Source organism: Cornus florida, unplaced genomic scaffold, assembly GCF_030987335.1.
Source record: "Cornus florida cultivar Cherokee Brave unplaced genomic scaffold, ASM3098733v1 CherokeeBrave_3.0.0_Hap2_Chr08, whole genome shotgun sequence".
Lineage (NCBI taxonomy): Eukaryota > Viridiplantae > Streptophyta > Magnoliopsida > Cornales > Cornaceae > Cornus > Cornus florida.
The window spans coordinates 66,247,588-66,319,676 of NW_026775578.1; the positions used below are offsets into that span (position 1 = coordinate 66,247,588).

The window sequence follows — 72,089 nt, forward strand, 5'->3', positions numbered from 1 at the left end:
TCCATACTCGGTCTACCTACAACTTGGTTTGGGCGATTTTAAGCCGACTTCCATGGTTTTGCAACTTGCCGATAGATCGGTCAAGCATCCACGAGGTATTCTTGAGGACGTCATCATCAAAGTGGACAAATTCTACTTCCCGGTAGATTTTGTGGTTCTTGATACGGAACCAGTCCATGACCCAAAAAAGCACATTCCCGTGATCCTTGGTAGACCATTTTTAGCTACGGCTAATGCATCAATTAATTGCCGAACCGGGGTGATGGACATTGCTTTTGGAAACATGCAAGTCAAACTCCACATCTTTCATGCAACTCAACATCCCTCCAATGAGGATGATTGTTTTCTTGTGGATGTCATTGATGAAGTGGTCGAAGAATCTCTCCCCTTCATCCTAAGCAAAGATCCCCTTGAAACTTGCATGTCTCATTTTGACTTCTCAAACTTTGATGTTGATCAAGCCATTCAAGAAGTCAATTCCTTGCTTGATATTAATGCTATCATGGATGTACCTCCTTGGAAAATTCCAAAAGAACCACTTCCCCAACTTTCCACCACTCCTCCGGTCCCATCATTGTTATCTCCGCCACAACTTGAGCTTAAGCCGCTCCCGGCCCATCTCAAGTATGTGTTCCTTGGTCCAAAGCAAACCCTTCCGGTCATTATTGCCTCGGACCTTCAAAAAGACCAAGAGACCAACCTTTTAGCGGTGCTCCAAGAGCATAAAGAAGCTATTGGTTGGACAGTGGCAGATTTGAAAGGAATTGACCCCTCCATTTGTATGCACCGCATTCATATGGAGGATGACGCAAAGCCTACTAGAGAGGTCCAGCGCCGGTTAAATCCAAACATGAAGGAAGTGGTCATGAAAGAGGTGATCAAATTGCTAGATGCGGGAATCATCTATCCTATCTCTGATAGCAAGTGGGTGAGCCCCACACAAGTTGTCCCCAAGAAATCCGGGCTCACTGTTGTTGAAAATTCAGCGGGCGAGCTCGTGCCACAACGAACCACCACCGGGTGGCGTGTGTGCATTGACTATCGTAAACTCAACTCATCAACTAGGAAGGATCATTTCCCACTCCCATTTATTGATCAAATCCTAGAAAGGTTAGCCGGCCAAAGCTTCTATTGTTTTCTTGATGGTTATTCCGGCTATAACCAAGTGGCCATCGCCCCCCAAGATCAAGAGAAAACAACATTCACATGTCCCTTTGGTACTTTTGCCTATCGACGCATGCCTTTTGGTCTATGCAATGCACCGGCAACGTTCCAAAGGTGCATGATGTCCATATTCTCCGATATGGTTGAAAGGTTCTTGGAAGTTTTCATGGATGACTTTTCCGTATTTGGCTCCTCCTTTGACTCGTGTCTCAAAAATTTATCTCTTGTGCTCCAAAGATGCAAAGAGACGAATCTCATTCTAAGTTGGGAGAAAAGCCACTTTATGGTCCAAGAAGGCATTGTTTTAGGACATGTCATTTCTAAGCGGGGAATCGAGGTAGACAAGGCAAAAGTTGAGTTAATCTCTAATCTTCCTCCTCCGAATTCCGTCCGTCAAATCCGTTCTTTTCTTGGCCATGCCGGATTCTATCGTCGCTTCATCAAAGATTTTAGCAAAATCTCACGGCCCTTGTGTAATCTCTTAGCCAAGGATGTTCCGTTCAATTTTGATGACGCTTGCATGGAAGCTTTCATCAAACTTCGCATTCTCCTCTCCTCTGCCCCGATCATGAAACCCCCTAATTGGTCTCTTCCCTTTGAGATCATGTGTGATGCATCCGATTATGCATTAGGGGCGGTTTTGGGCCAACGTGTGGATAAACTTCCGCATGTCATTTATTATGCTAGCAAAACTCTCTGCGATGCCCAATTGAACTACACCACCACTGAAAAAGAATTGCTAGCTGTGGTGTACGCCTTGGATAAATTTCGCTCCTATCTTCTTGGCTCCAAGGTCATCGTCTTTTCAGATCATGCCGCTCTTAGGCATTTGTTAGCGAAAAAAGAGACAAAACCCCGCTTAATTCGATGGATCCTCTTACTTCAAGAGTTTGACATTGACATCCGGGACAAAAAAGGGACCGACAATGTTGTCGCCGATCATCTCTCTCGCTTACTTATTGAGAAATCTTCAGAATTTGCAGCCATCCGTGATTCTTTTCCGGATGAGCAACTTCTTCAAGTTTCACATTCTACTCTTCCGTGGTTTGCAGATATTGTCAATTCTCTTGCGGTTGGCAAAATTCCAGCTCATTGGTCCAAACAAGAGAGGGACCGGTTTTTCTCCCAAGTCAAGCATTTCTTTTGGGAAGATCCGGAATTATTCAAGTATTGCCCGGACCAAATCATCCGGCGATGTATTCCTGAAACCGAGGCCACAAGCATTTTAAATTTTTGCCATACTCTTGCTTGTGGAGGCCATTTCAGTGCCAAAAAGACCGCTAACAAAATCCTTCAAAGCGGATTCTTTTGGCCTACCTTGTTCCGGGATGCATACAATTTTTGCAAATCGTGTGAACGATGTCAAAAACTTGGATCCATGTCCCGAAGAGACATGATGCCCCTCACCAACATTTTAATTGTTGAAATTTTTGATGTGTGGGGGATTGACTTCATGGGACCATTTCCATCTTCTTATGGCTATGAGTACATCCTTGTAGCGGTGGATTATGTGTCTAAATGGGTTGAAGCCGCGGCTACTAAAACCGATGATCATAAAGTCGTGATCCATTTCATTCAATCTCACATCTTTAGTCGTTTTGGTACACCCCGAGCAATCATTAGTGATGGCGGATCTCATTTCCGAAATCGTTATCTCAAATCCGTCCTTGCTAAGTATTCAGTCATTCATAAGGTTGCTACACCTTACCACCCTCAAACGAGTGGTCAAGTAGAGATTTCTAACCGGGAGATTAAGCACATTTTAGAAAAAACGGTTAGACCGGACCGCAAAGATTGGTCATTACGGCTAAACGATGCACTTTGGGCTTACCGGACAGCTTATAAGACACCCATTGGCATGTCACCATATCGACTTGTCTTTGGCAAAGCATGTCATCTCCCGGTAGAATTAGAGCACCGTGCTTATTGGGCCGTAAAAAGGTTCAATTTTGATCTCAAACAAGCCGGCTCTAATCGTGCGTTGCAATTAAATGAACTTGAGGAATTGCGCAATGACGCGTATGAAAATGCAAAAATTTACAAGGCAAAGACTAAAGCTTTTCATGACAAACACATCGTCAAAAAGTCTTTTGCCCCGGGACAAAAGGTCTGGCTTTTCAATTCCCGCTTGAAGCTCTTTCCCGGTAAACTCCGGTCAAGATGGGATGGTCCATACATTGTCACTACCGTCTTTCCTCATGGAGCAATCGAAGTTCATGATCCTGCAAGTGGATCACTCTTCAAGGTAAATGGCCAAAGGCTTAAGCCTTGCATTGACAGCACAATTCTAACCCGAAAAGTTGAGGAAGTCCCCTTGACGGATCCCATTTATGAGGAATAGTGCCTGCTCTAGCTTGGTCTAGCTATCGACATTAAATTTAGCAAAGCAAGGGAAGAAATTCTTTCGATGTTCCAAGCTTCCCTACCTTCTCAAATTGCTCGTGCCTTGAAATTTTCTGGGAAATGGTTTCGAAAAGCCAAAAATTTGATTTTTCTGAAATGGTCTTCAGTTGTGTTTCGCAATTTTAGACCGGCTTCTTAGACCTTCTCAACTCTTGTTTTCATTCCCGAAAGTTTCCGGCTCTATCAGGCAATTTTCTCGGACTTTCAACATGGCACTCACATGCATAACCCCTCATCTTCAATGCATTGTTGAAATGTTCTTAATCTCATCCATGCATTGAAGAGATGTTCCAAAGTTTGAAAATTTTCTCAAAATCATCCACGCATTGTGTGAGGTTGCAAAAGTTAGGAAATCTTCTTGAAATCATCCATGCACTCATTGAAAAAAAATTTGCACAATTTCAAAATTTTTCTAAATTTTCCATGCATTGCAATGAAGTGTAGAGTTTGACAATTTTCCCTCCTTGCATTAGAATGGATTGAAGTTCAAAAGTTTGAAAATTTTCCATGCATTAGAACGAAGTTGAAAAGTTTTCAAAATTTTTCATCCATGCTTTGGAATGGAATGAATTTGAAATTTTTAAAAAAAATTTTCCATGTGTAAAAAAAATTTGCACAGTTTGAAGCATTTTCCAAATTTTCCATGCATTGCATGAAGTTGCCAAGTTCTTGATTTCCATCCATGCATTGGTTTGGAAAAATGCATGCAAGGTCTGAAAATCCATCTATGTATTACTTGGCCTCAGGTGCAGCAGTTGCAAAAATTTTTCCATCTAGTTTGCATAATGTTGCTCACATTGCCAATTCCATCTCCATGTTGCCTAATGAGCTCACTGCCTCATTTTCGAGCCCTCTCAAGTTCCTTTGGAGTGCTCGCAGCCACCTCCCAGCAAACCCGAACTCTCTGGCTTCATTTCGAGCAATCTAAACTCCAATTTGGAGTGCTCGACCTTGTTTGATTTTTAAACCCCAAAGCTGCTGAGGCTACTGGTCCCAATTCGAGCACTCTACTTCCATGCTTAGAGTGCTCGACCACTTCTCTCAACCAAGAAACCCAACTCCAACAACCAATATCCCAGCAATCACCTTCCATGCAACACCCTCACCACCCCTCACCCTTCCCTGCAACCCACTCCATGCATCCCTCTTACCAACCTACACCAGCTTCTCTCACACCATCTCTCGGCTTCCACACCATGCAACACTACCACCTCTCGGCATCCAACCCTCATCCCTCCCCAACCCATCCACCCTCTCGGCCATGCATGCATGCCACCCCTCACACCCTCACCAACCATAACCACCTACCATGCAACACCCTCACCACCCCTCACCCTTCCCTGCAACCCACTCCATGCATCCCTCTCACCAAACCCCTCACCTCCCCACCCAGCTCACCACCCTATGCCGAACCCACCCAGTTCACCACCCTTGCATGCATGCACGCCCATGCATGCATGCCAACCCTCTCACCAAACCTCTCACCAAACATCTCACCTCCCCACCCAACCAATCCCACCACCCCTCCACCTTTCATCAACCCTCACCATGCCATTCACCTCAACCAACTCAAACCCTCACACTGCTCAACTTTCGAGCACTCGAAGACCAAGCTTCGAGTGCTCGAACTCCTCATACCCACACCCTATGCCAAACCCAGCTCTCTGCCCAAATTTCGAGCACTCGAAGTGGGCCTTCGAGTGCTCGAACCAAGCTCTCTTTTCTCTCTTTTAAAACACATTCTCTCCCTCGCAGCTCCATCTCCCTCTCAACCCACAAAACCACCACCAACCCCTCTTCCACCTCACAACCAACCTTCCTATCTCTCGGCTCCTCCCTTTCCCCACACCAACCAACCAACCTCCCCACTCAACCTCCCCCTCAACCCATCAATCTCCCACACCCTCACCCCCTCACACCACCTTTCTCTCGGCACACCACCCACCAACCCCTCCATGCACCAAATGCCTGCCACCACCTCCTCTCTCTACCCACAACACCCAATCCCTCTCTCATCCACCACCAGCCCACCCACATTGCCACCACCCCTACATCTCTGCAGTTCCCCTTTCATAGTCTGTCCCAAGGTATGTGAGCTTCTTTTTTTTTTTTCTTCTTTCTTCTCCTTTCCTTGTCTTTATTTCATCATAAGGAGGATGGGATTGCATGTCCGTGATTTTGTTGATGCTTGGGTTGCTTGTTGTTAATGTTGCTCTATGCTAGAGCTTGTTTTCTTGCCAAATTTTTTGGGTTTGCTCCTCCATCCCACTCACTTCCATCTTCTCCTTTTTGTGGTGCACGCCAGGTGTTCGCTGAAATTCCTCAACCAAGTCCACCTCTCTAAATGTCTCGTGTCGGTCCTTCTCGCCCTCCTCGACCCTCTTCAGGTGCCCGTGCTGTCACTCGTGAGCGACCACGTGATCCTTGGGATCGCAAACAACTCAACTACGAACTCTCATTTCCGCTCACGGATGCCTTTGACATTCTACCCACAACTTCGTGGGCTGTCGCCGAATTGACTAACCGGCGTCTGCAACACATTTGCGCACCCCTTGCCAGGGTTGCCTACCCCCGTGTAGTGCGCCTCTTCTACCAGAATCTCCAGTGCCCTGAAGAGCCACCCATTTCTCTCACTACATCCATTGATGGCACCGCCTATGCTTTCACTATGACCGACATCATTCAGGTTTCTGGTTGCCCCATTGAGTGCCCCGATGACATTGTCAATCGTGAGAATCTCCCTTTATATGAGGAGCCGGATACATTAACTGTGGCGCAGATTGCCGCTGCCATTTGCCCTATTGACGATCCTACTCGGCCCCGGTCTTTTATCCGCAAGACCAATCTTCCGGAACGCCTATGGTTCATTGACACTGTCTTCAAGCACAATGTTTGCCCTTTGGTGCACAGCACCGAGCGTCGGGGCCTCTTTCTGCAAGCCTTATATGCCATGGACCAAGGCCAATGGTTCTCCATCCCAGAGCTCATTTGGTCCACCTTTATGAAGTTTTGGCATGATGCTCATAATGCACGGGCTCCGCGAGTTGAAAATCGAAAATTGCCTTTGCCGTTTTTCATCACTCGCCTCCTTCAGCACAAGGGTTTCGTTGTTCCTCCCCACGAACCAAAAGGCGACAAAATTAAAATTTTTACCCAGCGCCGGTGGATCAATGTTCTGAGCCATTCTAGTACCCCTCCGCCTCCGGCCCCCCTGTTCATCCACGCCCCACCTCCTCCTCCTTCTGAGGCAGTTTCCACCGCCGCAGCCACTGCGCAGGTAGAGCCTTCGGTCGACTCTCACCAGGACAAGGCTTTCATCCGGGCTTCCATTGCCGGTATTCATGCGCGACTCGATCGTTTTGAGCATTCTTTGTCCGCGTGCACTCAGGCTCTGTGTGAGTCTTCTTCACGTGCTGAAGAAGATCGTCGTCTTGCTGCTGAAGACCGCCGTGTCGCTGCTGAGGACCGTCGTTTGGCTTCCGCTGAACGGCGTAAGACTCAATCTCTCCTCCATTCCATCCTCGCCCGTTTACCTTCTGGCCAGTAGCTTGTTGCGCGTGTGGACCTTCTCTTTTGTTTCATCTGTAACTATTTCTCTTGTATATTTTGTTTTCCTTTTAAACTGTAAGAATTTGCTATGTATAGGTTGCTCTGGTCGACATGATCCCTGTACAGTTCTTTTTGTCATCATGTAAACTCTTTTTGCAATGCAAGTTCATTATGTTCTGTTAACTTTCGATACATTCGTTTTCTGTCTTTATGCTTGTGCTATTAATGTGTTTGTGGTTGTTTCTTTTGGTTCTTCATATTGCTTTCCAGGTTGCGCAGTCCAGTTCAAGTTTGGGGGTTTTTGTCTCAAAATGCCGTTCCCTCCCCCTGGGTATTGTTGTTCCTTTTATCCTCGTTGTCATTTTTGTCTCTCACTTGCATCCATGTCCACATTGAGGACACTGTGTCGTTTAAGTTTGGGGGTGCATCAAGCATTCTTGGCATATTTTTGGTTCCATAATTTTTGCTAAGCAATGATAGTATAACTTGACACTTGTCGGAGATGAAACATATGTTTAATACCTTGTGTATAGAAGCAATTGAAAAATTTTGAAAATAAAGAAAAATTTGAGTTGAAATGATCATGTAAATACAATGTAGTCTGTATAAATGCCTCAATTAGATTCTTGCTGGATTTACACTCTTATAAGCTTCACAATGCACAGATGCACATTGGAAACTTAACTGTGAGGCATGCAACTTGATTGACCTTGACCTTGGCCTAGTTAATCTGATTTGATGAACCTGATAGATGGATACCTTTGGCATGTTTCTATTTAAAAAAAAAAAAAAAAAATTGACCAGTTGACGTTCGTAGCCTTTCCAACTCGAGCTATTAAGCCCTAGGAGTGTCTCTACACTTAGCACCCTAAAGCCATCTGGTTTGGGAGTTGTTGGCCTAACGCTTGCTACAAGGGTTGGTTAGAAAGCTTAAGGGACTTAAACATTGCACGGTCATTCAAAAAAAATTAAACTAGTAATAAACATGGTTCGTTAGAGTTCGTAGCCTTTCCAACTTGAGCTATTAAGCCCTATGGAGTGTCTCTACACTTAGCACCCTAAAGCCATCTGGTTTGGGAGTTGTTGGCCTAACGCTTGCTACAAGGGTTGGTTAGAAAGCTTAAGGGACTTCAGCATTGCACAACCATTCTATGTTTCGCTTATGTGTTGAAATAAATTGTTAACAAGCAACAAAAGTTGTCTTGAAAATAAAATCATGCCTTAGGGACTTCATGTAAAAGGGAATTCATTGACTTGAAAACTTGTGCCTTGGAATTGGAAAAGAAAGTAAAAGCCGCATGTTGAGAATCCAATTCACTTTCACTGAAGCTAGAGTTGATTTCTATTCAAGAGATGATAATTGAGTTATTTATATAGACTTTGATGTTGATGCATGTATGTAGAAATGTATTTAGCCAATTTTTGTATCAATGCTTCATATATGCATGGTAGTTTTCCCAATGACCCCATCTCCAGTTTTTGTCTGTTTCAAGTTGTATTTGAGCTATGTTTCTATCTCATTTTACCATGGAAGATATTTTTGTAGTAGCATGCCCATGGTTGTCTTTTCTTTATGTTTTTCATTGTAGTTTTGCTAAGGGACTAGCAAAATGTAAGTTTGGGGGTGTGATAAGCGCCGAATAATGTACATTCAAGCGCCCTAAATTACATTAACAAAGTCCAGTTATTAATTATTTTATGTAGATTAACTCCAATTCTATGTTTTTATGCATTTTCAGGTTCATTGGCCAAAATGGAACAAGAATAAGGCCTTGTGGAATCCTGAGCAACAAAAGGTGCCAATGCTGAATTCTGGCAGCAGTAGAGCCTGGACTTTGCCTGCCATTTTGACCTTCCAAACTCGAGAACTGGACTTCTCTCATAACATGAAAGATTTAGAGCTCTGAATCAGCTTTCCAAATCTTCAAGTGGTTCATCATTCGGAGTTCGGAGCAGAGAGTTATGATCTTCACAACAGAGGTGCGCAGAACTGCCTAGCAGCACTGATGTACTGCCTTTCTCCCCATTTTCGACCAACCAGACTTGAGAATTGGGTCTTCATCAAAACATGAAGTTTTTCAAGCACTGAATCAGCTCTCCAAAGCTTCAAACAGATCGTCATTCGGAGTTCGGGGCACAAAGTTATAGCAGTTTTCCCAAAATAGGTCAGCACTGAGCAAGAGGAGCATGTTGCACATTGCACTAAGTTAGAGTGCTCGAAGTCACCAAGCGTGTGCTCGAAAATCAGGCAGAATGCCCTTCGGAAATGGCTCATTTCAGCCCACTTGCACATTGGCTTCCCCAATGCCATCTTCCTTCTTTATGAAGTGGTTGGAGGTGTTCCTTGGAGGAGAGAGGGTATTGTTGGAGCTTAAAAGGCTACCCAAAGGCCACATATATGATTAAGCTTTATCTTGAGCAAGAGAAAGGAGAGAGAAGAGAGCAAGGAGAAGGGTGTTCTTGAGTGCTACAGTAGGAGCTCGAAAATGGAGATGAGGATGATGCTTCTTCCTTCTTCTAGTTCACCAATGGGTAACTAAACCTCATCTAGGGAGGTGATGAAACCCCTCCCTTGTAAGCATGTGTTAGTATAGTTTATTTTTGGGGATTACAATGTATTTTTGATAGTCTTTCCATGATCAAGAGCCTCATTTTTGTTGTAATGAATGTTGAATGTTTTAAATGATTATTGTGAGTTATTCATCTTGTCTTGGATGGTTGCTTTTCTTAATCATATTGCTTGCACTTCCATGGTGACAATGGAAGTTAGATCATGGAATGATTTTAATGGCATGGAGTTGGAGAACCTAGATAGTTCATGGCTTAGGGTTTCCCTTTGATGGGCTATACTTGATTCTTAGCTTTATGTGCATTCACCATTTAAATTAGGGCTTGATAATCCTTGGCTTAGTAAGCATGTTCTAAGCTACATTTTAGTTTAGGTAGTTGATCGTGTGAACCTTTGATGGTTTATTCTTGCCTTTCTAATTAAATGAACTTCTTAAGGATATTATAGCAACCTAGTATTGTTATGTATCATGACTATCATATATGTTGTTTTCCCCTTAAATTAATCTTAACCTAGCATGTGTATAGGGATGGAGGTGGATTCATTTCCCTAGCCTTCTTTACTTGTACTTCACTCCCTTGAATTCTTGCAATTTATTGTTTTATGCACTTTTAATTTCCTAGCTTAAGTGACATCCAACAAAACCTCTATACACCCTTCATCATTCTAAGAATGATTCTAGACATTTAGGTTGTATTAGACTATTGTAGTCCCTGTGGTTCGACTTACCCGACCAATAGCCCTATTTTACAATGATTCGTGCTATTGCGAAGGTTGATGTTAATTGACCAACCGATCACATGTCAACTGATTAAAAAGGAAGACAAGGAAAGAATGTAAGATGTATGATTAGTTTGAGTTCGTAGCCTAGTCATTATGCCCTTAGGAGTGTCTTTACACTTAACGCCCTAAGACCATCTGGTTTGGGAGTCGTTGGCTCAACGCTTGTTACATGGGGTGATTAGAGAGCTTAAGGAACTTGGACATTGCACATGGTCATACATATATATATATATATATATATATATAAATAAAATAAAATAAAAAGAATGAAATCAATAAAATAAAATAAAATAAAAGAATGTTTGATTGAATAGTAAGGTTCATTCAATGTCTTGAGGATTGGTATTATATCTGTATGCTAGTTTGAGGGTAAGACTATGCCATTACTTTAATTTGCTAGGATAGCAACACATTTTGATGCCGGTTCACTAAAAAAGAATGATAGAATTGATTCAATTTGCATGATTAATTGCTTGATGTGTGGAGGACCATTCTTGTTTATATGCGGTTGAAATGTTAAGAATAGCTTAGAAATGGCAGAAATTTGCACACTTGAAGTAGTCTACTTTCAACACTTGTTTGATATGTGTTGTTGTTTTTCAAGTAAGAAAGAACTGTTGATGTTTGTGGTTCCATTTCTGGAAACCCTCACGAGACTTCACTCATCCACTAGGGGTAACCTAGGGGTTTAAAAGGCTTGTTGCATATGCTAAATGCAACCGTGATATCTACAAAAGTGATGTTATCTTTATTTGCCTTATTAGTTCATAGTTGTACATATGTTATTTCATTTTCATACTGTAGTTCATTGCTAGGGACTAGCAATATCTAAGTTTGGGGGCGTGATAAGTACTTAAATGTTGCACATTTCAGCACCTAAACTAAGGTATTTTAGTCCTTGCATCTATTTTACTTTCATGTTTTAGTCCTAATTTATGTTTATGTGTATTTCAGGGCAATAAAGCTAAAATGAGCTAAGAATAGTCCACTACAACCTTTTAGAGTCAAGCCAGAGCATTGGGACAACATTCAGAAGGAAGCAAAGATGCAGCAGTGCATCGCGTCCGGACGCCGTTCCTCGCGTCCGAACGCGAGTCCTCACTACAGCTGTATCCGGACGTTATTACTCGCGTCCGGACTTGAGTCTTCAATAAAGTGGCGTCCGGACACCAAAAGCTGCGTCCGGATGCCAAGCTTCCTGGCAGCAGATTAGTTACGGGTTTGACCTATTTTGATGGCTACGCTTTGGTCTGTTGGGCTTATTTGTGTAACCTATTGGCTCTAATAGGGTTTGTATTAAAGGGGAAACAAGGACCCATTAGAAAGATTTTATTATTATTTTTGTTTTAATTAGTTTTTAATTAAGTTTTTATATCGTTCTCTCTGGAAAAAGGCGAAGGAGGATAATAGAAGAAGAAGAGGCTAGGGTTTTGAAGAAACTCAGAGATAAAGGGCCAAAAGATGGAGATGGAGCTTGTTAACACCATGATCCTCTCCTCCATGAGCTAGTTCTTCACTTAGGGCTTGGATGAGCCCTAAATTCATGTAACCTAAACCTTTGTATTTCTTTTAATGGGGAATTAATATGTTGTAATTAATTGTATGGCCTTATGATTTCTTTATATATGCATGCTTGATTTGACAAATTAAGGATTGTAGTGATGAATTCTTCCATTGAAATCTCCAGTTGATTATAAGTCTATGTATGATTAATTAGGGATTTTATTCTTCATTAGATGATTAGAATTAATTCTTTCATTAATTCTATATGTAAATTGCATGTCTATGTGTGATTACTTTAGAATTATACTCTACACTAGATATTGCTTGTAGTTATGTTTAGTGATGGCCATATCATGATATTTATTTGATACAATTGTCAATTAATTTGATGGATAAAAGCTTAATCTTGATGAGTTGTTCTACAAATTAGAATTCTTGTCATTAGTTAATTGCAGTAAATATGGCAATTTGTGCTTGATTAGGTTAACCCATGCTTCTAATTACAATTAGTATTATCCTCTTGATTGATGTGTGTTCTTATTGGATACATTTGTGAATGTGTATGGTGGGTTATGACGTAGTCTTGAATGGGTTCTACACTTTAGTTTAATTGTCATTAGGTAGACAATTCATTCTTGATGTTGATAATCTATACTTACAATTGTGATTTGTGATGATAATGTGACCACATCTATGATTACATTAATGATTTCCCCATTAATTGAAAGCAAATGGTTAATTACTTGGGCTTAGTGGTGAATCCTAACCCTAAGACTCTTTTCCTATCCCTTAAACCCCTTAGTTTAATTTAGTTTAATGTACTTATCTTTTTCTCTCAAACTCTCTCTCTCTCTCTTTCTCTCTTATGCAATCTCATTAGCACTAAAATCAAGTTTAATCCCAACACGTGTTCAATCCCTTAGGAACGATCCCTTCTCACTTCATACTCCATAATATAAGTGTCTAGTAGTTTTATAAATTATAAAATATGATGCCCACTTGACATTATTTCAAAACCTAAAGTGTTGTGCATTATTTTGTGCACACGCTCGGGTAGCACCAATCTGCACCATTGAACTTGTCGATCTTGATCTTTCCTTCTTCTGTACCCAACGCTCCCACTCGAACCTAATGGCTCTGATACTAGTTATTACGAAATCAAACAAAAAACACAAGAAATAGATCAAACACACACACAACAAGAACACATAGATTTTACTTGGTTCACCCAAATTCAGGGCTATGTCCAAGGGTTGCAAGGATTTCACTATGATGATAAAAAAAAAAGGCTACACATATAGAGAGTTTAGAATGAATAAATACTTTCGTACTAGGGCAACACAACAAGTGCGAAAATAACCAAAATACCCCCGAACCCTCACCTTCAGTTGGATCCTCAGAGTTGGGGCTTGGTGTACAGCATCTATCAGGCTCCACACTGCCCATTATACACTTTGTTGGAAGATTCAACTAGCTTGAAGATGTGTTTATAGGCCTCTAATCTATGTTTTGGGTTTTCACATAAATAATATTTCCATCAAATATGTTAATGCCAAGTGAGTTTTATGATTTGTCATAATCCTTTTTCCCAACAATTTGAAGATATAGTCTTTCTCCTTTATGGCGGCATGATATTACTTGGAGTTGTCTCAACCAAAATTAAACTCGAGTTGATATAAATTTTTTCAATAAGGAAAAGATATATGGAGTGTGCCATATACTCTATTTATATGGTTGTAGATCTTGAATTCGTAAAAAAAAAAAACCTCAAAATAGTTGGGGTTGATCATGGAAATGATAACTTCTGTGATCTCTTATACAAGGTTAAAAAGGGGCTCTTTACAATGATGTTTACTCATGGCGAGCTTGTCTTTTACAAAAGTTTTATATTTTTTAAAGACAGATATACTAGTGAATTTTCTCGTCCTTGAATATTTATCACCTCATGCTATGGATGAGATTATCACCATCAATGATCGATCCAAAAAAATAAGGATATCTTGGAAAGTAATGCTAAATGGAATTGTTCTTTCATGTGCTTAGCTTATTGAGTACATTGTTCTTTGTTGTGCTTAGCCTAATGAGAACATCCTCAAGAAGTTTCACCAAATTGAAAGGACTTAGAAGAAGAGCTTTACTTGAATCAACCTGAAGGATTAACTTTTCTTAGAAATGAGAAAAAGGTTTGATCACAATAAAACAATTGTTTGATAAAATGATAATTTAGTAAATAAATACATAAAAAGTTATTTTATCTAAAACACACGAAGGCCTTTGAATTTACTTTGTGATCAACCATAATCAATACAAAATAAATACAAGTAGCAATGATGCAAATTCTATCATGTCGCCACCTGCATCAACCATCAGCTCATCCAACAACAATTCCATCCCGTCGCCACCGCCTCTGACCACAATCGTGGTCATGTCGGGTTGAATTTCGACACGATGAGCCCTCACGTTGTCGGCAAAGGTGTCGTCGATATCACCGGAGCGCTCTTCGATGTCAACGTACGAGAGGAACGGTGATGGTACTAACCGGTGTGAGGTCTAAACAGTGAGCATGGTAGCGCTACTAGATTGGACGACCAACTTCGCGATGCTCCACGACAGAGGAAGGGATCAGCGAAGGAAGGGGGATTCAACTATAGAGAAAGGGGTGTCCACTGCTTTGAGCTCCAGCCGGCCGACACCGACCTGGAACATGGCACCAATGCCGATGAAAAATTTAACAAAGGAGATTATGAAACTTCGTTGATGGGACCAGATGATGAATCCTTCAGTGGTTTCGAATGATACATCGTGTTTCAATTAGTCCTCAACCCCTTTCCTACTCATTCTCCATAGGTAACGTCGACACGTGTGAAGCAGTAATCTGTGGCAACGAAGATAGGGGTGGCAACTCGTGTTGGCGTGTCGTGTTCGTGTCGACACGATTACGATACGAACGCAACATGATTATTAATTGTGTCTAAGACCCTGACACGAACACAATACTATTATTATACGTGTAACACGACACGACACGCATAACCTATTTAATAAATGGATAAAGACTTGACACGATACGAAAAGACACGTTTAAGTCATTTTTTATACGAACACGACATGTTTATTCTATACGTTTACATAAATGGGTCATTTTTTGCACGAACACGACACGTTTATCTAACGCGTTTAATTAATCGTGTCATAATCATGTTTAGAAGGTCAAACACGAACACGACACGTTTAATTAGCGAGTCAATCGGTGTCGACATTGTTTAGCCTGGTCAGTTCTGATGGAACCGGATAGGCATGCCAGGAACTGCTGTAGTTCCAAAGAAAAATCCAAGCAATATTCTAGAAGGAAGTTTGCAAGACCAGGTGACTGTGATGAGGTCTGGAATGAACACCTCATGGTTCTTTTTGCCTTTGAAAAAGGACTTCGGGATTGTTAATTAGCTAGGAAGGAACGAACTACTTGAGAAAGTAATTGAATTGACTGTAAAATTATCTAATGTAAAGTAAAGTACAGGACTTAAGCTATACATAATGGAATTGCATTGCAATGAAAATAAGAATTTGTATTGAAATGTTGTTGTAATTTAAGTTGTATGTTGAACAGGCCTTCTAAGTAACAATAATATGCCCTATTTATAGAATTTGGAAATGGCAGTTAATAGAACAGTTCTATGCAGTTCCATTGTTAACTTTAAATGCTTCCAAGTGTATTGGATAGATTTGCGCCATGTGTCCTACTGCATTCTTCAGCCTTCATAGTGCTTACACGTGTAAGACCATGTTTTCCTACATTTCTGCCATTTTCAGCATGATTTTCCATTGGCCGAAATAACTGCTCTTCCAATGGAAATCCTCCGCGTGTCCCACATTTCCAAGTTATGCGCTCAACTTGTAGCCACGTTCTAGTCCACGTTTTGCCATTTATGTTACTTATTCGCATGACATTCCACTGGAATCTTACACATTCCATTGGAATAACCCCTCTTTAATTAGAAATTCTGCCACATTTCCCACTTGGAAATCATGTCTTCCAACTGCTTCCCTCTTGGCCTGCCACGTGTCCCATGACTTTCCACTTGAATATAACTACTCGCTTCCATGGCTACCATGTGTTCCATGACTTTCCACTTGAATGTAACCGCTCGCTTCCTAAACTATCATGTGTCCCATGACTTTCCACTTGCATGTAACCGCTCGCTTCCTTGGTTGCCATGCGTCCCATGACTTTCCACTTGCATGTAACCACTTGCTTCCTTGGCTGCCATGTGTCCCATGACTTTTCGCTTACATGTAACCGCTCACTTCCTTGGTTGCCATGTGTCCCAAGACGTTCCACTGGAACGTCGTAGTACCTTTCCATTGGAATCGACCAGGGTAATCTTCCACTGGAAAGTGGAAAATTAGGGTGTAAACAGCTATGAACACGATTAGCCCAAACCCAAACCCTCTTATCTCGTGTCGTGTCAAATATTGCCAACCCTAAACGAAGCCAGTGAATACATCATCAAGTCAATCTCATTCTTCTATCGTCGTTGGAAATTACAAGGGTACCCAATTGAGCACCTAATCAAAAAACCCAATCTCATATTGTTTGGATTTTGAGTCGTTAGGTTTTGCTGTGCAAATATTTGTCAAACATGTGTGTAATTTGAACCCCTCTATTTTGTATGTATATATATATATATATATATATATATATATATATATAGATCTATATGTGTGTGGTTTTGTGTGGTCATGGTGGAACGAGGAAGATGTGTGTATGTGTGCAAGAATACCAATTGGTAGGGCTGTGAAGTGGTGGTGGTGGGCACTATGGAGTGGCAGTAGTGGGGCTGTGAGGTGGTGGTGGCGGCGGGGTGTAGTGATGGTGGCGGCGGGGGCGAGGTGTGGTGGGGTGCTGGTGGTGTTTGTTTTTGTCATTAGGGTTATTTTGGTCAATTAAATGTTATTCACATTGGTCAAACAAAAGTCAAAGGGCAAGTATATATTTTTATATGGTTGAGATGTCTTTGTTCGGTGTACTAAATTTAGGAGGTGTCATTATTCAAAAGTGATTAAGTTGTATGTAGCTCTTTTAGGCAAACCGGGGGGGCTATTCATTTTACGAGATAGAAAAATACCACTATATTACAATGTCCTTGATAGATGTCTAGACATCTATATGACATTCATACATTCCCCAATTTGATACTTTACAATTTTAACTTTGAATTTCCAATTCTATTAGGGTGGTTTCAAACTTAACTTTAACACCTCCTTTTATTCTTCCATGAAGACTTGTGGGGGAGGTCTAATTCTCAGAAACCACCTTGGTTTTCCGCTCAAGGTTGCTTCGGCCTTTTTATCTAATGCCTACAATCCGGCGCTCGTTGAGGGTTTGATTCTTCGGAAAGTCTCTGATCTTCTTAAGCTCTGGGGTTACCACAATGTGATTATTGAGGGAGATTGTTTGCTTGTGATGCAACTTCAAGCCTCTGTGGAGGCTTTATTTATTGGTTTTTAGGATGTCATTTCTCTTCGTAAGGACTGTTTGGGTGCCTCTCTGGCTTGGGTTCGTTGGGGAGGAAATGTTGTAGCTCATGTTTTGAGCAAGAAGGCTCTTGTAGTCGCTCGTGGTGATTTGGATTGGAACATCTGACCCAAGTGGTTGTTGGATGTTCTTCTCTCAAATATTATTATATCTTATTTGCAAGGCTAATCTTCAATGCTACAACTTATTAATATTTTTCATGGTTAAAAAGAAAAAAGAAAAAATTATTATTAATATTTCACATAGTCCTCAAAATTAAACCTGTTTTTTCGTACGCATTATGGACGAATGCTAAATAATGACTAATACTAGAAAATGACCTGTTTATTACGTTTTGATCATGCATATTTGTACCAATCCATCAATACATAAATCAATATATCAATCATGGACTCAATTTGAAATTAGTCATTTAATATAGTGGTAAAAGTTAAATTTATTTTTAGACTTTTGTTTGTTAACATCAATCAATATATCAATCGCAAATATCTCAATAATTCAGTGAGTTAGTGCTTTCGATAAATTTTAAAGTGTCGAACTTTCTATGTCTATTAATATAAATTCTAACACTTCTTGTCTTGTGAAAAAATAATAATAATAATTAATTTATCGATCAAATACAAATAAAGACCCTTTTCTTATCAATTATCTTTCTTCTTTAAAGTGTCTCCCACAAAATTCATCAATGCCAATTGCCCCATATGGTCACATGTTTTGAAAACTATATCTATTATCAAATTATTATTATTATTTTCTAACAAATCAAATCAATTCAACCGTCCACAAGATCTAAATATCAAAATATAAGTTTTCAAACTCAAAAAAATGATGCTTTGAATGTGAAAAGGACACAAAGCAAGTAGGCCATATTATGTAGGAGGTACCATTCCAAACCTTGAGAAGCCCTCTTAAAAAGTGTCTTTTAGTGCCAATTATTGGTCATACTCAATAGATCTCTCTGGTCATTGCGGCAAATTAGAAGTAAACAATGATGGCTTCAGGAAAAAGAATCAAGGGTTTACACACCAATCTTTATGAACATGATATTATGTGACAAATGATTTCCAGAATGTAAGATTTATTTATATGAGGAGAGACTACAAGGTTCAAGTTTAAGAGATAATTTATAGTTAATAATTGTTTCATGAAAATGGAAAGCAACACAAATACCATTTACCAGGAAATATATATATATATATATATATTACAACCGAGGGCTATAGCCCAGTTGTATCTTCTTTACGATCCAAAGTGGAAGGTGAGGATTCGAGTCTTCTTAGGGACAAATGGGTGTGTGACTTCTAATTCCTCAGTTATAGACGGGAAAATGCATATAGATGGAGGCCTTTATCCATGTGAAGGGTGATTCGATAAGTAGCTTCCTTGCTCTCATCAACGACTTTGAATTTGAAGAAGAAGAGAAGAACGGCTGCTAAAATCTTCATTTGCCTGTAAGCAAATTCCTTTCCTAGGCATATCCGAGGACCAGCCTAACGATTGGAGAAAAATAAATAAATAATATGGGAATTTTGAAATTATATAGCCTTGTAAAAACTTAATGTTTCTAACCTGAAAAGCCGTAAATTTAAAAGGACTTTCGGATCTGAAAACACCATTATCGAGCCATCTTTCAGGTAGGAATTCCTCGGCATCCTCTCCCCATATGTATGTCATCCTTCCCATGGCATAAGCCATGTAGTTTAAGCCATCTCCTTTCTTTATTTTGAAGCCATCAGGAAGGATATCGTCTTCTCCTGAATTCTTGCCATCCTGCATTAGATTAAAATTAGCAAATTCTAGTTTCAAATTTGATTGTTTTCTCATTTAAACTTCAAGATAGAATGAATTACTATATGAGAAAAACAAGAAAACTTCAGTGGTACATTATTCCCTCAGCTATAGAATTTTAAATTGTAAACACTACATCCTTCATGCATTGAGTCGGCGCCTTGGAATTGAAATAAATTTTCTCCGGTTCCAATTCCAAGGCGCCAATTCGGTGCTCCCAAATGCAATAATACTGTAATCAGAAGGCAATGTCGTATCATTTTTTCCAAATTCGTCATTGTAACAAATGAATGAAGGTCAAAGGAATACAGGCAAATACTTTGTGGTGTGCAAAACATTACCACAGGAACTGCAGGATAGAGTCTGAGTGTCTCGGTTAGAGCTGCATGAAGATACTGCATTTTGTCCACGGCAGCTTCAGATAACTTGGCAGTAAATTCCTCAGCAGACAAGTTATCCTCAGCTTCAGTTGCCTCTCTCACTTCCTGTGCAACCTTTTCTTGAACCAGAGGATGTTTACACAGCATATAAAAGAACCAAGTGAGCGTGTTTGCAGAGGTGTCCTTGCCAGCAATAATGAAACTGAGAGTAATATCTCGCAAATATTGATCAGTCATGTTCTCTGGATCCTTCTCACTCTCCATCAAAAACCTTGATAAGATATCTTCTTTCCCTTTCTAAAAAAGAAAAAAGAAAAAAAAAAAGTAAGAAAGAAAGATTGATTTGATAACGTGGAAAAGGAATATCCATTATATTGAGTATAATCGACTCACATCAAGCTTTTCATTTTTCATCAGCTCCCTCTTACGACGGATCAATTCGAAAACAAAGTTGTTGATGACTTTGATATTCTTCTTAAGTTCCGCCTCCAAGCCTATATTAAGGAATCTTTTAATCCTCCATAATAGATCAGCGTATCGCCAATAAATAATAACATTGGAATTGTCAAAGGCCCTCATGAATTGATTGCTGAATTCATCCAAACCAGATAGAGTATCAAGCTCAACCCCAAATCCCACCTTAAATATTGAGTCTAAAGTTGATTTCATCAACAGATCCTGCAAAAAAGAATGAAAAGTCCACAATTTTTGTTAGGAACCAAACACTAAGGGTGAGCCACGAATTGCCTTCAAAGAAGAATTATTTCCAACGGCTGTTTAAATTAATTTTGAAGGCCTTACTTCATTTCTTTTTCCTTTCTTCAAGGGTAAGGATGAAGGTAAAACATATTTCTAAGAAATGTAGCATCGACCAGAAATGCTATGTCAAACATATTTCTAAGAAGTGTAGCACTGACCAGAAAAGCTACCTTCAACCCCTAAAATGAAGCATTTTTGCTTCAAAGTTCAAATACTTATTTTTTATTTTTATAAATTTCAAAAAGATTTGCAAAGGTTAGATGTGAATATTGTTAATTAAATTTCACTTTGAATTTAAGCTTCTTTAAATTTGATTCAATAGTAGGCCAAAATAGACTGATTCTGATTAAGAAACCTGAAGATCCATCACTTGCTTAGCCACTGCTGCAGCAGAAACCTTCAAAGCTAATTTAACTGCATTAGTTCGAAATACAATTGTACTGAAATCTCGCAAAACTTTTGTTGAGAACTCATAGCTTGCAAGCTTCCGTTGGTGACGCCATTTATCACCATCCACTACGAAAATCCCATCACCAAAAAGATCTCTCATTATCTCATAATTAAATTCCCCCTGCAAAGACATTACAGCAGAACATCACATTTAAAAAATTCAAATACCGAGTAAAGTTTACCATGCTATACAAGCTATGTTACCTTGCCATAATTGGAGAAATTAGTTTTAAGAATATATTCAACATTAACAGGATCAGCAGTGTAGACTTCACTGTGTGACGGTGTGATCATACGAAAAGTACTGTATTTCCGAGCAAGGGATGTGTGGTAATCAAATAGTCTATTAAAGTGTATGATTTGATTGACTATTGGCCCTGCAACCGGTGGCCGATGGTCCTTCAAGATTAATTCTCTGATGTAAATGACTAGTAATATAGCTATCAATAAAATCACGAAGAAAATTAACACTCCAACCAATGCTAAAATGAAAGATACTGCTGGGAAGAACCCTGTGATAAGTAGTAAAACACTGAACATACAGAAGAAAAGGGCACCCATTATAGAGTTCATCCGGAGGATCCCAAAATTAGATATGAACGAGAATGATCCAATGATTAAGAATTAGTTAATTACCTTTACTCATCTAAACTGGTTCTTATATAATTCAACAATATGTTCAATGGTTGTCTTCTACTGTTTGTTTTTTCAGAAGATAGCATCGTTATTGAAGTTTTCGCTCATATCCTATAAAAGGTTGCTTTCAGCATAACCTTGAACATAGCGACTTGCAGATTTCTGAAAATTAAATATGAGGTTCAGGAAAGGGAAAGCTTTTATAATACAACTAATGGATGTAGACTCTTTGGATGGGTTCACCCTTAGCCTAAATTAATAATTTGACTGGTTATCTGTCTTAGAGTTAAGGAAACTTGTACACCTTATTTTTTAACAAATAGATTTAAATGGAGCGATCCATCAAAAGTTAATGCTCAGGCAAACAGATGATGGCATCTCTTTTACTCTATTATAATTGATTGGACCTCACCCAACTGCATGAATGTAAGAACAGTGTAACCAGGAAAAGGTCAAAAACTAATCAACCTCAGTTTCTTCACATAGTTCCACTTGAATGTAAATAAACTATCCATATTGGATATGAGGTCTAATAATAGCAAGGCGAGTTTAAAAAATAAAAAATAAAAATCCTCAACTATAATGATAATAACATGTAAATGATCTACTCAACAATGTGTTTATCTAGGATTATAAAGCGATACAATGAGAATATTATGAAAATATTTAATAACAGAAATGGATCTAAATACTTAAATAAATATTTGACTGTGTATCATTTCCTATTTCTGTATCTAACTGATTTCCTCCATATGTTCTTCACCATTTCCCTTGATATTCCTGTATCTATCTGATTCCCATCATTAATATGTTCCCTTAATTCTGGGCCACAAAAACAGATCAAAAACAGGTCCCAAACATTAATATGTTCCTTTAGTTGGATACGCGGTACGTGTGGATGTGATTAACACTACTTCCTTGCAAAAAAATCCCATCTTGGAATCTCTTCAAAACCCTTCACACCATCTAGCGTTTACAAAAACTCGCCCTAGGGTTTCAACTACACACCTAGAGCTTTACAAACAATGCTCTGATACCATGTTGACTTTAAGATATAATCAAATCAAGAGTAAAGTATAAGAAAAAGGATGAGAGAAAAAGAGAGAGAGATGGGAAAGAGAGAAAGAGTGAAAGAATACTTTCATCCTTCCATCACATTCTATTTATACTAATAAGTTTCAGAAATTACACATAAGCCCCAATATTATATAAGTAATAACATATAAGCCCCTGACAACAGGTCCTTCATTCCTAATTGATTCATATCACCTTATCCCTCTTGATTTGACTCTTCAATAAATTATATGCAATATGACACAGGATGGATGTTTTGTTTTGGAAGGGGCATAGCAATACATAAAAAGAGATTCCATGGTGCTGTTCCAATGGACTGCTAGGATGTTGAACTGAAGTTATTACATTTGATGCTGAAACCTGGTAAGTGAAGATTGAGGGGAAAAGAACTAATGGTAGGCATAGTACCAGCAGCAATAGCATAACTAATTATAATAATAATAAATTTAATGATGATAATGATAAAATGATGCAATCTAAGATACACAACATTATGATTACTTTCCCATGGAATGCCCAAACACAACCTATAGTACAGTTTGCATCCAAAAATCATGGTACTTGTATCTTTCAAATGCTTGTATAGAAATATTTGGTAGCAGCAAGAAAACAGTTGTGGAGGATTATGGATAAATTAAATGAACTGCCTCCGTATCCTTGCTGCGGAAAAAAAAAAAAAAATGCTGATCAGGACTGACTTTTTACCTCCATATTATATTCTTCAACTTTGTATTTCACAGCACCTCATACTCCAGAAATTTTTTTCCAAAAACAGTATTATGAGAGTTCTCATGCGGGCTCCTTGAAGATTTGTCCTTACTTGTTTGTTGGGATATAATTCCCGTAGTTCAATAAAAATAAGTAGCATGGAAATAGCATCGACATAAATAGAATGATATTTGTACCAAGTTCTTGCTGCTGCAGGTGAACCAAGAGAGGTCCATCCTGATCATTCAGAATTCGTTGCCTTCTTTCGAGCAGATCAGTCAGCGTCCAGCCACCCAACTCTCTCACTATGAGAGTATTCTAATAAGAGTATTCGGCTGATGTGACCAAGGCTCTGGGGGACGCCCTAAAGGAAAGCCCAGATTCAAAGGAAAGCGGGAATTAGGTGTGATTAATATTCTGAACCATGGCCTTAATTTATGTGATGGAAGAAATTAGCACAGTTGGTTCACAACGTTCGAGCATGAGAAACACTCAAATCTCCATATCCATCAATAAATTGGTATTCACCAAGTTGTCTCCAAAATTTTCTTCTATCTTATCTCATTACTTAACAAATTCAAGACATAAATTAGTTCCTCCATCACAACTTCAGGCGATCCTCTCACTGAGAATTCATGAACAATTCCATCAACTTCAATCATGCTAGAGCCTGGAATTACCTTTTTAATCCATTTATCATTCATAAAAGCTCTAGTTTTCTTCACGTTGTCAAATTTACCAGCTTTGGCAAATATATCACACAGAGTCACATAGAAGGCATGGTTTAGAGGCTCCATATCTATCAATGTTTGTGCCACCTTCTCTCCTAACTCTACATTCCCATGCATTTGACATCCTCCAAGCAATGCCCCCCAAACAAACACATCTGGTTCCATCGGCATGGTTTTGATAAGCCCTTCTACCTCATCAAAGAGGGAAGCTCGACTAAGTATATCAACCATGCAAGCATAGTGCTGGACCTGTGGCTTAATTGAGTAATGTCTCATCAAGTCAAAACACCAGCGGCCTTTCTCTACTAACCCAGAATGAGCACAAGCTGACAATAGCACGACAATCGTCACAGGATTAGGCCTCACACCAACTGATTCCATCTCTTTAAACAGATCAAAAGCCTCCATACCATAACCATGAAGAGCAAACACTGAAATCATGGATGTCCACGCCATAACATCCTTCTCGGGCATTTCCATAAAGATCTGAAATGCTGTTTCCACAAATCCACATTTACCATACATGTCAACAAGTGCCGTTCCAATTACCATATCACACTCTAAACCACTTCTCTTCAAGTAACCATGCACCCATTTCCCATGAACATTCGCACCAAGAGAAGCACAAGCAGAAAGCACACTTGCAATGGTGATCTTGTCCGGACTAACCACATCATCTACCTGCATTTCATGAAAAAGTTCCAAGGCCTCCTTTGATCTGCCAGCTTGAACAAACCCCGTTATGATTGAATTCCAAGTAATAATATTTCTTTTCTCCATCTTCCTAAATAAATCCAATCCCGAGTCAACATCCCCTCCTCTTAAACACCCAATAATTATCGAATTCCAGGAAACAATATCTCTATTTGACATTTCATCAAATACCTTCCGCGCACCCTTCAAAAACCCAAATGCTGAATACAAACTTATCATTGAGTTCTGTATAAAAACATCATTATGAAATCCAAATTTAACAACATGGGCATGAATGCTTTGACCTGTGACACCATCAAGCCTCCCCGTGCATTCCTTAACGATAAAAGGGAAAGTGATGCAATCCGGTGCAATGCCATTGCATAGCATTTGCTTATACAGAATCAAGGCCCGGCACGAATTGGGTCCATCCCAATCTTTCATTTTGTAAGCATGAGCTCTAATCATCGCATTGTATACAAATAGATTCGGGTTTTCTACGATTTTAAAAACATCTTCAGCGTAGCTGAGAGAGCCCGATTTGGAGGTTGCGGAGAAGAAGAGGAGACGAGAAATGAGAAAGAAATGGTCGGGTTTGGGTAAATGTGGTGATGTTATGATTTGGGCATGGATTTGTTTGAGTTCTCTCATGTTCTTGCATTCATCTATCAAGCGTGCGATTATGTTCTTCAGATATAGCCTTTTGGGTTCCATTCCACCATATTTCACTCCATCATAGATGGTTTAGTTCTTCCAAATAAAGCGGGAGTTTTAGTAACTAACTTTCGAAATAAACCTTGTGAAACAACTAACTAGTAGTGTTTCTTTTGTGGGCAGGGTTTGATAATTAAAAAAGGAAAGGAAAACTAAATATTAATAAATTTTATAAATATAGAGCAAAATATATCTAAAGCAAGTACCGAAGAACACAAGAAATGAGTCGGAAAGTTGGAGCTTTTTGTATTGCTACTTTGTCTCGGGATATACACACACACATATATAGGCAGTTTTTTCCCCCACATTTCACTTTTCTTTTCCTCCATCCCTTGTTCACAATCAACAATCCGCGCTCACACAGACACAAATTATACATTTCTTCTTCTTCTGACATACATAACTCATATCATTAGTGCAAGACAATTAATATGTGGATCCCACATTAACTTTTACAACACCATCATACTATAATGAGTATTATATATATATATATATATAATCACAGAAGAAAAAGAAATAAAAATAAAAAACATGCATTTCAGAGACCATTTGAGACTTTATTCCTGAATACCCTTGAAATTTCATTAAACAAAGAATTATCAGATATGACGTGCCTTTGTTTAATCATCTTCTCTCTCACACACACATACACACAACTTTCAAAACAAGTTGCAATAAGGCAACTTGAACAATGTCATAAACTAAAGAGAGGTCGGTGCATTTTTTTCTACGTAGAGGGAGTATAAGGGTAATTTTTTTTTATTACTTCTTCTTCCTTTAACTTTATAACCAAGTTTGATACAATAATCTTAAAGATTCTAAGCTTTTTATAACGTACTTCACTAGCTTAATGGAAGAGGACCACTATTTGACATGACAGAATTTTAGTCTAGTTCAAGGGATGAATTTTGGTCTACTCCGTGGAATATCCTGTGGAACAGTGGTTCTATTTTACATCACCTACATTTTTTAAACGTACTTCACTAACTACTTCACTAACTAGACGAAACAAAATTCTTAACCATAGATAAAATAAGTTACAATAATGTAATAAAGTACGTTAAACATCACATCATTTTTGAAAAGTACTTCACTAATTAGACAGAACAGAAACACTGTCTGACAGGACAGAATTTTAGCCCCAGTTCAAGAGACTCAACAATTATGGCTTCCAAGTTCCAGTATACATATACAAACATGATAAAATCAAGCATATATTTATCTAAAAGGATATATACTCATCAGTCGAACCTTTTTTCTTTTGCCAACAAAACTTGAAAACAGGGGGAAAGGATTTCCAAAAAAAAAATAGAAAAGATGAAAAATGATAATTACAACACATTAACAAAAAAAAAAAAAAAAAAAAAAAAAAAAAAAAAAAGCATATAAATAAATAAATACGTGGGTCAGTTCGTCCTGAGGTCTTCAAAAAAGCCGAGCTTCAAATATTTTCTTCAATATCACAAAATTACTTTTCCCTTGTGGCGAAAGGATGCTTTTTATCTAACGGTTACAGAGCTCCTCACCATTTATTGCTGTTATTGCTACCACCTCTCCTCCAATTAGGGCCTTGGGAAAATCTATTGTTTCTTCGATTGGAGAACCTAACACCACTACTTCTTCCTCCTGAGAACCTACCACTACCGCCACCACTTCTCCTATCAGAAAAGCCACCACGACCACCACTGCCAAATCTTCCCCCTCTTGACTGATCTCTATCTTGCAAGCGTGGCAATGTTTTCACTACCTCTAAGCTCACACCAGCTGCTTTTTCCCCGCCTGCAAGCCAACCAAGAAAATAATAAAAAGCCATAGTAAAATACAAAAATCTTAGATAAGTGAAACCAACTAAATAAATCAATAATCAAAAAGGGAAACAACGCCACAACGGGCTTAGCACAAGTGGTATCTCCTTCCAAATTCTGACTCTCCTTCCAAATGGGTGGTGTATGACTTCCTTACCAAAAATAATAATAATAAAACAGAAAACAATATAAATCCTGGTTTTTCACTTTCTTTGAAACAATACATTGTATGAAATTATGCAAACAAAAAATGCCGATAAACAATTATGTAACAGGATTACATTTGCCAGCGAAAAGGTGAACTAGATAGAATCCAATGAGGGTCCAAATTTCTGTATAGTCATTCTGATGCAGCAACATCAAGAGGCCAAGCCAAGCAAGGCCACAAAGCAATTCAATCATTTGTTTCAACTTCTATAGATTTTTATTTGGATCCTACCCTTTCAAAAATTAAATTGACCTCCCTGCAAATGGCATCCCTTTAGCGGCGTTTATGGTTGTTATGATGTTATTAAAATGTCCTTACATAACAACACATTTGTTTACCAAAGATCTCCGGTACAGATGCAATGAGGTCATTGTTGGTATTAACCATTGCATGACATAATCATTTTACATCTTTGACCAATGTTGACCGTTAATGGGAGGAGGTATTTGTTACCAAGTTTCATTTTCAGGGAAGGCAGTGTGACTTTTGAGGATACAGGGAGGCCCGTGTAATTTTGTCAGATCTCGAAAGGTCAGTGTAATTTACCCTTATTGTTATTTAAAAGACATGTCATTCGTGTATTTACCCTTATTTTTTATTTAAAATTCATGTACCCTTGTATTTATTTAAAAGTCATGTCAGTCATGTGAGTCACTTAGGTAGGGTGTCAATGTAACTTAGGTAGGGTGTCAGTCACCTAAAATACCACTTGCACAAAAAGCATGAATAGTCATGTTGTTATGTTCCTTGAGATAAACAAGGAAAAGCTTCCTTAAATTTAATTAAAACCTAGCAGCCATTATTTTCCTATTCCCCCCTTAACAACTATTACATTTTAATTATTTCTCAAATTACTTGCTGTTGGTTTTCTCTGGTTTTTTTCCCACATTTCTTGTTATAATCACAAATAAACTTCCAGAAAATTAAAAAGAACATACCAGCAAGAAGTGTGTCTAAATCTTCAGCAGGCACATCAAAGACCACCCCCGTTCCATCTGCAGTGAGAGCAAGACCCTTGACCGCTTCAACTTTCTCCTCTGGCAAAAAACTTCTTAAGACACCATAAGCAAAGCTGAAACGTCATTATATCAAAAGAAAGCAAGGATCAGAGGCATAAATAACAATTCAATGAGCAAATGCATCAGAATGTCAAATTTGCTAAATTGACTTCCCCCAGATTTAATATCTTACATTCTATCATGAGAGAAGATTATGCAGATTTTTACCATCATCCCATACCAAAGTGGGTCACAAAGTTTTCAGACATGCAATAGACAGGGACCCTTACTTTCAGGCTACAGCACGTCCTAAACCTTACATACCCAAAGATGCAAACCATAGAATTTCGAAATTAATAGATTTTGATTTTCAATAGTGACTCCGTGTCGTGGCTGCCCTACCAGCATGGTCTGGTCCAGTCTCTTCAACCAGTCACCTTGGCACACAGTTTGTTTATACTCTCACTCCGCATCAAAAAACGAATCCTACAATAACTCTATGAACTAATTCTAGTTGACAACTTGCTTTTGAGCCTGTATATGAAGCAATATATATATATATATATATATATATATATATATCTTAAGCAACACCTGAATAGAATTCGTGCACAAGAATCATACAATTACTCTAATGAACTAAATCTACTGGTTGACAACTTGCTTTTGAGCCTGTACATGAAGCAAAAATCTTAAGCAATTTTTTAACGGAACCACCACTGTACAAAACTATGCACAATATTATCAATGCAAAAATCATCAAAAAATCAATTAGTTGGAACAACTAGATTCGAATTTTTTTTCTCAAACTTCAAAAATAATAATAATAATATAAAATAAAATAAAATTTTTGAAAGATAAAATACAACAAAAAGGATCACACAAATAATGATGTGCATGTGGATAAACAACAGCATTTCAAATTTTCTATTTCAACAAATTCAAGCCTGTGACACAGAATTTTATTGTTGCTGTAACAGATGCAATGTCACATAAGCCTGTTGGTCACCAATTCAACTACTTATAATCCAATTGATTTGATTTAGGGTCAACAAGACAGGACCCCAAATCCTTCACGGACACCCACACCACGTCAACGTCCTTACTACATGTACTTGTGATTTTTCTCATCAATATCATATTTCCGAAGAAGATGTTTTGTATGCAGATATCAAAAGGGAAACATAAAGATTTCAGGTGCTTACGATAGCGTGTAGATGGGTCTGCCAGCCTCAAGAAATATAGTGATGTAGTTCTCCATGGAAGATAGAAGTGATCTACTCTTAATCTCAGTATAACCCTGCACAAGAGATAGTTAGGCCATTCTTTCTGCCACTGTAAGAAAACAATGCTCATCGCTAAAACAGGACAAAGAAACAAACAAACTCACTGCAGCCTTGGCAAGTGCTTTTGCAAGCAATTCTACAGCTGATAGACCAGAGGTATTCAAGAGTTCCTCAGCAGCAGACTTGAAGGCCGGAATGACACTGCAGTTTTTAAGTATAATAAATACGTGAAGCTAACAACACAGAGAGCAACCAAGAAGTACAAACGGCAAGTATACCTATCAGAGATTTGGATGATTGTTTCTGCTGCTTCTACACCAGTAGCTTTGGCAATATCAGCTGGCTGAGGAGCAGATATGTGCTCAAATTTCACACCAGATTCTCTTTCTATCTTAGAAATATTTGACCTTCTAGGATCATAAAGCATTACAGCAACCCCAGTATTTCCTGGGGGACAAAAAGAAGAAAAAGGATATCTCACTCATTAAAGATCAACCATTCAACCTTCCAAACCCTTTCCCATTCAAAATTAAAGAAATGACAATGTCAGCATTAACCTGCTCTTCCTGTCCTTCCAGATCGATGAATATATGCTTCTACATCACGTGGAGGCTCACACTAAAGCATGAACATTATTGTCAGCATACTCAAGATACAATTTGACAAAGGAGGATGACAACGGCAAAATTACACCTATATATACCCCCAAAAAGAACATAAACATAAACCTGGATAATTAACTCGACAGCGTGGATGTCCAATCCCCGTGCTGCCACGTTTGTTGCCACTAATGTCATGAACTTGCCTGATCTGAATCCTTTAAGTGTGACCTGGAAGCATCAAATCACACTAATAGTCCCTTTATTTTATTTTTTTTGACAAGTCACATTATGGTGATTGACGTGCTCCTATTCATGTTCAACAAAAAGATTCATTTATTTTACTAATATATGCCCATATCAACGGTATCATTTTTCCTTCACTGTTTGATTCTTTCAATAAACATCAGGATTCATATCTTGAACCATCAGAAATGTGAACACTGTAAACAAATTCGTCTAAGGAACAAAAATGATAAAATGTTTCACACAAGTTTTTACCAATAAAAAATTGTCTGATGATGGTGCCAGCTAAATCCTATGACAGAAAATATCCAGCCGGAAGATGAATTACAATCACAAATGCAGCCTAGGAAGAAACTAGTGTCTTTAGGTACTAAAGAATGTACCTCTGACCATACAAGGCACTTTAGTCAATAAACCTCTTTAGCACCTAGGTGTTGTCTAAATGGTTCAGGCGTCCAAACAACAAAAACTACTGCAGTACGTTGCATATTCATGCAAGTTAAATGATTTGGTTATACTTGAGAATCAAATTTAAAAAGATTAATTTTCCTCAATATAGGAAAACCAAGCGTCACCCCTTATCAAAATAAAAACCAAGTGTCACCCCCCAACCACCACCCCACCCCCAACACCCACCCCCCCCCCCCCCCCCCCCCCCCCCCCCCCCCACAAAACCCAAGCGCGCGCGTCTTTTAGGGCCAGGCATGCATGTGCAGTTCTGGAAGGAGGGAGGGGGGCTGGGTAGTATTTACTTTTTCTGCTCTATAAAGAAAGTGGCAGGGGTATTGCGCAGAATTTCTTTTGCTAACACCAAAGAAAGCTTATAGGAAACTGTTAATTCGTGCACAACCAATCAAGAAGAAAGAATCAAACTAACATCTATGTGTTTCAACAATAAACATACCTCTCTCTGGGCCTGCTGGATGTCCCCATGCAAAGCACGTGCTCCAGGCAACAAGCCAGCAAGTTCAGAAGCAGAGTCCTTCGTCTCAGTGAAAATAATGGTACGACCACCACTGAATTAAGCCATTGTATGGGAAAAAACAAGACAAGAAAAGAACTATTTAGCAACTTCATAAATAATGTCTATAACTCGGAATAACTGAGTGGGTGCGAACCAGAAACAACCAACCTGCTATAACAGCGAATAATATCAGGAATAATCTGGGATCTGGCTGAACTAGAACAGGGAAGAATTATATGCCGAACATTGGTACTAGCCTTCATTTTCTCATTGCCAACAAGATCTGCAGTTTTCTTTTCTTTTTTTAGAAACCTAGAAGCAATCTAGCAAAATCAAACATAGGTTTTGTCAGATAAAAGAAATGGATGACTGGAGACAGCACAATGGGAGGAACTATTCAACTTTTAAGATCAGAAGACAATTATTGTAACACAACACACATATACAGAGAGAGAGAGAGAGAGAGATGGGTCAAGCAGCAAGCAAAATATAATTTTGAATTCTGAATTCGGAACCCAGATTATATTAATAGCATATGTAAAGAAACGAACATGCTTCACCCAGTCTGGTAAAGTGGCACTGAAGAGAAGCGTTTGAACTTTGCTGACATCCTCTACCTTGCCTACAAAAGTCAACAAGCGTTGAGTTAATAAAGTCAGAGTTATCAACTTGAGCAATATTATATACAGCAGATATATGTGGGTACACTGTACACCAATAATAACACTTAGAAAATGATAGTGACAGAGATTCATGCATCCTACTTTTGAACCACAATGGTAATTGATTTTGAGATAAGGCATACTTATTAAGTTTGGGACGTGTTTCACTTCTCTCATTTCATCAAGAATGCTTGTGACAGCATAACACCGCTCCTTCAGTGCGTCTCAACTAGGCATCGAAGAACATATTGGATGGACAAAGAATGCAATGCTTGCTGGATCAACAGAAGACACGATGGTTATGTGCCCTTTGCATATAAGATCAGGAAGCTAAATAGTATTTTGGAGCTAAAAATGGCAAAAGAAAGGAAAAGCAAATTCTGGTATGCATTGTCAAATGTGAGGCACCGGCACCAATGAATCTAAGTTCCTAACTAATGGATTCTTTGAGCCTGACAATATTAATTCCAAATAAGCTCCACTGAAAATTAAATGATGGGCTTGATTAAATGTAAAGAACAATGTCAGCACCACCCTAACCAGAAGGACTAAGCAAGAAGGTGGAATTGCAAGCATTTAGGTAATACCACATCATATCGAAAATAGACTCTAGCATGACAATACAGCATTTAATAAGTAAACGTGGATCAGTCAGACTTCTATTTTGATATTTCAGACCCTGACAACTCCTCTCCATACCCCACCCCAAAAAAAATAACCGGCCACATCAAAAAATTATGAGGCAGAAAAGAAGAAGAGCATCCTAACAGTCGAAGCCTCAACAAAATATACAATCACTTCTATTTCCCATTTATACAAATAGGAAATTTGTCCATATCAGAGTAAAATACAGTGTCAATAATATACTATAAAAATTACCTAAGGTATAAAAAGATATTAAACAAATGATATAGTATGAATTCCAGATCGAAGTCCAAGAAATCCCAATTAAAATCAACCCATGTTCTCAATGCAAAGGATTCTAAATGATGAAATTGCATACCTAGAATAAATTCAACATCTTCAACGAAACCCATCCTCAGCATTTCATCAGCTTCATCAAGGACACGGAACTTTAACGAGCTGAAGTCTATATTTCCTCTTTTTATGTGATCCTACATTTTCAAGGAAGTTGAAGGTCATGTTTATCAAATGTAGAAAACTAGAAATACCACAAGAAAACAACTTTGAAATTCTGAATAACCACTTGCAGGTGCAAAACATCTTGAACTTTGATTAAGGAATTGCGAGTTCATTTGGCTTTGAATGGTCTTCAATGTGAGCCTTTGGGCTGTGCTTTAGAGGAGGTGTTTGGGACTCCGCGGGCTGGTTGCTTACCCTTCACTCCGATCCTTGAGGATTGGGAGGAAGGTCTTTGTAATTCTGTTGAGGAGGAGCATGGTTTAGTGCAGTGGGATGGTTTGGAGCAGAATGCTGTTTTGTGTGCTCCTTTGGCTTGTGTTGGTCCGGATGGGGAATGTTTGGGTGGTCCAGTTCCTGGTGAGGGAGGGGACGGTGTGGTGGAGGAATGGTTGAGAGAGAAAGGTGGGGAGGTGGGTTCTCTTTTGGGGGTGTCTTTTGAAGGAAAAATGGAGGCGGCGATGAATATGTTCCATGATGTTCTTCTTTCGCAAAGGTTGGAAAGGGTATGCTGTAGGGGTGCTTCTCAGTCCGGGAGGGGAGCTGGGGAAGGGCGGTCTTCCTCGGGAGTGGTTACTTATGAAAGAAGATTCAGGGGTTCCAGGGAGAGGGATGGTGGGAGGAGAAGAGGGGCTATTTTATCATCTGTTTCCCTATGAAGCTACAAATTTTGTCATGGAATGTCTGGGGTCTCAATGACCCGGGGAGAAGGAAAGTTGTGAAGTGCGCTATTCGAAAAGGGGGAGGTCATGTGGTTTGTCTGCAGGAAACTAAGATTGCAGTGATGACTGATTTGATTGTGCGTAGTCTTTGGGGTGGGAGATTTGTGGAGTGGTGTGCTTTGGATGCGGATGGTTCTTCGGGCGGTATCCTTGTTATGTGGGATAACCGCTGGGTTTCTTTGGTGGATTCTTGGATTGGGAGATTCTCTGTCTCTTGTGAGCTGTCGTTGGTGGAGGATGGTTTTCATTGGGTTTTTTCAGGTGTTTATGGGCCTTCAGAGGATTCGTTGCTTTTTCTTTTGTGGGAGGAGTTGGGAGATGTTAGAACACAATGGTTTTTGCCATGGTGTATTGGGGGGGTAGGTGGACGTCTGACATGGAGTCCTTTTCGGCCTTCATTGATGACTTTGGGTTGGTCGATTTGCCCTTGGAGGGAGGCCCTTTTACTTGGTCTAGTGGTCGGTCCCCTCCTACTCTTTCTCGGTTGGATCGGTTCCTTGTGACAGGAGATTGGGAGGAGAGATTCTCGGATGTTGCTCAGGTTACCTTGGCTCGCCCTATTTCTGACCATGTTCCGTTGCTTCTGGATCGTGGTGGGTTGCGTCGACGGCGTTCTCCTTTCAGATTCGAGAATATGTGGCTTCGTGCTGAGGGCTTTCTGGAGAGGGTTCGTCTCTGGTGGGATGGGTTTGGGGTGGTTGGCTCTCCTAGTCACGTGCTCGCTGGCAACTTGCGCCAGTTGAAGGAATGCCTCAAGGTTTGGAACAAAGAGGTCTTCGGGAATCTTGTTTGGCGGAAAAATCGGGTCTTTGCTGAGATAGCAGAGATTGACAGGATGGAGTGTCAGGGGCTTTTGGTGGATTCCTTGAACACTAGGAGATTGGAGTGCCAGGCTGAATTTGCTGAGATTGCCATTTTAGAGGAGATTTCATGGAGGCAAAAATCTCGAGCTTCGTGGCTTAAGGAGGATGACAGAAACACGAAGTTTTTCCATAGATTGGCTAACGCCCATAGAAGGGGTAATCATATTGGGAGGATTCGGGTGGAGGGGGTGACTTTGTTAAAGGAGGATGATATCTGTAAAGGTATTGCTGATTTCTATGAGCATTTGTTCACTAAGACGGAGGAATGGAGACCTTTGCTTGAGGGACTCCAGTTTGACTCTATTTCTGATGAGGAATGTACATGTCTGGAAGCGCCCTTCTCTGAGGAGGAAGTTCTGGTCGCTTTGACGAGCTGTAATGGGGATAAAGCCCCAGGTCCAGATGGGTTCACCACGAGATTTCTTTTGGAGTGCTGGGAGGTTGTCAAAGGGGAGGTGATGAATACTTTTCACGCCTTTCATTCTCAGGGGTCTTTTAAGAAGAGCTTGAATGCCACTTTCATTGCTCTCATCCCCAAAAAAGGAGGGGCGTTGGATGTTCAGGACTTCCGCCCTATTAGTTTGGTGGGGTGCATTTACAAGTTAATTGCCAAAGTTCTTGCTTTTAGGTTGAGGAGAGTGTTGGATGGTGTGATCTCTGATTCTCAGAATGCTTTTGTGGGAGGCCGTCAGATTCTGGATTCAGTTCTTATTGCTAGTGAGTGTGTGGATTCCAGGCTGAGTAGTGGGGAACAAGGGGTTTTGTGTAAGTTGGATGTTGAAAAGGCGTACGACCATGTGAGCTGGAGTTTCCTTATCTATCTGATGGAGATGATGGGTTTTGGGGAGCGGTGGAGGAAATGGATTCATTTTTGCATCTCCAGTGCTCGTTTCTCTGTTTTTGTGAATGGTGCTCCGACGGGTTTTTTCTCTAGCTCAAGGGGCCTAAGACAGGGGGATCCGCTCTCCCCCTTTTTGTTCCTCTTTGTGATGGAGGCCTTCAGTAGGATGTTGAGGAGGGCTGTTGAGTTGGGTTTCCTGAATGGGTTCCGGGTGGGTAGAGATGTTGCCAGCCAGTTGGAGATTTCCCACTTGATGTTTGCAGATGATACGCTTGTGTTTTGTGATGCAGAGGTGTCCCAACTCAGGTATTTGAGATGTGTTCTGATTTGGTTCCAAATAGTTTCTGGCCTCAAGGTGAATGTTGGCAAGAGGGTTTTGGTGCCAGTAGGGGAGGTGCCTGAGTTAGCTTCGCTTGCGGGCATTCTTGGTTGTCGTACTGGCTCTTTTCCTATTTCCTATTTAAGGCTCCCTCTGGGAACTCCTTCGAGGTGTGTGGGGGTTTGGGATCCTGTTGTGGACAGATTTGAGAGGAGATTGGCGGGTTAGAAGAAGCAATATCTCTCTAAAGGGGGGCGGGTTACTCTGATTAAAAGTACCCTTTCTTGCCTTCCTACTTATTTCATCTCACTTTTTCAGATTCCTCTCTCTGTTGCCGAGAGAATTGAACAGTTGCAACGCAATTTTCTTTGGGGGGGAAGAGGGGAGGAGTTTAAGTTTCATTTGATTCGGTGGGAGCAAGTGTGTAAGCCGATTCGTTATGGTGGGTTGGGCCTTCGTAAATTGGTGCCTTTCAATAAAGCTCTCCTTGGAAAATGGTTGTGGAGGTTTGGGGTGGAGAGGCACTGGCTCTGGCGGAAGGTTGTTGCTAGTAGATATGGGGAAGGTAGAGGAGGGTGGTGCTTTCTTGAGGTGCGTGGCCCGAGGGGTGTGGGAGTTTGGAAGTTTATTCGGAAGGGGTGGACTGTCTTTTCCACTCATGTTCGTTTCAGACTTAGGGATGGTAGGCGGATCAATTTTTGGGAGGATGTTTGGTGCAGGGAGGTTTCTCTTGCTCTCGCTTTCCCTCGGTTGTTTAGGATGGCTTCGGATAAACAAGCCAAGGTGGTTGACTGTTATTGTCTTGATAATGGGAGACTGGTTTGGGATGTTCGATTCAGGCGTCCTTTTCAAGATTGGGAGGTCGAGGATGTCACTCTTTTGTTGGAGGCGTTGTATCGTCAGAGCGTTATGGCTAGTGATTCTGATTGTTAGATTTGGAAGCCAAATCCGCAAGGTCGCTTTGATGTTCGTTCCTTCTTTAGGTGTCTTACAGCTGAGCCTGGAGGATCCTTCCCGTGGAAGTTTGTTTGGCGCTCTAAGGCTCCTCTCAAGGTGGCTTTTTTTGCTTGGACCTCTGTTTTGGGTAAGATTTTGACCCAAGACAATTTGAGAAGGAGGAATCAGGTAGTGGTTAATCGGTGCTACATGTGTCTTCAGGATAATGAGACAGTGGATCATCTTCTTCTTCATTGCCCAATGGCTAAGGAATGTTGGGACTTGATGCTTTGTTTGTTTGGGTTTTATTGGGTTATGCCTCGCTCCTCTAGACAGATGGTTGAGGCTTGGAGAGGGTTCTCTGTAAGGGCCCATGCTCATGATGCTTGGAGGGCTACGCCTCTTTGTGTGTGGTGGTGCATCTGGCTGGAGAGGAATAAAAGATATTTTGAAGGAAAGGAGAGACCTATTTCTTTTCTTAAGTTCTCTATTCTTTCCACTCTTTTTTGTTGGGTTTCGGGTAGAGATTTTAAATCTTCTGAGGATATTGTTGTTTTCTTGGCCTCTTTGAAGGCTTAAAGGGTTGTTTTGGCCCTGTGTTTGTTCTCTTGGGATGCGTTCCCCTTTTGATCGCTTTCAATGCATTTCTTACTTATCAAAAAAAAAAGTTTATGGAAGAACACATGTCAGAAGGACTGGCCTCATTTGGGTCTTGCCCCCTTCTTTATATATTTTTACAAAGAGAGTTCTATGGGACTGTTACCGACTATTTTGTACGTGGGCATTCATCCCTCCTGATTCTTTGTGATTTCCTTTTATGATGACCGTTACTTCTAGTGCGTTTAACTTTGGGTTGGGTTAACTGGGCTTTGCTTTCTCTTTTTGGAGTGACTTGAAGTTCAGGTCTTTTTTCTAGACTACTAGTTGCTTTGGCCGGATATTGGGCCCCTGGACCAACGTACCATTGTTGGGCCTTTTCTTTTTCGTTGACACGTGGTGTCTTATGATTGGTGGGAAAATTTTCCTCCACACTTTGCCCCCAATTCCTCTTACGAATCAAATTCCTATAAGGAATTGTAACTGACTTTTGGAAGTGGAGAGGTTTTCTGCGGATGTTACTACTCATCATCAACGTTTGGGGTTTCGTGTTTTAGGGCCTCGTGCTATCATCTCTTCGTTGCTTGCTTTGTGTCTTTATATATTGGGCTCTTGCTGTCACCGTGAGTTATACTTGCAAAAATATTTTGGCTTTGAGAACAAATTCGTTTGCAATTGTTCCGGTCTACTCCCCGTTGTTAAGGTCAGTCTTTCTTTGCTTACTTTTATTTTATTCTTTTTTTGCCTCTGCTTCGTCCTTCCATCATGAGTCAGGAGAGTAGTGAGCATACTCCTAGTGTTAGGGCGTCCGATTCTAAATCGGGGACGTCGGAAGTTAGCGTAAGTGCTCCGAATCATGTTGAGGGCCCCATAATCCTTCCCTTGGATATTGTAGAGAGGAAGTCGCTTTCTGCCCTTCAACTAATAAGGAAAAATAGGGTTCCCCATGACTTCACCTTGGAGGAATATCCTCATGATCTGAATTTCAGTATCAGCGAGGGTTTGGAAGAGGGCGAGATGCTCTTCTTTACTGGACAGTTGTCTACCTTTAAATTTCCCCTAAATCCTTTTTATCTTCGCGTATTTTTTATTCTGAACTTAGCCACTCTTCAAGTTAACCCTAATTTCTTCCGCATCCTTTCTTACCTTCTGGCTTTAAATTGGGTTCGTGGTCTGACCTTGAATTTCGCTAATCTTCTCTTCTGCTATTCAATAAATAGAATAAAGGGTGAAGAGGGTAGGTACCATTTTCATTCTAGGACAGGTAGATCTCTTTTTTCCGACCTAAATATCTCTGATAAAGAATGGAAAGAAAGGATCGTCAAGGTGGGAGGAGCCTGACACTTCTTCTTCTGCTCAGGATTTCCCTATTTGGGCGAGCATTCATACTCCCTCTATCCATGCATTTGATGATTTGGGCGAGTCTTCTTACTTTGTTTGTATGGTCAAACACTTTTGTTATATTTATGATTTCTTGGGTCATGAAACTGATATCTTTCCTTCTAAATTTGCAGACATCCGGTTTGAATATCTACAGTCGAACGCTTGGAATAATATCCCTTCTGCACGGGTCCTCCTCTCCTCTTCTCATCTTGAGGCGATCTCCAAGGATCCTTCTCTGATCATTCAAAATCCCGAGGAGCCCATAGATCTTGACGCTTCTGATCTTGAAGTTGACCCGTTTCTTCTGCTCATCCCATGCTTTCTGAATCGGCCATGGAACTCCCACCTCCCAGAGCCCGTCTTACTAAAAAGGAGAGGGAGGCGGCTACTAGGTTAGCGAAGGAAAGGAAGAATATGCTTCCTGAAGTGAACAAAACTCCAACCCCTCAGAATCAGAAAAGGGCTTCTTCTAAGCTGGCGCTTAAGCGTCATTCGCCAAAAGACGCTCTTGCTCCAAAGTGCCCTAAGCTCATAGCTGGGGCTTTCAAGGGTAAAGGTGACCTTGCTGGAATTACTGCTGCCGATGGCACTGCCGGCGGTGACTTTGAGAGATCCACAGAAAGGTGGTTTTCTGAAATGCTAAAGGCCAATGGTTCCTCAATTACCCTCGGCAATTCTAGAGCTGAGGACCCAGAGATTGTGATATGTTTGGCCAGAGGAATGTGACTCCCCAAAGACGAGATCCTTCAACAGTAGATAAGTGTTGATGATCTTCTTTCTCTCACTCCTCAATCCATCACGGAGGTGACCGCTTGATCTTCTCCTTCCCCCCCCCCCCCCCCCCTTTTTTTTTTTGTTATTATTGTTATGTGTGTGCATGACCTGCGATTTTTTCCTTTTGTAGAGCTCTTTTTTATGTTCGCTCTCTTAAAGAAACTCTAGGCTGATTCTCTTCAGGTGAATCAATCTGCTGCCCTTTAGAAAAGGGTAGATTTTTTGAAGGCCTCCCTCAAAGACGCCTAAAGGGAGAGTTTGGAGAGGCAGAAATCCGTTGAATACTTTGGCAAGAGGGCCAAAGAGTTGGAGAATAAGGCGGCTGAGTTGGAGTTGCAGCTTGGGAAGGCCAACTCCATGATTCAAACCTGCAAGGATGGAGGTCTTGAGATGTTTGCCCGATTCTCTCAAATTGCCAACCTTCGTTATGCTAAGGGGTTCAGGCTTGGTTTCGCTCAGGGTCAGCTTCCCACGGAGGAGAGGGAGTATACCGATGCTGACGAGCATGACGTAGAGCAAGGGCTTCAAGTTATTGGAGAGTATGCTGAACTGTCGGCTGGGGCTGGTGAGAAGGAACTGGCTGCTCTACTAAAGGGTGAAATGACTTCAAAGGTTCTACCCCCCGCTCCAGTACTCGTCAAGCTCCTTGGGTGTCCCTGCTCTGGCCATTGATGCGCCTCCCCCTCCCTCTGGTTCGGTTGGAGTGCAGCTGGTTAATGCTTTTACGGAGAACTTCACTAAGGAGGGGGGTGCTCCTGTTGTGGATGATCCCGAGAAGGAGTAGAAACAATGTTTTGTTTTTTTTTTTTTTTTTTTTTTTTTTTTTCCTCAAGGCATAGGGTATGTCCTGCCTCTATTTGTAATAGACATCCCTTTTGTTTTATGGACTTCCCCTATTATCTCTTCAACGTGTCTTGTTGCATTTTTGCAATGATGAACTCAGGATATTTTTTTTTTTTGCTTTTATGCTCTTGGAGCCTTTATTTTTGTTCTGATCGGTATTTGGGGCCGTTCGGCCTTTTTTTTTTTGACTTGGCCAAATTTTTACTAAAATTTGAAGTGGCGTTCGGCTCTTCAGCCTTCGCCTTCTGTTGCGATCAACACTTGAGGCCGTTCGGCTTTTTTTTTTTTTTTTTTTTACCTAGCCAAATTCTTACTAGAATTTGGTGTGGTGTTCGGCTCTTCGGGCCTTCGCATTCTGTTGCGATCGGCATTTGGGGCCGTTCGGATTTTTGGACTTGGTCAAATTTTTACTAGAATTTGATGTGGTGTTCGGCTCTTTGGGCCTTCGCTTTCTATTGCAATCGACACTTGGGGCGTTCGGGTTTTTTTTTTTTTGTATTTGGCCAAATTCTTACTAGAATTTGATGTGGCGTTCGGCTCTTTGGGCCTTCGCCTTCTGTTGCGATCGACACTTAGGGCCATTCGGCTTTATTTTTATTTTTATTTTTATTTTTTTTATTTGGGCAAATTCTTACTAGAATTTGATGTGGCGTTCGGCTCTTCGGGCCTTCGCATTCCGTTACGATCGAAACTTGGGGTTGTTTGGCTTTTTCAGACTTGGTCACATTTTTACTAGAATCTGATGTAGCGTTTGGCTCTTCGGGCCTTCGCCTTCTGTTTCGATCGGCACTTGGAGCCGTTCGTAATTATTTTTTTTATTTTTTTTTTTGGGACCTTGCTTCCTCATTTTGGACCAAATGGTAAAAAGGCGTTGCAAATAGTACCCATTGATAATGGGCCGTCATTATCAATGGGCTCTCCTTATAATCAATGGGCCATAATTAATTAACAAAAAGGTAGTTTACTTTTTAATCTATATAGGGCATAATTAATCTTAAAAGGAAACTTTATTTATTGAGAGGGGCCACGAGGGCCAAAAAAACACAAGTGGGATTGCTGTACTGATAGTACCTTTTTAATTACATTGCATTTCTCGGTTTGTCTAATTCGGATCCATTCAAGTGTTGGAGCCTGTAGGTCCCCCTTTCCAATTACGTCTGAAACCCGAAATGGTCCCTTCCAGTTTGGTTCCAATTTTTCCACGTACCCATTTGCCTTTACAAGTACGAGATCTCTTGGGTTGAAACTTCTGTGCTCGACTCTTTTGTTGTAGTTGTTCATCAGCTTCTGTTGGTATGCTGCCAACCAAATCGTTGTTGCCTCCTTTTTTAGCTCCAGGTCGTGTTTTAGTAGTTGGTCATTTGCTTCTTGTCCCCATGCAAAATTTCGGATGGTTGGGGCAATCATTTCGGTAGGTATTACCTCTTCGGTTCCATAAGCTATGGCAAAAGAACTTTCGCCTGTGGGACGTCTCGAGGTGGTTCGGTATGCCCAAAGGACGTTTGGTAGTTCGTCCAACCACTTCCCCTTCTTCTCCTCGAGCTTCTTCTTGATACAAGCAAAAATTGTCCTGTTGATTATTTCTGCTTACCCATTTCCTTGGGGATAGTATACCGCTAACATCTTTTGATTAATCTCGTACTAGTCGAAGAACCGTTTGGTATGTTGATTGCTCAAATTTGTGCCATTGTCCATGATGATCAATCATGGAATTCCGAATCTACATATTAGGTTGCTCCAGATGAACCTTCTAACTTGTACATTGGTTATGCTTGCATACGCTTCTGCTTCTACCCATTTGGTGAAGTAATCGGTTGCCAATAGGACGTATTTTTTCTGGGATGCAGATGTGGGTAAGGGACCAACTACGGCCATTCCCCATTGTGCGAACGGCCATGGACTGCTCACGGTATGTAAATCTTCTAGAGACTAGTGTATGAGGAGCACATATCTTCGGCATTTATCGCATCTTCTGGAATACTCTTTGACTTCTCTTGCCATGTATGGCTAGAAGTAACCTTGGGTTAAGGCTTTGTGAGCTAACGATCTTCCTCCAAAGTGATTTCCTCATTCCCCTTCATGTAATTGCTTTAGGACTTCTCTTAACTCCATGGGAGTCGAGCACTTAAGGTATGGTCCCGAGAACGAGCGTCTGAAGAGCTGCCCGTTAATAGCCGAGTATTTCGTAGCTTTCAATCTTATTTGCCGAGTCGCTTCTTTTGAGTCGGGGAGATCCCCTCTTTCTAAGTATGCCAGAATTGGATCCATCCAGCTTGGTTCCTTAAACCAACACTTGTAATGGCTTTACGATGTTTGGAGTGTCTAGGATGTCTACAGGAACAATCCTGACCATCGAGTCGTCTGCCCAGAAGCAACATAGGCCAGGCGATCGGCAGTGGGGTTTTCCTCCCTCGGAATTTTGCTAAACTTGATTGTGTCAAAATTCTTAGCTAGTTTTTCTACTTCTTGTCTATATGCGCTCATCCTTTCCTCCCTGGGGATGTACTCACCTGTTACCTACCTGGTCACAAGTTGTGAGTCGTTACAAACTTGTAGAGTTTTTACCTAGAGCTCTTTGGCCGACCTCAGCCCTGCCAACATCGCCTCGTATTCTGCCTCATTATTTGTGGCAGAAAATTCTAGCTTGATTGCCTGGTGGAGTTTGGTTCCTTTTGGGGTTCTGATTTCCAATCCTCCCCCTGCTCCCTTCTGCTTGGTGGAGCCATCTACATACAGCTCCCAGAGAGGGTTATCTGGAATCTGTTCTTCAACTTCTGAATCAGTTTCTGGGAGGATATCTGCGACCACCTGTCCTTTCTTCGCTATGCGAGGTTCGTATCGTATGTCGAAAGAATGTAATTCGATTGCCCACTTGGTTATTCGTCCGGAGAGATTTGGTTTGCTAAGAATTGCTCTGATCGGGTGAGTTGTTGAGACTATTATCCGCTACGCTTCGAAGTAATGTCTGATCTTTCTTTTTGCTTGGATTTGGGCAAGAATTACTTTTTCGGCCATCGAGTATCTGCTTTCGGAGTATGTCATAGTTTACTGGAGTAGAATATGGGGTGATGCTTCTTGTCAGTCTCTCTTATCAGGGCAGAGTTGGTTACCGTTTGAGATACTGACAAGTAGAGGTATAAAGGTTTTTCAGGCATCGGGGCGGATAAGATGAGAGGATTGATCAGGTATTCTTTAAGTTTAATGAGGACTTTCCGTTGTTCCCTCCCCGATATTTCTCCCTTTTTTGATTTGATGGCGTCAAAAAATGGTTTACACTTGTCTGATAGTCTGGAGATGAAGCGACTGAGGGTTGATATCCTTCCAGTTAACATCTGAACATCCTTCATAGTCAATGGTTCTTTACTCTATAGCAATTTTGCTAGTTGGGTAGGGTTGGCCTCTATTCCCCTTTTGTTCACCAAATGGCCTAGGAACTGGCCTAAGAATACCCCAAATGAAATATTTCGCCGGATTCAGTCTCATCTTGTTTCTCCCCAGGGTGTCGAACACTTCCTATAAGTGTTGTATGTGATCCCTCCGTTTCTTGCTCTTGACAACCATATCATCTATGTAGGCCTCGATTATCTTCCCAATCTATTTTTCAAATACTTTATTAATCAGCCGTTGGTAAGTTGTTCCTGCATTCTTCAGCCCGAATGGCATCACTTTATAATAGTAGGTCCCTCATTCAGTGATGAATGATGTCCTCTCTTCATCTGCTGGGTTCATTGAAATCTAGTTGTAACCCCAATAAGCATCGAGAAAAATCAGCCTTTCATACCCGATTGTAGCACCTACCATCTGGTCGATCTTCGGGAGTGGAAAGCTGTCCTTCAGGCAGGCTTTATTCAGGTTGGTGAAGTCAATGCAAACCCTCCACTTGCTATTTTTGGTTTGAACGACAACCACGTTAGACAGCCATTATGAGTACTATACTTCCCATATAAATCCTGCTTCTAGGAGCCGATCGATTTCTTCTGAAATAATTATGTTCCTTTCTGGGGCGAATCTTCTTTGTTTTTGTTTCACTGGGCGGTAGCTTGGGTCTACATTCAGACTGTGACATGCTGCCTTTGGATCAATACCAGGCATATCCTAAGACTGTGTTCTGTCTTAGGATTTCTACTATGGCCTCCTCTTTGGATGATTGGAGTGACCCAATATAAGTTACTTTCAGCTTGTCTCCTGCAAACTATCTGCACAGCCTCTAGAGGCTCTTTGGTTGCTCTTCCCCCAGTTCCTCATCCTTCTCAGGGGCCGAGGGGCTCTGTGATTGCTTTTTCAGTGCCTGCTTCACTTCGTCTTCCGGATTGATGGTAGTGTGGTAACATTCCTTTGCCGCTACTTGGTCTCCCCAAATGTCTATGACTTCTCGACCGTTAGGGCCAATGCACTTCATGACTTGATGCAGAGTTGAGGAGACCCCCTTCATTCGATGGATCCAGCCTCTTCCCATGAACAAATGGTAAGTTGGATAGATGTCTACAATCACGAAGTTCTCCCTCAGAGTTCTCTTGGCTGTGGTGACAGAAACCGTGATTACGCCCATTGGTTCAACTCGACTTTCATTGAATCCTACCAAAGGAATTTCTGGTGGGACAGATTTGATCTGGAGTGATTTTCAGCTGATCAAATGTCCATTTGGTTATAATGTTGGCACTGCTTCCAAGGTCAATTAAGACTAAAACTTTTCTGACCAGAGAGTTTGCTACTAAGAGGCTGATTACTAGAGGATCCTCGTGCGGCTGTTGCACCCTCTTGAGGTCTCCTTCATGGAAAGTGATTTCGGTGAAACCCAATATATTTTCAACTGTGTTGATTTCCCTAATCCTCTGTAATTTGTGGGCTTGCTTGAGTTGTATCCAATAAGAATTTTCTAATTGTTCGTCTTCCTCTGAACAACTGTGGATCATACTAATGACTCGAACAGGTTGATTGTCTGTTGCTGCCTTCAAGGTCGGTCAGGCCCGCTTAAACGACTTCTGATGGCCCGGATCAATTAGGTACTCAGTTAATTCGCCCTTGCCTATCAAAGCCTCCACTTGTCTCCTCAGGCTCCTGCAATCGTTGGTTAGATGCCCAAAATCACTATGGAAGGCACAGTTCTTACTTTGATCCCTTTGGTCCATTGGTTGTCTGATTGGAGGAGGGACTTGGAATATCTTCCTACCCTTGGTTTCCTGGTATAGCTTGGCTAGTGTGGTTTTGAGTGGTGTGATCCTTTATGTCGTTCGTGATCTTTTTTCAGGAGCTCTGCTTTCGATAGTCGGTGGTTCTCATTAAGCTCTTGGAATACTCGGCCGTTCTCTTGGCCAACTTTCTACTGTGACCAACGTTGCCCTCTGCTACCTTGTCATCTCGTTCTCTTCGAGTCTGATGTAATTCTGAGCCCTCACATTCAGTTTCAACATGTCTGATGGAGTCTTTTTTACTAACGAAGAGTGGAACCTTGTGCCCTGGATCATGACTATTTTGAATGCCTCTATGGCTGTGGCCTGATTGCAATCTGGAATGCCAGAAGACTCCATATTGAACCGAGTGAGGAAGCTTGGAGTCCTTCTCCTTTCATCTGTCATATAGTAAAGAGGCTGGAAATGGTCTTCTTCTCTTCTTGTTTCCGCAATATTGGGCTAAGAAGGCTGTGCATAACATCTCGAAGTTTGAGATGGATTTGTGTGGTCGATTCTTGAACCATTCCAACACCACTCCTGTTAGACTGGATGGGAATATTTTGCACATGAAAAGGTCGTTTCACACCTCTAGAGTCATCTCCTGGCTATAATGGTCTAGATGCTGGAAAGGATCTCCAGTTCTGTTGAATTTAATAAACTTTGGCATGGTAAATTTCTTTGGTCTTTCGACCTGCTCTATTTCATCCGTGAAGGGAGTCTTGATTATAGAGGCAGTGAATTCTCTTGTAATGTCCTCGGGTGTCTGGGCATTCAGTCCTTTGATCCGTTCATCTACTTCTCTTCAAAAATTTGCTAGTACGTCATTCCCTGGCAATTGGTGATTCTCATCCGAAGCCCAGGTATTTCGTCTTCCTAATTTGGCGTGATCTTCCAAGGCTCGAGTCAGGGTTACTCGCGGTCCTCCCAATGTGGAGTCCGCCATGGCACGGGATTGACTTGTATCGTCTCTGTCATGCCGATCTAAGGCAGCACGTGGCATGTTAAGATTTGGTGCCTGCCGAGGGGCCTTCGACTATTGAGGATGATCGTTGAGTCCTTGGACCTGTGGTGCTGGCGGCAGGTTTAACCGTTCGTTCTAATGCTCGGGTTGAGGACCGAGCGGGGCTGGCTGATGTTCCACTCAGGGGAGTGGATTGGCCTACCAGGTGGTAGCCCGAAGTTCCTCGTTCTCTTGTCGCAAAGCATTGATTTGCGCTGCGCTAGCCACGTTGGCCTGTCTTAAGGCGTTGATCTGTTCAGCGTTGGCCTCATTGGCTTGGCGTAAGGTGTCAAATTGTGCCTACATCTCCTCGCACATCTTCTGTATGATTTCCAATTGTTGTAGCTAAATAGCATCTGACCATGTCATCATTCCGGAGCAATGTCGCACGTAAAGTGATAGTGAGAGGCATTTTTTGTAGAAACGGTGCCAAAGTAGGTGCAAAAAATCTCAAACTGAACACTAAATCCAATTTGAGGAATTAAACACCCGAACACTCAATACAAGATTGCTCAAAATAAATAACTGAAGAACAATGGGGAAGAGAGACAAGTTTATGGAAGAACACAAGTGAAAAGGACTCTACCCTCATTTGGGTCTTGCCCCCTTCTTTATATATTTTTAAAAAGAGATTTATATGGAACCGTTACCGATTGTTTTGTACGTGGGCATTCATCCCTCCTGATTCTTTGCGATTTCCTTTTATGATGAGCATTATTTCTAGTGCGTTTTGACTTTGGGTTGGGTTGACTGGACTTTGCTTTCTCTATTTGGGCTGACTTGAAGTTCAGTGTCTTTTTTCTGGACTACTAGTTGCTTTGGCTGAATATTGGCCCCTGGACCAACATACCAATATTGGGCCTTTTCTTTTTCGTTGACATGTGGTGTCTTGTGATTGGTGGGAAATTTTCCGTCCACACCACTAAAGCTAAAACTAAGTTTAAGAAGAAGATTACCTTGATGCGGCCAGGTGTTCCCACGACTATATCGACCCCTCTTTTCAATTTAATCTGTTGAGCCTGGTAAGGAGCTCCCCCATATAAACAGCATGCAGTTAGCTCCAATGCCCCACTGTAAACTTCAAATTCGCTGTACACCTACCAAAAATATAAAATATAAAAATGCAAATAACAAGAAAATAGACAGCAGATATTTAAAAAGAAAATTGTGGGAAAAGCAGTAATTCCTCAAGCTGGAGTTCTCATGTAATACCTGAGTGGCTAATTCCCTAGTAGGTAAAAGTACAAGAACACTTGGTGCCCTCCCATATCCAGTCTTCCGTGATGCTTTTGTGGGCCCATTTATTAATGACTCTAATATAGGCAACACAAAGGCCAATGTTTTACCCTGTATAATTGAAAGCAAACCAAAAGGATCTAGTATTCAGTACACAATACAAGAAAGAGATTTGGAACCATTTATGCAATGAAGGACAAGATATAGCAACTCCAAATAACAAGTTACTAACAGCCATATTAGGGTAAGCACATGCCGGCAAAAAACCCAATATTAATCAAGCTTGATAATACTCAAATTAGTAAAACCCTCATTATTTCACCATTCTGCTCCATGTTATCATATGTATACTTGCAATCTCAATACATGTTATTAACTACAAAAATTCAAGAGAAAGTAATTGCATAATACCGCCTTTATGAACAAGTGTATACCGCCCCTATGAACAAGTGTATTCTACGCAATCACGCCAACCAAATGATAAATTGTAATGTGAGAAATAGCAAAATACTAACCATCAACCAAAATAGCCCAAATATAGACTAATGGCTATAAGAAATTTGTACCTGACCAGTACGTGCCCGTCCAACCAAATCCGAACCATCCAAAATGGTATCAAAAGTCATAGCCTGAATCGGAAACAACGATTCAATCCCTTTCAACTTCAGCGCCTCTCTCAACGGCGCAGATATCCTAAATTTCGAAACCGCATTCGGATTCTCATCTTCTTCTCCACCACCATTCTTCGCATCCTCCTCATCAACAACCTCCTCCATCAGCTTCTGTTTCTTCTTCTTCACCGAGTCACCACCTCTCACCGCCTTCGAATTAATGGGCTCGCCCAACTCGGAGCTCGTCTCACTCTTATCCTCCTCCTCGTCTCCATCAACGTCCAACGCCTTTCGCTTCTTCTCTTTCTTCTTCTTCTCCAATTCTTCGGGTTCAGAAGCATTCGAGCTCGTACTTGTGTTCTTCAACTTTTTCTCCTTCTTGGCCTTCTTGTCGGTCGAAGAATTCAATTCTAGGGTTTCAATACTTGTGTTCTTCAATTTCTTCTTCTTCTCCATATTGTCTTTGGGAAATTCGGAGGACAGAGATTCGGATATAGTGAGAGAAGGCATGAAGATTAATATGTATATGTGTCAGAGGACAAAACAAAGGATTCTTCTGCTATAGGGACGTGGCAGTGAATTGCAGTCGCAAGACACAAGGAAGAAGGGCAGGGGTTTAGGGTTCGTATGTTTAAGCTTCGGCTGTAGAACTATTGTGAACCGTTCGGATGGTGAACCCAATTAGATTTGGGCGCAAATCACCTTCTGTGCAATTCTCGTGCTGTTTCCTAGAGCAGTAAGTGGCCTTAGTTTCGCCACGTTTTACTCCCACTCAATAGACACTTCATTTAATAGACCCTACCACTGTGTTTAGCAATTATACTATTATTTATAAGTAACATTTCACCACCATTTTTAAGTAACGTCACAAAAACTTAAAAGTAATATCATATAGTCTAAAAAATAACATCACCACCATTTATAAATATCTTTCGCCCTTAAAACGTGGTGGTGATATTACTTTTAAAACTATGTGATATTACTTTTACACTTCACAGAGTTTAAAAAGTAACATCACCATTTGTAAAAAGAAATATCATCACTTTTAATTTCAAATAATAACATAAATGATATGTTGAATTGAGTTATGTTTATATGTGACATTACTTTTTAGACTATGTGATATTACTTATAAATGGTGGTGAAATGTTATTTATAAATAGTGGTGTAATTGGCCAAACATGACCTTAGTGTCCATTAACTGAAGAATGATGTGGCCAAATATGGACCACTTAAAAGTTACAGCAGGAAACTGCATGGGAGCCTCACTGCAGGTGATTCGCCCAATTAGATTTTGGGCGCGAATCACCTGAAGTGCAATTCCCATGCAGTTTCCTGCAGTGAGCAGTTAAGAGGTTTTGGTTTGGCCACGTTTTACTCTACTTAATAGACACTAACACTGTGTTTGGCAATTGCACCACTATTTATAAATAATATTTCACCACCATTTTTAAGTAACGTCACAGAAGTATAAAAGTAATATCACATAGTCTAAAAAGTAACATCACCACCATTTATAACAATTGCACCACTATTTATAAGTAACATTTCACCACTATTTTTAAGTAACGTCACAGAAGTCTAAAAGTAATATCGCATAGTCTAAAAAGTAACATCACCGCCATTTATAAGTATCTTTCACACTCAAAACATGGGGATGTTACTTTTTAAACTATGTGATATTACTTTTAGACTTCTGTGACGTTACTTATAAATGGTGGTGATGTTACTTTTTAGACTATTTTTACATTTCACCACCATTTATAAGTAATATCACAAAGTCTAAAAAGTAATATCACCATTTGTAAAAGGAAACATCACCACTTTTAATTTCAAATAATAACATAAATGATATGTTGAATTGAGTTATGTTTATATGTGACATTACTTTTTAGACTATGTGATATTACTTATAAATGGTGGTGAAATGTTACTTATAAATAGTGGTGTAATTGGCCAAATACGGCTTTAGTGTCCGTTAGCTGAAGAATGATGTGGCCAAATATGGACCACTTAAAAGTTACAGCAGGAAACTGCATGGGAGCCTCACTGCAGATGATTCGCGCCCTTAGATTTTAGAGTAAAGTCGGTTTGCCAAATAGACAATATAAAACTTAGCTTATTTTGAGACACCCTTTGCATAAAATTATATTCAAATAAGGCTTAAATCTTCTGAAAATATGAAATTATCCCTTAATATTAAAATCAAATTTATTATAAAATATCATATATAATAAAAAGATACAATTGCCCTCTTCTCTCTCTCACCCTGTTCTCCTTCACCTTCATCTCTACCTCCAAACCTAATACCCAATACTTTTTTGACCCAAAATTCCCCTTCTTTTTCCCCTACTTCCTAACCCAAAAACTCTTCTTCTCTCTCTACTCTCAGCCTTTCTCTCTTTAGTCACCAGCGGGTGAATAACCAGTCGTCCAAGCTACCGACCACTCTTCTCTTCCCTCTTATGATCTCTAAACCATGATGCCCATTGGAAACAATCGAGATATCGGATTGTGCTTCCTTCTCTTGCCCACCGTTATATTACGCTTACAACAACGGAAGCTTCATTGCTCGTTCGCATAGTGATAATTTATTGATACCCATGTCATCGCCGGTGTTAGTTCTCTGAATCTTCACCTTCGACTACGCTCACTTCGCCCTCGCCGAGCCCATCGACATTGCAAGGTTCAGCCGTGGACTCCTGTCCTTGCTGGCTCAGCTCCACCTTCTCTCCTCAATTGGGTAATCGATTTTCTTATTGTTTAGTTTCTCCCTCGTTCGATGAGGAATGAGTCCACTTATTGTGGATCGGTATGGGAAGTGGTTGATTCCGACGCGGGAGGGCATGAAAAGGGTTGATAGAGGAGGTAAAGGTGGGATGGTGGTGGATTTTGGGACAACGTTCACGATGTTGTTGGTGGCTTTGACAACCGGAGATGAGGGACAGCAAATGGTGGTGCTCCAGAAAAGACTACGCAATCGGTGCCGTCTTATTGGATGATCCGGATCCCGACGGCGACTGGGCTATACGCGCATCTTCACAAAAGCATACAAGGGTTTGTAAAACCTTCTTTGACTGCCTTACGTGGGCAAATACATATTAGTCAGCAAGACCAAATTCATATCTTCCACAATACTCATGGACAAAGGATCTGAAGGCTTGTTAATTGAGGGTTATTGTTTTAGGGGTAGTTTATAGTGACGGAAGAAATAGAGGGAGTGTTCTGGGCTAAAGACCTGGGAACAGAACAATTGATAGAGAAATAATCCCTGTTCAAGCAATCTAAATATAAGGAGTAAGTGATACGGTTCATTAAACTGTCCTTATTTATGTGCTGCTTACAAAAGCAATTCCCGTTGTGAGTGATGAAAGATAAAGATTTTGCTTTCTATTTGGATCTTCTATTGCGGTTGGCAGCTCAAGCTATCTGGTCCATACCTCATACTGTAACATTGATTTCTAGCTCTATCTGAACCAAGTGATCCAAAGTCATATTTGTCTCCTGATATTGAATCCAATAATAAGGGTTCAATTGACGAAAAAAGTGGGAGAAGGAAGGGTTTGTGAGCAAAGGTTAAAAAGGTCATTTTAACATTCAACCACCTGTGTACATGAATTTATCCTATCATAATTAATGGACCATGTAGATCAATTGATTTACTAAATACATAATCATCAATGTTATATGAAGATGAATAAAATATATTTCATTAATAAAATATCATAATACATACAATGGCTTTACAGGGCATATGTAAACCCTAACAATCTTCTACTTGCACTCAAAGTCATTTGATCCCGCATTTAACACCTATACGCTCAATATGAAGATCAAATTTCTTCGCTAGTAATGCCTTTGTAGAAGGATCCGCAAGGTTGTTCTCCGATGTTATCTTGGTTGCTATCACATTACCTCAATATACTATCTCACTTACGAGATAATATTTTCTCTGTATGTGCCTTCCACACTTATGATGCATTAGATCTTTAAACTGTGCTATTACCCCATTGTTATCATGATAAGTGCTCAAATGTGATGCATTTTAGTACCTAAGTTAGGGTATTTTAGTCCATTCATCTATCTTACTTTCCCATTTTAGTTCTAATTTGTGTTTTTGTCTATTTTAGGTCAATAAGGCTCAAACAGGCTAAAAAAAAGCCTTTTAGCTCAGTTTTGTAGCTAAGGAGAAAATTCAGAAAAAGTCAGAAAATTTGCACTGTTGAAGTTTCGATCGATTGAAGGAAGTCCCGATCGATTGAAGGAAGCTACAATCGATTGAAAAAAAGGCGGTGCCAGTTCAATGGATAAGGTTGCCAGCTGTCTAAAATATCTTGCCACGTCAGCTTCGATCGATCGAGGTCCTGTTCGATTGATCGAAACTACTACTAGCAGTGTGCTGTCTAATTCCTGAGCGCGCCCGAACTCCACCAACTTTTGTAGATGCGAGTTTGCACCAATAAAAGGCCTTATTTCTAACTTGTTGCATACTCAAAGAGGGTTATATTTAAATCAAATGAGCCAATTTGTAGGTGGTTGTTTAATTTCATATTTTACCAATTATAGAAATAGATAATTTCTCTTTTTTGGAGCAAAGCAAAGAGGAAGAAGATAGTGCCTACAATGAAGAAAACCCTTGAGGGTTCCTTGGCCACTACCATGAGTGGCTAGATGCTTCTCTTGGGGCTAGAGATAGCCCCTAGGCTTGCTTCATAAACTTAGTATTTTATAGTTTTGGGGATTTTAGTTGTAAATGATGTTTTGACCATGAATAAATATAGATCTTGTGTTTTTATATGATTTGTATGAATCAATGTTTCCAATTAATCTTTTAATTCTATTCATATGTTTATGTATGCTAGAATGAATGGTCATATTCTTTACACTATTTTTTATGAGTTTGATGCATGTCTATGTGTGTTGAAATTATAAATCTAGTGATGGTCAAGGTATGGTGCTTAATGGATTACTTTTGTGGTTTATTTGATGGATCATGCTTATTTCTTGATGGATTGTGCTACCTCCTTAGCTTAATTAGTTTAATTTTCATGTCATTAGCATAGTAGTAGTGTAATTGCTTTAATTTCCTAGATAGGTAGACAATCCATTCTTGTTGTTTAATGGTCCATGCTTATTAGTACAATTAGTACATTTCTCTAGATTCTTGTGTGTGCAATAATTATGGTTTCAATGAATGGTTAATGGTTTTGTTTGATAGGTTGTGTTGTTCACTAGATTGATTGGACAATTTATGTTTATTTGTCATCCATACTTAGTTTTCAATTAATAGCACACACACATTTGATTTACAACATGAAACTCCCCTTAAATTGACAATTGCTAATGTTTAGTGAAGTGAAGCTTAGTGGTGAACTCTAAGCCCCAAGACCTTTTTCTCATTCTCCTTACCCAAATCTCTAGATTGATTTTAGTTTGCATTTTTTTAATTGAATCATTAGTGTAATTCAACCAACCAAGCCCCTATTTAGATCATTTGACCTACTAATCCAACATTTATTTCAGAATACCTTGCAAATCCCTTGGGACAATCCCTACTTGCTCTTGCTATGTTAGTAGTTAGTAGTGGTAGTGGTTTTTATAATCCAAACTTGACCTTATTCACTATCACACACACATTTTGGCATATGCAAACGGCCACTATCATATCATAATAGACAATAAGTGTCAGACTAACTTTTAGTGTAATTTCTAGATCAGTGAGAAAATCCCTTAGCCAGATAACTTATTTTGTAGCTTTTAATGCAATAGCATATTCAACTTACATGGTTGGATCAGCAACACAAGATTATTTCACACTCTTCCAACTAACAGCTCCTCTATTAAATGTAAACATATATCGAGAGGTTGACTTTCTCTTATCCATATCTGACGTGATAGAATGTGTCATCTGATTATCAACAACTGATAACTGCTTAAATATTATACATTTTAGCCCTAAGCTAGGGTATTTTACTCCCTTCATATATCTTTATTTTCCCATTTTAGTTCTAATTAGTGTTTTTTGTCGATTTTAGGTTAATAAGGTTCAAACGGGCTAAATACAGTCCATTAAAGCCTTTTTGGAGTCAAGCAAATGCATCGAGAAAATCCAAAAAAGGTAAAAAAAATGCCAAGGTAGAATTCACGATCGATCGTAAATCTCAACGATTGATCGCAAGCCACGCCATCGTTCGTAGCCACATTAGCAATCCAATAAGGCTGCCACATCATCATTCGTTCAAATCACGATCGATCGCAAGGAAAGATGATCGTTTATAATGCCACATCATCGCCACGTCAGTAGATAAGGCAGCCAGTTGTTAAGATAAGACTACCACGTCAGCACGATCGATCGCAGAATTTATGATCAATCGTAAATCTTTATGATCGATCAAAAATTGTCTAGCAGTGAGTTGTTTTATTTCCAACTTCGCCCGATCTTCACCTACCAAATGGCAACGGGATTGAATGAATTTGGGGCTTGTTTCTGACCCATTTTGGCCTCAAAATGTCTTGTATAAAAGGAAAAATAAACCACTTTGTAAAGGGTTAGCTAGTTTTTCATAGAGATCAACTACAGATGACTGCGCCGTCAACCAAAGTACGATAAAGATGTGTGTTTAGTTGTGATAAAGATGCGTGGCCAAGCTTAAATTTGTAAAATGCCACTACCACTACTAACTACTAAAGTAGTAAGAGTGAGTAGGGATCGTCCCAAGGGAAAGTGAAGGTATTTCGGAATTAATGTTGGATTAGTAGGTCGAATAATTAAAAATGGTTTTGTTGGTTTGATTATACTACAATGTAAACTAAAATAGTGCAATGTAAAGACAACTAAAATAAGTGAGATGTAGAGAATGAGAGAGGGTTCTTGGGACATAGAGTTCACCACTAAGCATTGCTTACCTAGACATTCAACATTTGATAAATTAGGGGGATAATGTGTTATAAACAAGGTGTGTGCAATTGATTGGATTATTAAACTTGGATGGCCAAGTAAGCATACATTGTCTAAAACAATCAAGTGGATAGCACAACATATCAAATTAAGTCATTAAACCTTCCATAAGCCCACAATCAATGCACACTCAAGAATCTAGAGAAATATACTACTTGTACTTATAAGCATGGATCATCAAACAACAAGAATGAAATGTCCACCAATTTAGGAAATTAATGTAATTAAACTATAACTATGCTAATGACATGAAAATTAAACTAACTAAACTAAGGAGGTGGCACAATCCATCAAGAAATAAGTATGAACCATCAAATAAACCACAAGAGTAATCCATTAAGCACCATGCCTTGACCAAAACTAGACTCATTAACTTAATACATATAGACATGCATCAAATGTAAAGAATCAAGTGTAAAACACATGACCATTCATTCCAACATACATAGACATATGAATAGAATTAAAAGATCAATTGGAAGTATTAAACTACACATATCATGTAGAAACAGGATTTATATATATAAGAGGTCAAAACAATAGTTACAACACAAATCCCCATTAATTACAATCATCAAAGTCTAGGAAGCATGCTTAGGGTTATCTCTAGCCCCAAGAGAGTAGTCTAGCCACTCATGGTTGGTGTCATCCAACCCTCAAGGGCTTTCTCCATGGTTGAATTCATTTTCCTCCTTGGTTGTTCTCGGTGGAAAACCCTAGAAGAATGAAGAACTCTCCCAAAAATGTAATGTTCTCTCTCTAATCACTAGCCCAATCTCTAACTAACCAACCTCTATGCTAAAAATAGCCAAATTCCTTATATAGATAGCTTAAATGTCACACCCAATGGTTAGACCTCGTGCAGTAGGACCTCCAAATGATTGCACCACAAGCACATTTTCAATTCAGCTTAAAATCTGTTTTGCACGCAATTTGAGGAAGTTCGATCGATCACATGGTTGCTCTAATCAATCGAAGTATGGCGGTGCATTTATTTGGATAAGGACAAAGGCTGAGATATTTATGGAAAAAGGATAATAGTGGTTGGTAAGGATAAGATCAAAAGGTTTGATTTATCGAAGGAAAGATTGGATCGATCGAATAGGAAATTTTCCTGAGGATAAGGACAAGGGGTTCGATCCATCATGGCATAGTTGGAACTATTGCAGTGCGATCGATCATGGCTCGGTTCGATCGATCATAGAAGACTTTTTCCCCACTTTGCTTTCACTTAGCTCCTTTTTTCATCTAAACTTTAGATTACTTCCTCCAATGCTCTAATTCAGTTGATTTGACATGTTTTGGAGATAAGTGCCTAAAAAGGGGAATAACACGAAATTAGACTAAAATGAGAAAAATAAGATAGATAAAGGTCCTAGAACATTCAAGATTTAAGGAGTTTAAATGCGCACTTTTCAGTGCTTATCACACCCCCAAACTTAAATATTGCTAGTCCTTAGCAATGAACTACGAAGTAAAGACATGAAATGAACAACTAAACAACTATAAACTAGAAAACAATAAATGGATAATGCCACTTTCGTAGGGAACATGATTGTATTTAGCATATGCAACAAGTCTTTTGAATCCCTAGGTTACCCCTAGTGGACGAGTGAAGTCTTGTGAGGGTTTCCAGAAATGATACCCACAAATATTAAGCTTTTTCTCACTAAGGAGGCACCAAAATTTCAAACAAGCATTAGGAGAAAACTACATCAAGTATGCAATTTTTCAACCATCTCTAAGTAATTCTCTAAAATTTTAACATCAAGCAAGCAAGTATAGTCCTCCACACATCATGACAATGATCAAGCAAATCAAAACAATTCTAGAATCCTTTTTAAGTGAACCAGCATCAAATATGTTGCTATCTAAGACAACTAAAAATGATCACATTCGATCTCAAACTAGCATATAAATCTAGTACCGATCATCAAGACAAAGAATGAATCTTTTATTAAAGTTTTTTTCATATAGGTGCACTTATTCTTTCCACTCGATTTTTTTTTTTTTTTTTACTAGCCCTAAGGATCAAAGATGGAAGCATGGTGCAATGTGTTAATCTATTTAGCTTTCTAGCGATCCATGAGGTCGAGCGTTAGGTCAATGACTCCCAAATCAGATGGCTTTAAGGCATTAGGTGTTTAAACACCCCTAATGACTTACAAGCTCAAATCAACTAGTTACAAATCAAAACAACCTCCATCTAATCATTTCCCATTTCTCACCTTTTGAGAGATGTCCTCACTTTTTCTTTTTCTTTTTTGCTTTTGAACCCTTTTTTTTTTTTAAAATTTTTTTTATCAAGTTATTAACCTAGAGTTTGGGCCCTCCACCTTTCGGCACGAGAAATTCAGTGCTTGATGAGGTTAGAATCCCGGCTACTTAGTGAAAATGATTTGTTATCCACCTTTGTCAAGAATGAAAGCTTTGAATGCACTACTATCTCAATAGGGATATAACCAAATCAATAATCAACAAAACATGTACCCTACAAATGACTACTAGTGTGCCCCTGTGCTAGTGTAGAATCCTAAAGTGAATCTCAAAACAATCACAAAATCAAGATGATGTGGATCATAAATGCAAGCAAGATATCAATCTTTCAAAAAATTTACTCATAAATGGCATCCACAATGCATACTAAGAGTATTGGACTCTTGAGTTAAATAATTTTTAAATTTTAAGCAATATAGGCCTCAAAAGATCAAAATCATAGCTAATTATCGATCTTTAATCTCAATTATGCATTTAAAGATTAAAAATTTTAAGTAGAATGTAACAAGACACCTTACCCCCAAACTTAAACCACACATTGTCCTTAATGTGCAATGAGAACAATGGAAAAGATGGAAAGAATATACCGTGGTGGAAAAGACATGTAGCCCGGAAGTGATCCATTGGGAAAAAGTGCACCCCCAAACTTGGAATCAACAACCTACTTGAATAACCACACTAGTAAATTATCATCAAATATCAAATATCATCATCAAATATCAAATATCAAATATCAAATATCAAATGGAATAGGATAAGTAAATTTAACATTCTAATGTAATATAGCACAAGATGGAAGAGAGATATGAGATCAAGCCCAAGATAAAATCATAAAGTATGCATGACTACACGAAATGACACAACTTTTTTTTTTGTGTATTTATTTTTTTAAGATGAAAGCATGTTAAGGAAACAAAAATGCAAGAAATATGCACAATGATTTCCAAGTTTAACGTCTTTAGCTAGACGGAATGCCACTTTAAAGTATAGAATCTTAATCGATCATAAGGGGACCTGGATCGATCGAAGGTTGTTGTAAACGATCGAAAAACAGGTTTGCACGATGGACAGAGAGTTGAAAACCTGTATAAAATCTTGAACGATGGGACAGAGACCTGAAAATATACAAAGGAGTGAATGGTGAGAGGTTTGATCGATCGGAAGAGCTTGTGATCAATCAAACAAAGATAAAATACTTTTTCATGAGATGAGAGCACAAATAAGTCATGCAAGCTTTCAGGGATGACAACAAAAAGAGTGAGTGGGACTCTAAGAAAACCACATTGAACATCCCTAGTTGACACCGGATTCATCATCACTCTTCATCATAGATAGGATCCACCAAAAGGGCAACTTCCATGTGCCTTTGAAAAACTTGCCCTTCAATGTAGGGCATCAACCTTTGCCTATTTACTTTGAATGTGTTGCCATTTTTTAAGTTCTTTATCTCAACTGCCCCATGAGGTGCAACAGAAATGATTTTATTTGGGCCTTCCCATTTGGTGCGCAACTTTTTGGGAAAGAGTTTAAGTTTTGAATTAAAGAACCATGCTTTTTGTCTGGGTTTAAATGATTTCTTCACAATGTATGCATCATGAAAAACTTTAGTCCTTTCTTTGTAAAGTTTGGCATTATCATAAGCATTGTGTCTCAACTCTTCCAATTCATTCAATTGAAGGAGACGATTCTCTCTGGCTTTATCAAGGTCAAGATTGAGATTTTTAACCGCCCACATAGCTTTGTGTTCTAGCTCAACCAAAAGGTGGCAAGGCTTTCCATATACAAGTCTATAAGGAGACATGCCAATGGGAGTCTTATATGCCGTCCGGTAAGCCCATAAAACATCATTCAATTTTCGTGACCAATCTTTTCGGGTTGTGTTCACCATTTTCTCAAGAATTTGTTTAATTTCCCGGTTTGAAACTTTTACTTACCCACTCGTTTGAGGATGATAAGGGGTGGCGACTTTATGAGTGACCGAGTACTTTAGAAATAATTACTTCAAGAATTGATTGCAAAAATGCTTTCCTCCATCACTAATCATTGCTCTTGGCATACCAAAATGAGTGAAAATGTTCGATTTAATGAATTAAACAACCACGGAGTGGTTATTTGTTTTGGTAGCACAAGCCTCCACCCACTTTGAAACATAATCAACGGCAAGTAAAATGTATTGAAAGCCATATGACATAGGAAAATGACCCATAAAATCAATGCCCCATATGCCAAAAATCTCTACAACAAGAATATTTGTCAAGGGCATCATGTCTCTCCTTAACATCAATCCCATTTTTTAACATCGCTCACACTCCTTGCAAAAATTGTAGGCATCTCTATGGATGGTGGGCCAAAATAGTCCACTTTGAAGAACCTTCAAGGTAATCTTCTTTACACTAAAATGTCCACCACATATAAGGGTATAACAAAACATAAGGACACTTAGAAACTCACTCTCCGGAATGCATCTTCTCACAATTTGATCCGGGTAATATTGAAATAAAATGGGATCTTCCCAATAGTATTTCCGGATGTTAGTAAAGAAGTGGTCATTTTTCTTGCCATGACCAATAGGTTAGAAGCTTACCAATTGTAAGATAGTTCACAATGTCGGCGAACCAAGGCATTTTTACATTGGAAATTTGGAAGAGTTGTTCATCCAGAAATGAATCATGAATTGGTGGACTTGAGGAAGATTCTACCATTAACCTTGAAAGATGGTCGGCAACCACATTTTCGGTGCCTTTCTTATCCTTGATTTCGAAATCAAATTCTTGAAGGAGCAAAATCCATTTTATCAAACGAGGTTTTGTTTCTTTCTTGGTCAAAAGATGCCTCATAGCGGCATGATCAGAATACACAATGACTTTTGACCCTAAAAGATAGGACCAAAATTTATCAAGAGCATACACTACGGTAAATAATTCTTTCTCGGTAGTGAAGTAATTCAATTGAGCTCCTGAGAAAGTCTTGCTTACATAGTATATGGCGTATGGAAGTTTTCCTACCCTTTATCCCAAAACTGCTCTCATTGCATAGTCAGATGCAACACACATGATTTCAAATGATAATGACCAATTGGGAGGTTGCATAATAGGAGCAAATGATAATAAACCATAAAGTGTATAAAAAGCATCAAGGCATGCTTAATCAAAGACAAATGGAGTCTTCTTGGCAAGAAGATTGCATAAGGGTCTAGCAATTTTGCTAAAGTCCTTAATAAAGCGGCGATAGAAGCCGGCATGACCTAGAAAGGAGTGAATCTTTCTTACCGTAGAAGGTGGAGGCAATTCAAAAATGAGCTCAACTTTTGCTTTATCAACCTTGATACCCCTTTTTAAGATAAGTGATGAACGCTGAATATTGCATATTCGAGCCCCTAAATACGCATATGTTAAGACCTAAAGTGATACATCTATCCTGTTTTATACTGATTTATGTTTATTTCGTGTTTGTAGGTACTTTCCCAAAGAAATGGTTAAAACTGGGCTTTTATGATGAAAAGAATGATAAAAAAGTTTATTGAGTCGTTGCCGGTCATCCGAAGCAAACCGAGAGTCAAAATGGTGAATTTTGGAAGAGTTCAAGTTCAGAAGCTCGAGCCTCATTTCTATGGCTCGTGCACAACAGATAAAAACAAGAAATTCCACTAAGGCAAGAAAGCTCGAGCTTTGAACTCCAGAACTCGAGCCCAATCACAAGGTGCTCAAGCCTTTGCTTAAGAGTTTGAACACATGATGTGTCAGAATTGAAAAGTTGATCCAAGCTCCCAGGACCTCGTGCCAAGCCTCAGGGATCGAGCACTAACTCCTAGAACTCGAGCCCTGTACCTAAAGCTCGAGCCTCAGGTACAAAAAGCTCGTGCCTTGTACCCAAAGCTCAAGCTTTGCTGTTAAGTAAGAATTCTCAAGTTGCGGGATTTGTTCTAATTCAGTCATAATTCATCTTAGATGGGCCAGATTACCCCAGAAGACCTAAAAACCTATCCAACCCTTATTAGAAGTTAATTCTTCTATAAAAGAAGGCACAAAGCCGTCATATTAGCTCTTTTCGATAGTTATTAATCTCTCTCTCACGGCGGCTTTTAGGGTTTTGAAGAAGAAGATCCAAAAGGAGTTTTGGCGGTCCATGGCGATGAAAACCACAACAACAGATGATATATTGCGTTGTCATGAGTAGCTAATTCATCTCTTAGGGTATTGATGTAGCTCGAATCTGAATATTATGGTTTGATTGTTCTATACTTTGGGAAATTAATATATTATGTATTTTAATTGCATGATTATGGGTAATTGACTTAATTCAATTGGTTTTTAATGATTACATAGTTTTTGAATGATTAATACCTTTTATTAGATTTAATTATTCTTAAATTATATTCAACCCATTCTTATTAACGGTATTTGGTAGAGGCCTATCGGACATAAGAATGGAGATCATGCAATGGTGTTCAAACGTTTTTAATGAATGAATGTTTTCATAGTCTATGCCTAAGGAAGATGAGTTATATTGCAAAATTAGTTAGAAGTAGGTAGGTAGATAATTTTTGCCAACCGAAGATAGGTTATTATTAATTGAAATTCATGAAACATCTTTCTTTAAATCTGAATTAAATGAATGTTATTGAGGTTAATTCTATATGATACATAATTATTGAAATCCCAAGGTTGAACAGTTGACCATAGTAGGTGGATCATGATGAAGTCAATCCCTAAGTATTTTTTCTCTTGATTTCAATCTTTTTTATTCCGTTTATTTGCTTTTATGTTATTGAATTGCAGCACAACACAACAAATCAATTCCTCTTTCTAAATTAAAATAGTATTAATTGAAGACTTGATAAACCACCACAGTCCTTGAGGTTCGACACCCTCAACATAGCCTTATCCTACAAGGATTTGTTTTATTGCGAGTGGTATTTTATTATTAATAAATAAAAACACACATCAATGACATGCCCCAAAACAATCCCCTCTTGAACCATGAAATAGCTCTTTTCCCAACTAAGTATAAGGTTTATTTCACGACATCTTTTAAGCACCAAAGATAGATTTTTAAGGCATGCATCAAATGAAGACCCAAAGACTGAAAAATCATCTATACAAACTTCCAGATACTCTTCCACCATGTCCGAGAAAATTGACATGACAAGTCTATGGAATGTGGCTGGGGCATTGCATAAACCAAATGGCATCTATCTATAGGCAAATGTGTCAAAAGGACAAGTAAAGGTGGTTTTCTCTTGGTCTAAGGGGTCAAGGGCTACTTGATTGTAACCCAAATATCCATAAAGAAAACAGTAATATTTTGCCTAGCCAATCTATCTAGAATTTAATCAACGAATGGCGAAGGAAAATGATTTTTTCTAGTAGCGGCATTTAACTTTTGGTAATTAATGCATACGCACCATGAATTGGCGGTACGCTGAGAAATTGCTTCACCCTTTAAATTTTTAACCACCGTAATCCCCGATTTTTTGGGAACTACTTGGGTTCGGCTCACCCATTTGCTATCAGAGATTGGATGAATGATGCCAGCATCTAAAAGCTTAACAACTTCTTTCTTTACCACTTCTTTCATGTTTGGATTCAATCTCCTTTGGGCAACTCTAAAAGGTTTTTCCATCCTTTTCTATAAGTATGAGATGCATGCAAATAGAAGGGTCAATTCCTTTTAGGTCAGCCACACTCGATCCTATAGCTTTCTTATTTTCTTTAAGCACATTCAAAAGATTATTCTCTTGGTCCTCTTTAAGACTTAAAGAAATGATGACCGGAAGAGTTTCTTTCGGGCCTAAAAAGGCATACTTAAGATTGGAAGGGAGAGTTTTTAGCTCAAGAGTGGGTGGGAAGATTAAAGATGGAACCGGTGGAGTACTAGAGAGTGGAGGAAGAGGTTCTTTTAGAGTTTTCCAAGGTGGAAAATCCAAGCTTGCCATGGATTCCATTAAATTGCTTACCTCACTCATTGATCCTTCATTGTCAACCCCAAAATTCTCATACATTTCAAGGAGACAAGATGTAAGAGGATCATCGGAAATGAGAGATGAAAGATTATCCTCGGTTGGTTTTTTCAAAATCATGGAAGGAATGGTCTCCTTAACAACTTCATCCAAGACATCTATAAGACAACACTCGTCTTCATCGATAGGATGTCAACGTGCATTGAAGACATTAAGCTTAACCATCATGTTACCAAAAGAAAGGTCCATAACCCCAGATCTACAATTGATGGTTGCATTAGCAGTGACAAGGAATGACTTTCCTAAGATGATTGGGATGTGGTTGGTAGGGTTGGCAACCGGTTCGGTATCAACAACCACAAAATCAATTGAGAAATAGAACTTGTCAACCTTGATGAGTATGTCCTCAACCATGCACCTAGGAGTTTTGATATATCTATTGGCTAATTGAAGCACCACCAGAGTTGGCTTCAAATCATTCAACCTTAGTTGGACATACACGGAGTAGGGAATCAAATTGACACTCGCTCCTAAGTCAATAAGAGCTCTACGAACTTCATGGTTTCCAATTACACATAAGATGGTCGATGCACCGGGATCTTTGAACTTAGGTGGAGTGTTATGTTGAATGATGGAACTCACTTGCTCCGTGAGAAATACTTTTTTAGGGCTTTATCCCCTGTTCTTTTTCTTTTGTGTGCAAAGATCTTTTAAGAATTTTGCATAAGGCGGAATTTGCCTAATTGCATCTAAGAGAGGAATATTTATATTAACTTCTTTAAAAACCTCCATTATATCATAGATTTTTTCTTCTTGCCTCCCAAAAGGTGAAGTGTCTCTCAAAGCAAATGGAAATGGCGCTTTTGGTTCATAAGATTTTGTAACTTGAGGAGATGAGGAAGAAGATTGAGAATTCTCATTAAGACCACTTTCATCCAAGGAGGTAAGAATAGGATTGGAAATGGGACGGGTGCTAACTTTGGGTTGCAACGGTTGATGTGTGTTTTTATTTGTCAATTATAAATAACCACTCGTAATAGTACGAATCTTTGTAGGATAACACTATAGAAAGGGTATCGAACCCACATGGAGATGAGTTTTTATGTTCTGCTTTTAATTAATCTCTATTGGTTTACAGGTAACTAGTTCAATTTTTTGATTGGTTGTCACGATTATAAACTAAAATTAAACTAGAGTGATTAGAGAGAGAAAGGTTTTAGGGCTTTAACTTCACCACAACCTTCATACTATGGTTAACTACTTCAACTCTGGAGATTTAACAAATTATATTTTAAATGAATTGAACTCAATAACATTCGTTCAATTCGGGTTTTAAAGAAAGATGTTTTATAAAATGCAGTTAACTATAACCTATCTATGGTTAGCATGGACTATCCACCTACCTACTCTAACTACTTTAACTAATTTGTAAACAATCCATCTTTCCTAAGCATAGACTATGAAAACATTCTTTTATAAAAAAACATTGGAACACCATTACATGACCTCTATTCTTATATCCGGCAGGGCTCCGCCAGATACCGTCCAATAAGATAGGTTGAGAATAGAAAACAAACAATTATATCTAAGACAAGGTAATAACAATTTGAAAACTATTTAAAGCATTAAATCCAATTAAGTTGTCTTAATTGCTCAATGTCATGTAATAAAAAACATAATATTTATTAAAATATCACAGAGTTAAAAACAATCAAACCATAGTACTAGATTGGGTTACATCTGTTCCCTAAGAGATGAATTAGCTACTCATGACGATGCCGAATATCATCTGTGTTGTAGTCGTCTCCATCGTTACGGACGACACTTCTCTTCTCAAGATCTTCACCTTCTAAGGTTATGGAAACCCTAAAAGCCACCACCACAATATCAGCCTTCTGAATAATATGAGAAAATGGAACTTCTTCTATCAAGGCCTGTGCCTTCTTTTATAGAAGAAAATAAAGGTCTGGTGGGCTTTTAGTTCTTCTGACCTATGTGGAATGAGATACGACTTGTAAAGAGAATAATCCCGTAACTTAAATCTGATCTATCATGGAAGGCTCGAGCTTTAGGAAGTAGAGCTCGAGCTTTGAGGTTCGGGCTCGATCTTTGGGAACAAGGCTCGAGCTTCAATTGTTGCTCGAGCTTCAAGAAATAGTGTTCGATCTTCATTTTGACACTTAACCAAATTTCTTTAACTATTTTCTGAAGCGTCTTTTTTTCAACACTTAGAATATTTTGGGATTCATCTCTTTTAACATTGCTCGATCCAAGCTTCATGGGCTCGAGCTCTAGGTACCGAGCTCAAGCTTTAGGTACTCAAGGATCGAGCTTTGGATAATGGTGCTCAATTTTTGAGGTCTGGCACGAGGCCCAGGAAGCTTGGTTCGTCCATTAAATCAACTCTTCAAATTCTAACTCCTTGTGCTCGAGCTTGAGGGTCAAGGCTCGAGCACTCTGAGGTTAGGCTCGAGCACCACTGAGTAGGAATCGAGCTCTGGAGATACAAGGCTCGAGCTTTAATGCCTTATTGATTTTTCTTCTTTTTCTTGCAGGGCGCGAGCCTCAAGACTTGGGCTCGAGCTTTGGTTCTTGGATTCTTCCAAACTTCACCATTTAAGCTCTCGGTTTGCTCTGAATGACTGGCAATGACTCTGTAAGCTTCAATATCAGTCTTTTCATCATAAAGTCCTGGTTTTAACCATTTATCTGGGAAAGTACCTATAAACACACACTAAACATAAATCAGTCTAACAATGGATAATAGTATCACTTTAGGCCTTAACATATGTATATTTAGGGGCTCATATATGCAATATTCAACACTCATCACACCCCCAAACTTACATATTGCTAGTCCCTTAGCAATACAGAACTAAAAAGACGCTTTCGTGGGAATCACGGTTTCATTTAGCTTATACAACAAGCCTTTAAACCCCTAAGTTACCCTTAGTGGATGAGTTATAGTCTCATGAGGGTTTCCAGTGATGGTACCCACAAACATCTCAAAGCAGTGCCTTAATTGCACGGTAAGTTCCTTCATGCCTGTTTTCAAATCATAATATCTTTACAGTTCATTAATCAGTCAAATATAACAAGTACAACCAATTATGTAATCAAAAAAACTTTCAACTTTCAATTTCAATTTAGCAGCCATGGTCCCCATGTGTCAGTTTAATCATTCATTTAACAATCTTAATCTTCAAAACACTTGCTATTCCTTAATTCACAGGCAAACTTTTCAAATTCCAACTCCTAAGGCATTATTATTTTTTTCTAAGGTATGCATTTTTTAAAAAAAGGATACTGGGCAATGTTCAGATCTATTAAGCTTTCTAGATCACCCATGTAACGAACTTTCAGCCAATGACTCCCAGACTAGACAGTCTTAGGGCATTAAGTGATAAAGCACCCCTTCGGACCTAATTGTTCAAGTAATCTAGGCAACCTAAACCCCTTATGTAACAAGCTTTCAGCCAACGACTCCCAGACCATATGGTGTTAGGGCATTAGATGTCAGAACACACCCCTAAGGACTTAATTGCTCAAGCAATCTAGATATAAACCTGAACTTGACCCTTTTTTTTTTACTTTTTTTTCACTCTTTTTTTCCTTTCTTTTATTCACATTGGTAAAGAATTTTTTTTCTTTTATTGTATTGCAAACATACCAATTTTTTTCTTCTTTCTTTTGTTTTCCCTTTTTTTATGCCTTGGTTATCAAAATTATCAAATCCATCTGCTCATCTCAGTTTAACTCAAAAGAAAAAAAGACTTCTAGTTTTCACCCCACATAATTCATGCAAGTGAATATGTGCAAAGTGTAACATCTCAGAGATTAATTTCATTAAACAATGATCATCCTAACGGAGTGGACCACATGACACTAACTGATTTCAAAAAAATTCAAGAATCACTTTTCACAATATTTTAGCATACAAACCATTTCTAACCAACATCAGACTGAAAACAGAATATATGACAATTAACCGACTCAAACTCATGCTTATAACATCAACTATCATATCATGTCCTTGTGTTTATCAAAATTTGAATTTTTTCAAAACCTTACCCCCAAACTTAGTACGCACATTGTCCTCAATGTGTGATAATAAAAGAGTTAGAAAGATATTACCATACAAGCAGATTGGTAAAGATAGACCAAATTGTAACACTGAGGGAAAAATGGAGAAATCACCCCCAAACTTAATTTGTAGTACCTGGCAAAATCAATAAATTCCAACACACATCAGAGTATCAAGTATATGAAGTAATAATAGAGAAATGTTACATGTAGCTCAAATATCAACATAAGTATAATATAGGCAAAAAACATGTATATAAATGATCAATATCAGTACAATGCTTTTGAGATAACAGACTTAGGGCAGATATACAGTATAAAGAAATAAATACATCAAAAATACTGCACTAGTCAACAAAAGTGCCTATCTAGCAAAAGAAAATACAGAAAAGCCCTAGACAGCTAATCTATATGAGGTGGAAGAGTATCGGTAGAAGTATAAGGGGCAGACAGAGTGCCGCATAATAGTTCCTCAAGAATACTCTGCTGTGCAATTAGCATCTATCTCAGCACTGCCTGTCCATCCTGCAGCTCGGTCACCTTGGCCTGTAGCTCTCTAATCTCAACTTGAAAAGAACTTTCAAGCTGGGCTGCAAGAACTGGCCTCCTCCTTGGTGGGGCCTGGCCATCAGAGGTATCCATCTCATCTTCCGTGGCCTCATTAGCATCCTCTGGCAGCCTAGTAGTAACTGCTATATAACCTTCATCGCCCAACTCCACTGTATTGCAACGATGTACCGGCATATGTGTCCACACCTTATTCCATTCTTTCATTCCAAACTTTCGAGATTCATTACAAGACTCCTCTTTTTGACCTACCACAAAACCCTATAGCTCTAATAACTTGGTAATCATATATGGAAAAAGGTAGCATATAGATAGGAACAATTTTATGTGGTCTTATCTCTGACCAAAACTCCAACAGCTGACATAAAATCATTATAGGAAACGAATACCAGTGCTCAAACTGAATAGCATAAAGTGCTTGGAGAAAATCAATGTTCCTAATATTCTTATGCCTAAGAGGATGGACATTAGCAGACATGATAAAATCTAACATAAAATCATTATAGGAAACGAATACCAGTGCTCAAACTGAATAGCATAAAGTGCTTGGAGAAAATCAGTGTTCCTAATATTCTTATGCCTAAGAAGATGGACATTAGCAGACATGATAGAATCTAGAATCCATAATCTCTTTGGAATCTTGGCCTTGGTAGTACTACTACGTTTTCTCCTGGCAAATCTACCATCACATAGCTTTTGAATCAAATTTTCTACAATTGGTACCCTATGGAAATGTGTGAAAGTAGAACAACTACGCCTCTCATCTACCACCCCAGGTCGAGTATGATAACATTCTAAAGCTGCAGCAATAGCACAAGGATTAATAATCAGCTCATATCCATCGATTATAGTCCTAAGCTCCCACAGGTCATCCTCACTATAAACAAGATTGAGATAAAACAAACAAACAAGTCGAGGATAAGCAATCTTAGTAACAGGGACCATAAGATACAGAAGATGCCTATAGCTGAAGGACTTCATAGCCCATCTAGTGCGAGGATCAGTGATGAACGCCTGATAATCAAAGGTCGTCTGATAAGAAATTGGAATTGTCTTCCAAGCGCTTGGCAAAACATCTTTAGTCACCCTAGCACGCTTAGAAAGAGTATGACAAACCATCTCTACTTTTAATTAATAGTATTCTCTAAGAAAATTCCTAAAATTACCAAAAATTCTCTAATTTCGGCAATATAGAAACTGAGGCTCGAGCTTTACCTTCTAGGCTTGACCTTCAATCAATGCTCGAGCTTAAAGTTTCAGAGCTCAAGCTCTACCTGGAACTACACCAAAACAAATCTCAGAATTCAATGCATAAATCAACCAAGAAGCTTTTTAGATAACTATTATATGCAGATGATGTATAAAAATCCAAAGACTCATTCATCCAAAAAGAAACTCATGCTCTCTTCCTTCAGATTAAGAAATTTAATCAACTAAAGAGGTAGCAATGGAAAGAAGATGATGATGAAGAAGAAGAAGAAGAAGAAGAAGAAGAAGATTTTTACCTAAATAGTGCCTGCAAATCTTGAAGGAGAATGTTAAATATCATGGGGAATTAGTATGGAGAGAAAACTTGGACAGAACTCTACAAGAGAGATATATGATATAATAGGAGAAGAACTCAACCCTTTTAAAAACGTTAGAACCCATGGCTCGAGCTTCAGGATGAGAGCTCGAGCCTGCCGCTAAAAACCCTAAAGTTAGCGATGATGGAGGGCTCAAGCTTAGTGTGTGCAAGCTCGAGCTTTTGGTAACTGATGCTCGAGCCTCAAAGTGGAAGCTCGAGCTTTGAGATAAATTTTTGTATTTTTCTATTTTTTTTTTTTTTTATTTTCTTTTTCCTAATAAACCTAACCTAACTAATGCTAAATATAAAACAACAGTAAAAAAAACTAAACCCTAAAAATTAAAGCAAAGCTAAAAATAAAAATAAACTACGGTACAACATACAAATGCTAAGTTTAATATCAATAACTCGACAGTATGCTAAGTTTAACGTCAATAGCTCGACGAAAACTGACCTCTCTAGTCCAAGTAAATAGGATCATGAAGTTCTACTACCTCCACTGTACCTCTCTGCACACTACCCTCTATATAGGGTTTAAGTCTCTGTCCATTGACTTTAGACAACTGTCCAGTCTTACAATCTTGTAATTCTATTGCACCATAAGGTCTAACAGAAATAACCATGTATGGTCCTTCCCAACGTGACTTCAGCTTTCAAGGAAAAAGTTTCAGTCGTGTATTAAACAACCAAACCTTCTTCCTGGCCTCAAAAGTCTTACGCAAGATACGCTTGTCAAGAAATACCTTAGTCTTTGATTTGTACACCTTAGCATTCTCATAAGCATTATTATGTAATTCTTCGAGCTCAGTTAGTTGAAGCTTCCTGTTAGAACCAGCAGAGTTTATATCAAAGTTGAGCTTTTTTATGGGCAGAAAGCTCTGTGTTCTAATTCTACAGGAAGATGGCACCCTTTACCAAAGACGAGACGGTAATATGACATACCAATCGGAGTTTTAAAAGTTGTTCGGTAAGCCAACAAAGCATCATTTAGTCTTAAAGACCAATCTTTACGATATGGCTTAACCGTTTTTTCAAAAATTCTCCTAATCTCATGATTGGATATTTCGACTTGGCCACTTATTTGGGGATGATAGGGAATAACAACTTTATGAGTGATGGAGTATCTTTGTACCAAAGTATAAAAATACCTATTACAGAAATAAGCACCCCCATCAATAATAATAGCTCGTGGCATACCAAACCGACTAAAAATGTTCATTTGAATGAACTCAACCACGACTGCGTGATCAGCGGTTTTAGTAGCCACTGCTTCAACCCATTTATTCACATAATCAACAACCACAAGAATATATTCATTATGATTTGACTGAATAAAAGGACCCATAAAATCAATACCCCAAACATCAAAAACCTCAATGACTAAGATCGGAGTTAAGGGCATCATGTTTATTCTGGAAATTGATCCTAACTGCTGACATCGAAGGCATGACCAACAGAACAAGTATGCATCCCGAAAGACTAAAGGCCAAAAGAAACCACACTAAAGAATTTTAGTTGCAGTTTTCTTTGCACTGAAATGACCTTTACAAGCTAAACTGTGACAGAAGGTCAGAATACTATGAAACTCACTCTTAGGAACACATCTACGAATGATTTGATCAGCACAATATTTGAAGAGCTAAGGATCTTTTCAATAATACATCTTAATCTGAGAGAAGAATCGATCTTTTTCCTGTTTTGACCAAGACAAAGGAATTTTGCCTATTGTGAGGTACTTCATAATATCAGCAAACCAAGGCAAATCCATATAAGAAACCCCATACAGTTGTTCATCCGGAAAGGAATCACAAACTGGAAGTGAAGTTGAGGTATCCTCAATCAGAATTCTAGAAAGATGGTCAGCTACCACATTCTCTGACCCTTTCTTATCCCAGATTTTGTAATCAAACTGTTGAAGCAAGAGGATCAATTGAATCAATCGGGGGTTAGTTTCCTTTTTAGAGAGAAGATGTCTCAAAGTAAAATGATCAAGATAGACCACTATTTTGGAACCCAACAGATAAGATCTGA

The 72,089-nt window shown here is 39.3% G+C and overlaps 3 protein-coding genes across 3 annotated transcripts; all 3 read right to left on the reverse strand.

The window, feature by feature from the left end:
• Positions 1-18,577: 18,577 nt before the first annotated feature.
• LOC132271928 (cytochrome P450 704C1-like) lies at positions 18,578-21,639 on the reverse strand. The gene is made up of 6 exons (XM_059773432.1): positions 21,089-21,639; positions 20,790-21,005; positions 20,069-20,353; positions 19,637-19,972; positions 19,077-19,277; positions 18,578-18,997 (listed from the first exon to the last, which is right to left on the reverse strand). The coding sequence occupies exons 1-6, from the start codon at positions 21,455-21,457 to the stop codon at positions 18,821-18,823; spliced, it is 1,584 nt and encodes a 527-aa protein (XP_059629415.1). The 5' UTR covers positions 21,458-21,639; the 3' UTR covers positions 18,578-18,820.
• Positions 21,640-23,042: 1,403 nt separating this feature from the next.
• Positions 23,043-26,525, reverse strand: LOC132271927 (pentatricopeptide repeat-containing protein At5g66520-like). The gene has a single exon (XM_059773431.1). It carries the CDS (start codon positions 25,438-25,440, stop codon positions 23,854-23,856), a length of 1,587 nt encoding a protein of 528 aa, XP_059629414.1. The 5' UTR covers positions 25,441-26,525; the 3' UTR covers positions 23,043-23,853.
• An 80-nt stretch (positions 26,526-26,605) lies between these two features.
• LOC132271926 (DEAD-box ATP-dependent RNA helicase 7-like) lies at positions 26,606-49,332 on the reverse strand. Its single transcript, XM_059773430.1, has 14 exons — positions 48,603-49,332; positions 48,013-48,147; positions 47,757-47,897; positions 33,215-33,326; positions 32,101-32,171; positions 31,718-31,872; positions 31,490-31,601; positions 30,469-30,570; positions 30,298-30,358; positions 30,019-30,187; positions 29,845-29,941; positions 29,660-29,754; positions 28,395-28,528; positions 26,606-27,222 (listed from the first exon to the last, which is right to left on the reverse strand). Exons 1-14 carry the CDS (start codon positions 49,155-49,157, stop codon positions 26,966-26,968), a joined length of 2,196 nt encoding a protein of 731 aa, XP_059629413.1. The 5' UTR covers positions 49,158-49,332; the 3' UTR covers positions 26,606-26,965.
• Between the last annotated feature and the right edge of the window lie 22,757 nt (positions 49,333-72,089).

Coding starts and splice junctions, on each gene's coding strand:
- LOC132271928 (XM_059773432.1), bottom strand. CDS start 21,457: ATGAACTCTATAATGGGTGCCCTTTTCTTCTGTATGTTCAGTGTTTTA. Junction 21,006..21,088: donor ATTTCTCCAATTATGGCAAG/GTAACATAGCTT, acceptor ATGTCTTTGCAG/GGGGAATTTAATTATGAGAT. Junction 18,998..19,076: donor TTAAATTTACGGCTTTTCAG/GTTAGAAACATT, acceptor TCCAATCGTTAG/GCTGGTCCTCGGATATGCCT.
- LOC132271927 (XM_059773431.1), bottom strand. CDS start 25,440: ATGGAACCCAAAAGGCTATATCTGAAGAACATAATCGCACGCTTGATA.
- LOC132271926 (XM_059773430.1), bottom strand. CDS start 49,157: ATGCCTTCTCTCACTATATCCGAATCTCTGTCCTCCGAATTTCCCAAA. Junction 47,898..48,012: donor CTAGGGAATTAGCCACTCAG/GTATTACATGAG, acceptor TATTTTTGGTAG/GTGTACAGCGAATTTGAAGT. Junction 30,188..30,297: donor TGGAAGGACAGGAAGAGCAG/GTTAATGCTGAC, acceptor TTTGTCCCCCAG/GAAATACTGGGGTTGCTGTA.